The sequence below is a fragment of the Medicago sativa genome, chromosome 1 (assembly GCF_051527215.1).
Source record: "Medicago sativa cultivar Bolivia chromosome 1, Bolivia_mono, whole genome shotgun sequence".
Classification (NCBI taxonomy): Eukaryota; Viridiplantae; Streptophyta; class Magnoliopsida; order Fabales; family Fabaceae; genus Medicago; species Medicago sativa.
This window is the reverse complement of record NC_140749.1, coordinates 90,601,130-90,672,541: the sequence shown is the minus strand read 5'-3', so window position 1 is coordinate 90,672,541 and position 71,412 is coordinate 90,601,130. Positions and strand designations below refer to the sequence as shown.

The following is a 71,412-nucleotide window of genomic DNA, read 5'->3' as shown; positions in this document are numbered from 1 at the left end:
GCCAATTCTTCTCAAAAGGCCTTCATCTCAGTGAAGTAGTCTAAAACAAACTTAGATCCTTGCTTAAGATTGTTGATAGTAGAACGAAGATTGGCAATGCGAATGCGATCAACCTTGGAAAACCTTTCTTGCAAATCACGCCAAACATCAAGTGCAGTATCATAGAAGATAATAGTTTGTGCAATTGAATCAGAAACTGAATGAATGAGCCAAGATTGCACCAAATGATTGCATCGTTCCCAAGCAGCGCGATTGAGATCATCCTCATCTGGAATTGGAATGGATCCATCAATGAACCCTAATTTGTTCTTCGTTCCTAATGCACGCTTAACCGTGCGATTCCAAGCAATGTAATTGGAACCAGTAAGCTTAGGAGTGATAGAAAGCGAAGTAGGACCTTCACTAGGATGTACAAAGAAAACTGATTCAGTATCAGGTGAATTGTTGCGAGGTGCCATGGAAATGGTGAAAAAAATGGCGAAGAAATGAAGAAAAGCAAGAATTCAGAACAATAGAAAGATTGAAATCACAGTAAGAAACTTGTGAATCAATAGAAGAACGAACGAAAAGAGAAGTTAGATTGAACAAGAATTCAATCAAACCGAAAAACATAGCATGCAAAACGATGAAGATCAACGTGCATAGAACGGAATCTAGCACCATGAATCAAGCGAAGAACACGATCATGAAGTTGATCGGAGAAGAAATCACAGCGGAGAAAAACGGTTAGAGGCCGCTGAGGATCGTAACAACCTTTCCCCATGGGAGAAGGCGCATGATACCATATTATGGAACACAATAGAAAAGAGAAAATGAATTCTTATTGATAGAAACTGAGAGTATAGAAGCTATGTATACATGTATTGAGACTGCATGATAAGCTAATGTACATCTATCTTAGAGAATAACTAGCTACTACATATTACTTGGGATGCAAGTTACATAAAGCTACTATGTAGGATCTTCTATATACTCTTCATTGTGCAATATCAACCAAAACATTCAAATTTATTAATAATCTTTTAATGTATACCTAGCTTATGCTTTGTTTCCGGTATTTAAAATAGAATAAACATTTAACTTAATTTTAAATAACGATTTTATTATTTATTTTTTTCACATCATTTATATTCTTTGATTCAATTTGCATGAGTTTTTAATATTTAAATCTATAATTTTATTTCGATATGAACTGCTAATTTTCAAATATATGATCATTTGCTCATGTTTTTATATGAGTTTTACATTTGATACTTAAAAAATTCATATGCAAACAAATCAAAATGACAAAAATATGTGAAAAATCTTTATTCGAAATTAAATTAAGGGGTATTTTAAGATAAAATAATTATACTCTGTTTTTATTTATACTTTGTTTGATTCTATAACATTCTTCTCATTTTTTTGTCCAAATTGTAATAGTTTCTACTAAACCAAAACAATACACATTGAGTTGAGGAAGAGGAATTGCCTTACAAAAAACCAGATTGATATGATAACTACTTAACCATATTGAAAGACGAAATAGAAAGCAAAAGCTTCATCATCGTCATCATATATTAAATGGAACAAAATATCAAGAAGATACATAGTGATCCTTTAAATTAAATAGAAGATAAGTGTTCATGTTTCAGTAATAGTAAGCAGCATAGGGCGCCAAGCTTTCCTTTTCAGCAAAGACCTACAACGAAAACCGGTCCAAACCGGGTTATTTAAACCGGTATCATCAGACCGAAAAAGACCCATGTTTCCCAACATCGGAGAACTAGCATGTCCTTCTTCATCTTCCTCTCTCGACGGCGATGACACAAACAGATCCTTCAATGAGCTTCTCCGCATCGAATCTTTCTCCTTCTTCTCCAACACCGACACGTGTCCCTGCCTTCGTTGCGGTCGTGTCAGGCTTAGCCCAAGCAAAGTCCGCAGTGTTGTTTTGGGCCTTGGAAGCTGAATCAGCGGGCTTGTTCTTGGGCTCAACGTTGGGCTCTTTTCGACACCGCATTGTGTCGCGAAGAGCTTGAATCTCTGCAACTTCGCCATCCCCAGACTCTGTTATGCTCTCACCCTGTAAACTCTATTATAATAGATTTATAGGAGTGTGTGTTGTGTTGTGTTGTGATGAAATGAGGTGATTTTGAAATTTGAATGTTGAAGTGTGAGAGTGATTATGATTGTAAGGGGACAAAGGTAGTTGATTACTTCTAAGAAGCATGGGATCTATTTTGGGAATGCCTCCAACATCTTCATTACTTTTTCTTTTCTTTAATTTAATGGAAGACTCTTTATGACCGATGACCATAGAATGGAATTACAACTAGGACACGTCCCTTTTTCCTTGTCTCCTTTTAAAAGCATGAAATGAAAGAGATTGGTAAACTTGGTGGGTTCATTCATGTGTTACTATCAATTACTAGTACAATTTATTTACAATCGTTAGTATTGTATTTATAAATTGACCGATAGAGGAGTGCTACAAACACTAACTTTAACACACTGTGAAGTTCATTTTAGTCCCACCATTTTAGAAATAGATCCTATTGATGAATGGAGAATTAAGTAATTATCATAAGAATATATTTTGTTTTACGTAACTTGCACATAAGGAAATGATTCTTGAATGTCAAAATTCTTATGTCAAATACATGTTCAATGAATTTTGTATGTAATTTTTAAATATGTATAAGTTGTAGAAGATAAAAAGTAAATCGAAGATAGAGATGGATTAAGTGTCACAAATTTGTTGTCTGTATTTTGATTTTGATTTTCAAATAACAATGTTGTTGCACAAATTTCATGAACCCTTGGGAGTTGGGGGTTATTTGCTCACCTTTTTTTAGTCTTTTTAAGCATGTGTAATACTCATTACTTTAACCCACTGCTACATTGTAAAGAAAAAAACTCAGTAAATATTCTTAAATTTACCAAAACATAAAGAATACTAGTGACTGCGATTAGAAAAATCGATTAACCACTGGCATTGGGCGTAATAGATTCACTTTCCCATTTCTCGGCCAATGACTTTGGTGAAGTTGATACTTCTTGCTTCCTATCAATAGAAGTTCCAACTATCGGTGAATGTACTTCTTCATACCATGAGGAGCCTGCACTGTCATGCACTTTCTCTAAATGATCAAACTCAAAATTCCCACCATCAATTTTCTTGAGTTCTTGCAGAACTTCATCCATGGAAGGTCTTAATTCCATGTCCCCTAGAACACATTGAAAAGCCAATTCTGCCACTGAAGTTACCATCCTTTTAACTTCACTATCCGAGTCAAAACCAAGTGATGGGTCAACCAATTCCCCAACTGCACCTTTTCTTATCTTCTTTGCTGCTAGATTTGCCAAGTTAACTTCCTCTCTTTCTCTGGCAGAATCGATTACTGTCATAGATGATATTAGCTCGATGAGCACAACGCCAAAGCTATACACATCACTCTTCTCCGATAGCTTGTAGAGTTGGAAATATTCAGGGTCAAGGTAACCCGGACTTCCTTGTGGAGCTGTGGAAACATGGCTTACATCATTAGGGAACAACCTCGATAGTCCAAAATCTGCTAACTTAACAGAAAAATTAATGTCAAGTAGAATGTTGGTGGTTTTGACATCACGGTGAATGATGTCGGAAGCATGTAGATAAGCCAATGCAGAAGCGGTTTCTATTGCGATTTGCATTCGAATAGGCCATGTAAGCAAACTGGCTCTAGCTAAATCACCATGGAGATGGCTAGCAACAGTTCCATTTGGAATGTATTCATATACAAGCAGTAGCTCGCGGCTGTGAGGTGAAGTGCAGCCATAGAGGGACACTAGATTCCTATGACGCAAGCGAGCGAGTACTTCGATTTCATTTACAAACTGCTCCACTCTCCTGTAATTTTGCTCAAATAAGTGTTTCACAGCAACCTCCCTTCCATCTTTGAGCTTCCCTGATTTTTAAATATCAATGCTGAAGTGATTCAGTAAGATTGAACTGTGCATTCTATTATATAGGCCTTGTTTGGATAAGCTTAATTAAGCGCTTATCATATATGCACTTATTAATATATTATGTATAAGTTATTTCTATAATAAAAGATAAAGTAAAGTCAGACTAATTTTATATAAGCTATGAGCCATTTTCGTAAGTTAACCTAGAGAACTTATGAAAATAGATGAAAACAAGTTATAAACATGTCATAAGCTATTTTTCATAAGCTCTCTCAAACAATCTCACATGTTCTTATGCATTAGATAAGTTCAAATAAATCAATCATAGTATCTCTAGAAATAGAATAAATGAGTACTGACCGTAGTAAACAGTACCAAAACCTCCAACTCCTAGCTTTCTGGTGCGGTCAAAATTGTTTGTTGCTTGTTGAAGTTCTTCATAAGAGAAGACAGGTACACCAAAGAAGAGCTTGGTTGACTCCATTTCACGATTCAAATAAGGATCAACATAAGTGTTGTTGCTTGGTTGGGATTGGATGTGTGCAGGGCCATATTTTCGTTTGTAGCACCTTAGCGTGAGGAACAATCCTACTATGATCCATGGTCCAACACCGACTCCTTTAACAGTAGATTGTAATGACTTTTAGTATGACAATTGACAAGAACATGCATTTTTATGTTTTGGTTCAACTTCAAAACTAATAAATGAAACAATTGAAAAACAGTTAAAATATATGCACAGATGCGCACAATCAGTTATGTTTGGAAGCGCAATCTAGTTATGTTGAACATTAAAGTATGTACATCACCTAAAACCAATCCTAGCTTCCGAATTGAAATTCTACCTTTCCTGCATAATAATTCAAATAGGAAGTAGTTAGCAAAATTCTAATGATGCATGTTATGTCATAAATGTTTCTGTAAGTTTTGTTAATGCATTACCTTGCAGGGCAATAGAGTTTCTCGTTGCTGTGAAGATGACAATGACGTTTTTTATCACGGTCATGGCACTGATGGCAGAAATCTGAAGATTTGAACTCAAATTTAATTTCATCGGTTAAAAATCGAAATGGGTTACCAGAAAGTGTAAAACCTAATTTAATGACAGGAAGATGAAACGACAAACAAGACGCGAAAGAGTGGTTGGACTCATCATCAGATATTATTGAATCACCGAAGTAAAAATCATAGTGAGGACATGTACTATTTTTGAAGAAATTATTTGGAGGGTTGGTGACTAAATTTTGGGTACGGTTGCATTTGAAAGTTGTTATGTAGTGTTTCATAAAAAAAGTTCCAAAAGGAGAGGAAGGAGGGAGAGTAATATCATAGCTAAAGGCCTCACAGGCATTTTTCTGCAAAAGCTTGGTAAAATTCGGGTCAACGATGGAAATAGGGTTGCCCTTGTGCCAGTTATTATCAATGTTTATAACTTGGAAGAGTTTTCCTCCTTTGGTAAACTGGACGTGCTTCATAGCGGTTTTGTTGAGACCATCACAGCCTTGAATTGCCAATGCACCACAGTATGGTAATTCAACTGTGGTAAAAGGGTATTTAATCCACCCAAGATTTCCACAATCAAATGATTCTGGACAATCATCACTGTGTCCATTTCCTTTAATAGTCAAGACAAGTAGCAGTAGCACAGTCAAATGAGAGAACAAAAGGAACCTATAATGTAAAACATAAACTAAAGCCATTCTATTGTGTTAAACAATTTGTTCCACACTTGTTAATTTTGATTGCATAAATATAAATATATCCTTTGAAGCCAATTGACACGTTGGTTGACTTGGAAAATGAGAACTATGCAAGTCTTGCGAATTTGTGGCTATCACCGGCCACAATGACTTGCGGTTAAAATTGACCACCATTTATTTCATTTGAAATTGAAATCCACTTCTTGCTAAATTCTCCGCTAATAATTCTCTAGAAGTGTAAAACACGTGATCTTCTTCACGTTTGAATTTTCCAAAGACCACTTTCTCAACCTAAAAAAAATATGGTATTTCCTTCAAAATAAAAGCACTTGTCTACGGTCGTTTTTTTGTCTGCACACCGTTTATTTAAGCTTTTTGTATATTGTCAATTGAACATTACTGTTAGAGGAGAAACGTGTTTGACTTTAGTTTTTTTTCTTCTTATTTAGAGTGTTTGACTTTAGTTATAAGTTATAACTACTTCTAAAACTATATAATTGTGGAAAACTTTTCTTGTCAAAAAAAAAAAAATTGTGGAAAACTTTTTACAACTTATCAAAGTTAAATTCTTTTTTTTGACAAAATCAAAGTTAAATTCTTAAAAATAAGATTGAACTATTATACAAATAAATAAAAAATAAAGTAATAGAAAATAAAAACATCAATAAAAAATTAGATTAAACGAAAAGAATATTGAATTTTCCACTTATTCTTTTAAGCGTTAATTCTTAGTCATTAGTCTATTTGACAAAAATAATAAGAACATATAAAAAAATAGAAATAGAAATTGATAAAAGGACTTAAATTGTGTCTAGAATTAGAGTAATCCAATTAATCAAGTGAATGAGTTCAAGTGGTTAATGAGCTCCGCCGAAGGATGAATAATTCGAGAAAATCCAAATTTGATTTTTTGGAGGAACAATTCTTAATCAGATTAGTACAACCCTCTTCACATAGGAACCAACGGGTAAAAAAAAAGGAAGTAATTTTAATCATACAATTAAAGTGTGTAGGAGAAAATCAGAAGTGTATAGAGACATTTTTTTATAGAGGAAGAGCTGTATAGAGACATAGATCTCAAAGCTGACAGAACAAATGGAATAAACTGAAAAAACCGCCAATTAACCGACAGGTACTAGCAACTCCGCAGTTAAGAAAGAACTTCAAAAGAATCAAAACTATATGCTAGCATTTTGCATCTTTCTAAAGTTAATTCCAATAGTTTTGGATCAAAACCCTAAATGGCTAGATGCAATGCATGATCATCAGCAGCACCACTGAACACATAACTAACCTTTGCCTCTTCTTCATCTCTGGCGACTACTCTGCTTTGCAGTTACCAACAGCAAAATGGCTGCATTTTTTGCGAGTCACAAATGTTGGACGATACTCAGGTAAGTCATTCTTGCGACTCTATCGACTGGAGCATATTACTCTGTATCCTTATGAGGTCTAGTCTTCAAATAATTTATCATTATGTGATACTTTCACCTTGTTTTAACTTTCAGGTTGAACTTTTTCTCCTTGTTTGTTACTTGGTAATAATTCAACTAAAAAGTGAAGTGATTGCCATACTGTAGATTGTAAAATCGTTGTAAGATGAACTCTAAAGTATAATACTATACGATTAGACTGAATTTCTAATTTCTTTATCTGTATGATTTCCCAAGGTATCCCCGGCGCAGGAAGTGTTTTTTTTTACTATTCACTCATTAGAGATGGAATCATCCATGATGACCACGTGCTTAAAGGTCAACTGTGTCACACTATGTTGGTAATTCTAATTTCTTTATAATCCAATTTGGGGAGGAGTGGGGGGTGGAAGGAAGCTTAATTGGGTGACATGGAGCTTGGTTTGCAAACCAAAAAAGGAGGGGGGGTTGGGGGTGAGGGATGTTAGGGCGGTGAATTTGAGTTTGTTGGCGAAATGAAGATGAAGGTTACTAAATGATGATAATTCCCTTTGGATGGATATTTTGGTTGAAAATATGGTAGCTCAGCTAGAGGTTTATTGGTGGAAGAGGGGTATGTTTGGCCGGGGAATGTGTCTAGATGGTGGAGGGAGTTGGTTAGGTTAAATGGCTCAAATTGGTTTAACTCGGAAATCACTAGAAGGGTGGGGAATGGTGCAAACACGAGCTTTTGGGAGGTGCATTGGAGGGGGGAACTAGCATTCCGGGTTAAATACCCGCGTCTCTTCTCTTTATCAAATCAAAAGGAGGCGAAGGTGGGAGATTTGAGGGATGGCTCCACGTCGGTAGGAGGTTGGTGTTTTTCTTGGCGACGTCCTCTGTTTGTTTGGGAGAATGATATGTTATCGGCGTTGATGGAAGAGTTGGATGGGTTTACGGGTCATCAAGATTAGGATGTTTGGAGGTGGAGGTTGGAAGATGACGGAAGGTTCACGGTAAATCTATGTACAAAAAGTTGGAGGGTTTGATGCTTGAGGAGGGTTCTATTTCGAGGGAGTGCAGCCGGGTCTTCTCTCGGATTTGGAGGAGTGCGGCTCCGTCCAAAGTGGCGGCGTTCTCGTGGAAACTTCTTCGTAATAGGATTCCATCCAAAGCGAATCTAGCTCATAGGCAAGTGCTCCCTCCGGAGGCCACTCTTTTATGCGTGATGTGTGATGAGGTGATCGAGTCGGCCAATCATTTATTCCTACATTGTCCGGCTGCGATTGGGATGATGTTATGTGTTGGCTGGGATTTATGTTCCTAACTCGGCAAAATCTGTTTGTAATGTGGGATTGTTGGGATGGAGCTTTTAGTAATAAAAGGATCCGTAAAGGAGTGGGTATGATTTGGCATGCGGTGGTGTGGAGCCTCTGGAGGGCAGGGAATGACAGAATTTTTTATAATTTGACGCGTGATATGGATGAGGTTGTGGAGGAGGTGAAGGTTCTGTCATGGAGATGGGGGTTAACTCGGTTGGAAACGCCGGCTTGCTTGTTCTATGAGTGGCAATGGAATCCTATCGAGTGTTTGAGGCGGTAGAGTATTCTGGGTTTGCTGCTGCTCTTGAGGCTGAAGCTGTGGTATTTGGTGCGTGCGGGACTGTTTTGGTGCTGCTGTCAGTGCTGTATATGACAGTATCAGTTTTTTGTTTCTGGTAGTAGCAGGTTCGGCTGCTGTTAAGCTGTTAGCAGCCCAGTTTTTGTTGGGACTGTTTTTAGGTAGTTTGTTTGGGGTTTTTCCGGTATATCGGTAACCTTTGTAGTTTCTTTTCCGCGAGTTTGTTGTGCTTCTTGTACACACTCGGCGTGAATAAATTTGCTTATTCTAAAAAAAAAAATTACTACTTGAATTAATTACAAGAGAATTAACGTAGATAAGTATCAATATTGTAGAATATAGGTGTAATTCTGCTGTGGTTAAATATTTATGGTAACAGCTTTATATTATGCATTTGGATAAAACATAAAGGAAATGTGCTAGCATGTTAATTTTTAAGTTTAGTATCCATTCTTGAATTGGTCAACTCGGCTCAAAGAATCATTAGTTAGGAACTTCCATCTAAAAGCTAAATCAATAAAGAAAAAGCAACTAACTTTCAAAATGTCAAAATTATTAACAAAATGTGCATAATTTTTTGTCTAATCTTTGGATCAGCAAATGGAATTTAGAATCAAAACCTGATAACAAGTGTTGATGAAATCTTTATCGTAATTGTCTTCTGAAAGATTAAAGGTTTAAGTTACCAGAGTTATTTTTATTACATTTGGCTTGCTGATTGACCACCGACAATAGGAGTAATGGATTTACTATCCTATTTATCTGTCACAGCCTTAGGAGAAGGCGTTAACTTCTTATTTTTCAACAATTTCATATCAACCTCTATTAATTCTCATCAGCACCTCCGAAACCTCATCCATTGAAGGTGTCAGTTCCTTATCCCATTGCAAACCCCTGTTTCTTTTTGTTTCATTTAAGTAGTTTTTTTAAACTTCTTATGGTGTTGGACCCAAATTGGGCATCACCATTCACATAATCCAGAGAGTATCCTCATTCCTTAATTGCTCATTGAAAATAAAAAATAATCCAGAGACATAATACAAAACTATTAGATATAGACGTATAGCAAAATTTATTTATATGTGAATGATCATGATTGACATTCTTTCAAGTGCTAACATTCACTACATCTTTTTTTTTTTTTTGCATTACATTCACTACACCTTAGTATCCACATAAATTACAAACTTCCATATAATAAATGAGCTGAAGATGTTAGGGGAGAAGAAAGAAAGGGTTTGGGTGGTATTTCCAGCACTTCAAGGCTCCCTTCCAACATTTCCACCACTTTATTCATTGCTGGTAGATGTGAAGGGTCAGTTTGTATGCACCATAAACTCACCACTATCATTTTTCTTACCATTTCTTCATCAATTTCATTTTTGATACACCTGAGTCCGAGATCCTGGTTCAATTCAAGACGCTTGTAAATCCAGTGTGGAAAATATAGCTCACTAGAACAATCAACTTCAACCTTAATGTTCTTTCTTCGGCCAACCATTTCTAAAACCATCATTCCATAACTGTAGACATCTGATTTATGTGACACCCCACCAAAATGTCTAGAGAACAACTCGGGAGCAATATATCCTGGTGTTCCCCTAGCTCCAAATATGGATACAATGCTTTCTTTTCTTAGACATATTTTAGCAAGTCCAAAATCTGAAATTTTTGGGCAGAAATCCTCATCAAGTAATATATTATGAGGTTTAATGTCAAAATGTAAGATTCTAGTGTTGCAGACTCTGTGCAAGTACTCTAGTCCACGAGCAACGCCAACTGCAATATTATACAATGTTTTGCAATCCAATTGGCGATCATCCTTCAATGGATTTTTCTCTTCGTATATGAACTTCTCAAGAGATCCATCAGGCATGAATTCGTATATTAGTGCCTTTTTAGAACCATCCAAACAGAACCCCAAAAGCCTAACAACGTTGACATGCGAAGTTCTACTGATACTCGCAACTTCATTAATGAAATCTTCACCGTCACCTTTTGATTCACTTAAAACCCTTACTGCAACAAGACGCTCATCTTGTAACTTCCCTTGGTATACACTTCCGAACCCTCCTTGGCCTAATTTGTTTCTAAAAGTGTGTGTTATTTTCTTGACATCTGAATAATTGTACCTAGCAGCTGGGAAGAGGTCCATGCTCTTTTATAAACTCCTCAATAATTTGATAGGTTGAACTCTCCTTTCTGAACAAAAGAGATGCTGGAGGGATGATCTTTGTCCTAATGTAATATGCCAACAACATCATCACTGCAACTCCAACAGCCGCTGTTACCGCTGGAGAATTATAAATTATTTGAAATGAAACAAAAAAATTTAATGTAAGAAAGTAATGACCTCATTATATAGAAACATAACAACAAGAATAACAATTAAGTCTTATCCTACTAAGCAAGGTTGGCTAAATGGATTAAACAATGCCATAAAGTTATGTCATATATCATATCTCTATCTAAATATATAAGTTATGTCATATATCATATCTCTATCTAAATATATATAAACAAAAGTTGCAAATATTTTTATATGGAGAATGCTAACAAGTATCCTTAGGTAATTGTTTAATGAGTCAAAAGAGGTAAATTTGTAAGAGAAATGGTGTATTTATTACATTGACAAATGTTAAATACTGTATGCAAGTATAATTTTGTCCACAGTTTGAGTATATGTGCATACAATCAGTTATGTTCGGAAGCACAAACTATTTATGTGAAACATTAAAATATGTACATCACCTAAAACCACTCCTAGTTTCCAAGTTGAACTTCTAGCCTTCCTGCATAACCAATTCAATAGAAGCAGGTGTTTCTGATTAGTATAGTGATGCTAAGCTAATCAAGTGTCATGCAAACAAACAAGGCATTTTAATTGATACAGTCAAGTCGATTAAATACAATTACGATAAAATAGGAAGTAATTGGCAAAACTGTGATGATACATGTAACGTTATAACTATTTATGGAAGTTTTGTTAATTGTACATTACCTCGCGGCGCAATAAATTTGTCCGTTGATGTGAGCAAGACAATTACTCTTTTTATCACGGTAATAATAACACTGTCGACAATCATCTGAAGATTTGAACTTAAAGGTAATTTCATCAGCTAACAATCGAAATGGGTTACAGAAAGTGCAAAACCTAATTTAATGACAGGAAGATGAAACGACAAACAGGACGCAAAAGAGTGGTTGGACTCATCATCAGATATTATTGAATCACCGAAGTAAAAATCATAGTGAGGACATGAACTATTTTTGAAGAAATTATTTGGAGGGTTGGTGACTAAATTTTGGGTACGGTTGCATTTGAAAGCTGTTATGTTGTCTGTCATATAAAAAGTTCCAAAAGGAGAGGGAGGAGGGAGAGTAATATCATAGCTAAAGGCCTCACAAGCATTTTTCTGCAAAAGCTTGGTGAAATTTGGGTCAATAATGGAAATAGGCCTGCCAGCGGACAGATTATCAATGTTTGCAACTTCAAAGAGTTTTCCTCTTTTGGTAAACTGGACGTATTTCATAGCAGTTTTGTTGAGATCATCACAACCTTGAATTGCCAATGCACCACAGTTTGGGAGATCAACTGTGGTAAAAGGGTAGCAAAGAAACCCAAGATTTCCACACTCAAATGAGTCTGGACAATCACCACTGTGTCCATTTCCTTTACTAGTTAAGACAAGTAGCAGTAACACAATTAAAAGAGCAGAGAACAAAAGACGTACTAGAGCCATATCCAATTGTGTTTATCAATTATTATTTTTGACAAAAATTGTGTTTATCAATTTGTTCCACACTTTCTTACTACATAAAGATATCCTTCTAAGCCAATTGACACGTTAGTTGACTTGGAAAATGAGTGCTACCACACAAGTCTTATGAGTCTGCGTCTATGGGACCCCAATGAGTGACTTATAATTGATCCCAAATTATTTGAAAAAATTTCCGCTATCTCCTTTTTTTTTTGGTCAAGATTTCCATTATCTCCTTTATTAAACTTCGAGAAAACAAATTACCACTAAAATATCAATAACACTGATTAGCAACAAAAAAATGTCAATATTTTTACATTTTTACAAATATGCATTGTATTTTTTGAAGAGGCCATGTTGGAACACTAGTTAATTCTAGTGAAGAAAATTGGAAAGAAAAACACTATGAAAAAACTAGTGTGTGGGTGTGACTTAAAAATGTCCCACGTTGAAGGGTCACCCCAACTAGTAAGTGTTTATATATGGGAAAAATGACCTCTAAGGGTGTGCCCTTGGGGTACCCAATTTTGTGAACGGGTGAACGCTTAAAAAAATTGATATATATTTTTTTGTCACTTTAAAATGTTAAATTAATTAATTAATTAATTAATTTTTCATTATACGAAAGCGTTACGCGTAACAAATTGATGTGTTACATTCCGACCCGATCCAAACCCGTATCCAGAAGCTTCCGGATATTTCCAATTAAGAAAACACGTTTGCTTGAGGATTAAGCAAACTTAATCCCCAAGTCACGCGTAAAACGCGTTTGCTTAAGGATTAAGCAAACTTAATCCCCAAGTAACTCTGCCTATAAAAGGAGAGCTTGCCCCACTCATTCTTCACACCAAAATCTCACAGTTGATGCTTCCTGTGCGGTTTTCTCTCTTCTCCCTTTCGATTTTAACAAATCGTTCTTCTTCTTCTACTCCTTTCTGTCCCTTCGGTATTAAGAGTGTTCTTAAGACCATAGTCCCTTGGTCTTAGGTTCATATTCCCTTCGATAATATATGATTCTTCGGAATATAGAGTGCTATTAAGATCATATTAAAGAATGATCTTAACAGTATATATATTATTTTAATAATTTTAATGAGAAATGGTGGTATCGCCATATTTGAGTGGTCGTAGTGCCATATTCATGTTTTGGAGAAGTTAGAATGGTGGTAACACCATATTTGAGTGGTCTCAGCACCATAATAGAATGGTAATAATACCATATTAATTTGAACGGTTTCGAATAGAGCGGTTACGTACCGTATCGAGTGGCTTCGATCAAACGATTGAGCCATATTTTGAGGGTGTAATTCTCGAACGATTTTTCTACAGTGCAGTAGTTAATCGAACAGTTGTAGCTGGGCTTGTTTTATCCTGGAGGCGGCGTGGTTGATAGTCTACCTTGCACAACTTTGGGTAGTGCCACGAAACGTCTTAAAGAGAGCGACCTGGTCGTGACTCAACCTAGTAACAACTTCGGTAGATGATAGAATTTGGAAATTCAAATTTAACAGTTTGGAAATCCAAAAAACCAACAATTTTAAGACGTTTCTATATGCTATGTCTACCGAAGAAGTTACATATTGAGGTTAAGTTGTCCCTAAATACATTAAGGATAAATCAAGCTATAGATTTACATCTTTCGACTGAAACGATGAAGTGATTGTTGTTTCAATCAACAACACTAAAATTTTATTTGATGAAAACAATAATTTGTTACAAAACAAATTATTAGTTACAGAACCAAACAAGTTTTGATTGTTACAAAACATGAGAAAAAAAAAACGTTTGGAGCTCATAATACGAGCGTCGCGTATTTTTTGTTACAAAAACAAGAAAAAAATAATTTAGTTCCATTTGTTACAAAAATAGTAACAAAGAATGGAAAATGATAAAGTTTTATTTTTATATAAAACTTAATGTCCATTACGTGTTATTTTAAAACAATAACAAGAATTGCCATAAATTTAATGGCATACTGGATATCTAGACATGTTGGATGCTCTAAATATTAGAAAGAATCTGAATTTCAGATTTCTATTGAATAAGACTGAGTTGACTCAGACTTAAAGAGAGACTTGTGTACCATGCACTCTTGTGGAAAAAGATTGCACTTTGATGGTATGTTAAAAATTAAATTCTCCTTCTATGTTATTAGTTGTGTGATTTTAATATTTGACATATCAAAATTGATCATGAACAAGAGTTTAATTTTTGAGTAACTTGGACTTAATTCCAACGTTATATAATTAGACAATTTTATTTATTGCAGTCAAGATATATGAATCAAAAGTTCATATAAATTAGAATTTAGAGGATATGAATCTCTAAACATAATGATATGTGTTAATTTGATGACACATAAATTAGAAATGATAAAAAGATATATTTATCATATTTATTGATGACTGTGAATTTTAGAAAATAAAATTGATGAGCTTGAATGTTCAATTTTTATAACGAAAATTGAAATTTATAGAGTACCCAAGTCTAAGAACAAAAATTCTAATTAAGAAATTTTTGAAGAAAAGACAATCCAACTTGTCTTATTTTTTGAACTTGGGATTGTCTGGACTATATTTAGATCCTGGACCCCAAGAGAGTTGAACTCACTAGTAGAGCCTATGAATATGTATTCATCGGGTATGCGATAAATAACGAAACATATAGGTTTTATGACCTAAATGTTAAAGTGATCATAGAATTTAAAAGATGTCGAATTCTATGTAAATATATACCTCTTTAACTAAAGAATAGTGGGGGCACTAGTGGGGGCTCTAATGGGAGCACGACATTAGTGGGGGCAAATTAAATTTCCCTTTTTAAAAATTAAGAACTAGTGGGGGCACTAAATCTGATCACATTCATGTTATCAGAAATAGTTATGAAACAGTTATGAAAACATCGTACGAGATGTTATAGAACCTCAAGGAGGTAAGAAAGCTAAAATTGCTAAAGAGTATGAACTTGGTTTATACAATGGAAGAAGATCCATTAAGCCTTAAAAAGCTATATCCTTAATGGATGCTGAATTATGGCAAGAAACAATAAACGATGAAATGGATTTTCTAGAGTCTAACAAAACATGAAACTTAGTTGACTTGTCTCATAGTTGCAAAACCAATCGGTTGTATTTGGATTTTTGAAAAAAAGGAACTAAAACCTGATGGTACGGTTGATGAATACAAGGCTTTCCTTGTAGTCAAAGGTTTTAGACAAAGAGAAAAATATAGACTTCTTCGACATTCATTCACCAGTCACGAAAATCATATCCATAAGAGTACTAGTCCCTTTAGCTGCCAATTATAACTCGATAGTACTCCAAATGGATGTGAAAGTTGCCTTTTTATGGTGAACTAGAAGAACAAGTCTATATGGAACAACCTGAAATTTTTTTCAATTCATGGACAAGAAAACAAGGTCTGTAAGTTAGATAATTATTTGAATGGTCTAAAATAAACTCCTGAGGAATGGCATGAAAAATTTGACATTCTAATGTTATCGAATGAGTATAAAGTGAATGAAAGTGACAAATAATATTTGCACGATCATATGTCTCTATGAAGACGACTTGCTCATATTTGATTTAAAGATTCATGTTATGAATTATGTGAAATCATTGTTTATCAACAACATTGATAAGAAAGACCTAAACAAAAAAAAAAACAAAAAAATTGAAGTAATTCTTGGTTTCAAGATTACTAGATCAGAAAAGATAACTTTTTTGATAAATCTCACAAAGTTGAGAAGATCTTAAAGAAATGTAATTATTTCACCGTAAACTTGCAATCACATATTATGATCCAAGTGTAAGAACACTTGAGATGGAATTAGAAAAACAGAATATACGAGCATCATTGGCAGCACTTAGGTATGCCACTGAATGTATTAGATCCGACATTGTCGATGTCGTGAAACTCTTGTGCAAGTTTACTAGTAGACGGATGGGAAGCATTGCCATGCTATAGAAAGAGTCATGAGGTGTCTTAAGAAGACTATGACTCTAAGATTACTTCACTAGGAGTAACATATTGTACTTAAATGGTACAAGATATAGAATTGAACATCTTTCAGATGAATATTTAGTGACTAGTGTATGCACATTGAGCATCACTAGAGGAGTTGTTTGTTAAAACAAATGATATTGACTCAGTCCACTATGGAATGAATCTGAGATGAGAACACTAGAGAAAACTAGTGAAGAAGCAAGTTGGCTAAGATCCTTGCTAGCTGAAATCCCTTCATGGGAGAAACCGTTACCAGCTGTGTTAATTCATTGTGATAGTACCGCGGCTATTGCAAAGATTAAGAATCGTTATTACAATGGTAAGAGACGACAGATAAGGTGAAAACATAGCACGATTAGAGAGTGTATCTCTAAATGGAGCGGTTAGAGTTGATTTTGTACGTACGAATGAAAACTTAGCTGATCCTTTGACGAAAGGACTTAATAGAGAGAAAGTCCAAGAAACATCCAGTAGGATGGGACTAATGCCTATAGCCCACAAGTGATGGTAACCCGACCTACATGACTGGAGATCCCAAGAAATAAGTTCAATGGGTAAAAACAAGTCATGAAGTGGTAGAACATGCTATGAGAGAAAGAATATAGAAAGCATGATCCTGCAGCGAAAGAAGGATGAGGTAATAGTAACTCTTAATGAGATCTATACTCTATGTTGAGTGGGGTACACAGCTACAGGAGTACCCTTGATAGACTCGCCTATACGAATGTGGAACTTAGGCCAGTCCTATGGAATTTCGAGGCAGAATTCCTAGAGCATTCGTTAAAACCGGGATACACGTGCAGGGCCTTAAAACGCACGGGCTTTTAGAATACACCTATGAAAAGGTTTGTGTGTGGATTCTATGTCTGAGATAGAGTTCAATGCTGTAAGCAACTCTTGTTAAATCAGAATACCTTCCACTATGCAAAGGTTCAAGTTGTTAACAACACCTTTGTATATTAGCAAATCTTATGGAAACGTTTTACGTTATTTCTCGAAACCATTTTGAAGTCAAGTGGGGGATTGTTGGAACACTAGTTAATTCTAGTGAAGAAAATTGGAAAGAAAAACACTATGAAAAAACTAGTGTGTGGGTGTGACTTAAAAATGTCCCACGTTGAAGGGTCACCCCAACTAGTAAGTGTTTATATATGGGAAAAATGACCTCTAAGGGTGTGCCCTTGGGGTACCCAATTTTGTGAACGGGTGAACGCTTAAAAAAATTGATATATATTTTTTTGTCACTTTAAAATGTTAAATTAATTAATTAATTAATTAATTTTTCATTATACGAAAGCGTTACGCGTAACAAATTGATGTGTTACATTCCGACCCGATCCAAACCCGTATCCAGAAGCTTCCGGATATTTCCAATTAAGAAAACACGTTTGCTTGAGGATTAAGCAAACTTAATCCCCAAGTCACGCGTAAAACGCGTTTGCTTAAGGATTAAGCAAACTTAATCCCCAAGTAACTCTGCCTATAAAAGGAGAGCTTGCCCCACTCATTCTTCACACCAAAATCTCACAGTTGATGCTTCCTGTGCGGTTTTCTCTCTTCTCCCTTTCGATTTTAACAAATCGTTCTTCTTCTTCTACTCCTTTCTGTCCCTTCGGTATTAAGAGTGTTCTTAAGACCATAGTCCCTTGGTCTTAGTGTCACGACCCAAGGACACTAATCGTGACCGGCGCACGAACTAATACCTCATAGTTCGGCAAGCCTGATGACCAAAGAATTAATAAATAATTTTCAAGCTAACTTTCGATTCAAAATCATGTTTACTAAAATTTCGACAGAGTAACCCCTATATTTTCAACATTACCAAGATGTAAATCCTGTTTATAAACTATCATCATCAACCAGAATTTCAAAGTGACCTTTCAACATATTTGTACAACTCAAAATGAAACATTTCTAAACTCCAAAAAGCTGCAGATACTCTGATTCAACCTATAAATAAACAAAAGAAACATTCATCAAGGAAACCTACCACCAAGAGTGACACAGATGAACTTCAAGTCTACTAGCATCTTTCTACTTAGCTGCTTGGAAATCTGAAAAAGAATAAAAATGAAAGAGTAAGCCACAAGGACTTAGTGAGAGACAACAACCACCACCACCAACTAGAAGGGAAACACACAGGGCACGATTATTTACTTTATCAAATCTATTGTCAATTACAAAAATAGTAACCGTCTAAAATTCTAATAATCTGCAAACCTTTATACGCATGAGAATCCACACGTTGTATATACTTCCAATCATATAGGTATACTTCAACGAAAAGTCCAACATCGTAAAAACATGAAGATAACATTACAAGTCTTTAAAATAAATTGCCGAAAATCAAATACAAGCCTTTAAAAATATATTGCCGAAAATCATAGTAAAAGCCTCTAAAATATATTGCCGAAAATCTTGATAAATAACCTTTAAAGAAAATATAGAAAACTCCATTTAGTGAAAATAAACAAAATGGGTGAATCGAGAACTAGCTCCATCTCGTTGATAGCCCTCTCCTCCTAATGGTGGCCTTTCCATAGGGGCGGCTCCATCTAACGGATAGCTCTTTTCTCTCGACTCAAAACAAAGTGTAAAACATTTTCAATTAGGGAGTTTACCTCTCATTGATAGCCCTCTCCTCCTAATGGCGGCCTTTCCATTGGGGCGGCTCCATCTAATGGGGTAACTACCTAATTGAAATAACATACTAGGTGCACCTAGGTCGTCGTCATTATAACCGTAACTTTCAAAACCTCATTCTTAAAACACATGTCTAAAACCATATTTTGCAACATAACGAAACTTATATCAAAATACGTTCATCAAAACTCAATTGAAAACCTACTACTTATCATCATAAGTAAATCCAAATTCAAATTCAAATCCAAATCCAAATCGCGTACATATTAATATCAAATCCTTTCAAAACGTATATTTCAAAACCGTATTCCCCACATCTTAGAACTCATGTCGTTGTATATGCAACCAAATCTCAATTTCAAATCCTTTGCTCAATAAGTCAAAGATAAATCTAAATAGTGACCATAATAATATCAATGACTTTTAACATAAGTATCAATGAGAGGAAAAATGTTCAAAGGGTGTGTTCCCCATTTTTATAAACACTTTAACATATAAAATCATAAAAATATCAATAATAACGATAATGAAAATAAGTGATAATGATCGCCATCAACTCACCGATACGACGAATCAACGAAATTTGTTCTCCAACCATCCTAGGAGAAACATTGAAAGCAGCTGCCCACATACCCATTTCAAGAAAAGCCGAAGCACAACAAAACTGATTCAAGCTTCTTCATTATTATATTTTTTTCCATTGCAGCAACATGGTTTTGGATTCTTGAGGAGCAAAACCGTGGCACAGGATTGCAATTCCCTTGGTCCCATAGTATTGTAATATATGCCCACTAATTGTTTTCAGCATAGTGCTTGTTGGGTAGTATGACTCTATGTTTCTCAAAACTTCAAAGAATTTAAATGTTTCAATGAATGGGTACTCTCTTCTTTCTCTAGAGCACCTAACCAAATCCCAAAATTTTACCCAAATGTATTTATAGAATTAGGGAAAAATTTTCTTATATATGAAATTCTTCTCATGAGTGTTTGAATTTTGAAAGGAATTTGATGATTGAAAGAGGGAAGAAGAAGATTAGCTCATGGGTGAAGGATGGAATGAAAGTAGAAGGTGAAAGAGGAAACTAGAAAGTTCCCGTGAAAAGAATATGGGGTGGGGTTAAGTGGTTCATCTATTTTATATTTTTTTTTATACATGTTGTCCCCTTTTTTTTCAAATTTTTTTTTTATTATTATTATTTTATTTTATTTTTTTTGAAACGGTGTGTTTCATTCTTCCCCCCTTAAGAAAATTCGTCCTCGAATTTTAACCACGAATTTTAACCACTACTAGTGTTGGTTTTAACTAAACGCGGTTACTTTTCATGCATCACTTCTTCGGATTACCAAGTTGTTTCTTCACTGAAAGGTCCATGCCATAGAACCTTTACTAAAACGGTATTCTTTTAACATAAAGATCTCACTTTCTTATATATTATAGTTGTCTTATGGTCCTTGTAAGGCAAACTCTCATCTAAATGCACATCTTCAGGACAATGGAAGTGCAAGCGATAAGTTACAAGTTTGAACTACTGCCAAATCTCAAACGTTTCAATAAACTTTGAACTAGCTTGCTCAAGTTTGCAAAACCACAAAACACCCTACATCGGTGAAACTTGTAAGAGTACATGTTCTCACACTGTGAACTCTAAGGGATGACGCCTCTTGTCATAATAAGATTTTCCCTATTTTGAAATGTCACAAAATGATCTCAGATCAACCAACATTTTCAATGACATCTTGAATAAACTCTAGACCCACTAATTTAGACTTTCAACTTCCAACAATCTTATATGAGACATACATCACCTGTTATACAATGCTTCAAGAGTACCACTTTACTACTTGATCGGTGGCTACTTATATTCAAATTCCATCATAGGCAAACATAAGTCTCAACTCCCTCTAAGATCAAGAAACAGAAGCACATAGCATATCCTCTACATTTTGTATAGTTTTCACAAATTGACCATCAATCTTAAGTTGTACCAAGATTCAAATGGGTTTTCAATTCATATTTGAAAGACTTCCAAATCTGAACAATAAATTCAGTTTCGCGGTCAAAGATAATGGGCAGCGCCACACCATGCAAGGTGTCAATCTCATCTAAATAATTTCTAGCATATTGAGATGCAATACTAGTAGTTTTCAAAGATAATAAATGTGCAGACTTGGTCAACCAACCTATAATCACCCACACCGAGTCTTAACCCTTTTAAGTTAATGGTAAACCTGTAATAAAATCTATAACAATTCAGTTCACCTATTTCAACAAGTTGAAGTAAACTTGCAGACTTTCGGTGCTCACCTTTACTTACTAGCACACCGAGCACTTAGAGACAAAACATGCTACATCCCTCTTCATCCCTTCCCACCAGGGCAATTCTCGTAAGTCTTGATACATCTTAATAAAACCTAGATTGATGGTATAACACAAATGATGAAACTCCTCTAATATTTTTTCTCCTTAAATCACTAACATTTGGAATACACAATTGAGGATTTAACCGTAACACCACCATCCAAATCAGCTAAGAGATCTTATTGTTCCACACATTATCTACTAGTATTACCAAGTCTAAATCTTGACTAAGTTTCCTTGATATCATAAACTATGGTGGAACTAATTTACACATGACCAATAATATCCTTGAATGATCAAGCTCAAATTTAATTCCACTTCCAACAAGTTCATGTAATCCTTTAATTATAAGTCTCTCTATTTCGACTAAATGAGTAAGACTGCCCATGTACTTCCTACTTAAAGCATTTGCAACAACATTTGTCTTCCCAACGTGATACAAGTCTTTGCAATCAAAGTATTTAAGAGAACTCCATCCACCTTATTTGTCCTAAATTTAAGTTATACTAAGACCTTTTTGGTTGTTATAAATCTAAGAAAATCCTTTCATATTGCTAATGCCTCAAAATCTTAAGAGCAAAATTATTGTTGACATATTCACTCATGTGTAGGATCGCTTAGATCATGCCTTTCTTTACTCTTGGAATACACAAAAATGTCATCACTAAACAATATCACCCACAAATCTAAGGTTGAAAAATCCAATTAATCAATCCATAAAAGACGTTGGAGCATTAGTAAGTCTTAAAGGTATAACCAGAATTTTACAATCCTCATAGCATGTGCGAAAAGTTGTCTTTGATATATGTTCACTCTTAATATCCAACTAGTGATACCCCTGCTTCAATAAATCTTGGAAAACACTAAGCTTCTTGAAGTTGGTCAAACAACTAATAAACGCATGGTAAATAATATGTATTCCTAACTATCACCTCATTCACTTGTCTATAAACTACACACAATCACTCATATCTATCTTCCTTACTTATAATCAATACCATTAATCCTCATGGAAACGGACTTAGGTCAATAAATCTCTTCTTGAGAAGGTCTTGTGGTCAGTCCCTTAACAACGTAAGTTATTCTAGGTAATTCGATAAAGAGGTATGGAAGTGGGTTGAGTGGTAGGAACCAAGTCTATAGAGAATCTAATCTCGATATCAGGTGACAATCCAGGATGTTCTTCAGGACAATATCAAGAAACCCAAATGTTTTTAGAACTTTTATAATTCTTTACTCACTTGTATATCCATAAACCAATTCAATTATCCTTGGCAACCTACTTTCAATAACTTGTTAGATCCTAAATCTAAGGTTAAATAATATGGTACCTAACCAGATTTTCCTCAAAAGGATAAAAGTGATTACCCGATATCTCAACTTTCACTACTTAGTTATAATAAGGTAAGGTGGCTTACTAGACAGACAACCAATTCATACTCAAAATCCTATAAATTTGTACTAACACGACTATGTTAATGCATGACTAAATAATAGTTGTGTCGTAGCTACCCATGATGAACACTCCTAATATAGCATACGTAACCACATTGAAATCATACCTTTTCATCCTTGAAACAAAATATTTCCAGAGTCGAATCAACCATTGTAGAATCAAAAGTACTATAAGGAAAAGTAAATTACCTACATGCCCCACGATCTACTCAACACTTTGCGTTGTGCCCAAAAGTTTGTCAACTAAAACTATCTATTTATGTTATTTATATTTATTGTTCCTAATAACCAAATATAACTTCACCATCATGTTAAGAAAAATCTATGTATAATCATTCAACTCATTTCTTGCAAATATTTGTCTAATACATCCCCTAAGCTTTTGTTGCCTAATATGAAGTGTTAAGCTTTAAACCTTCGCAAAGTAGCACAATTAGATCTAACCACGAATCCAATTAAGCATTCCCTTAATTTTATAATGAACCACTTGACATGCATCTCTACTATGATAGGGTGGGGAGCGTTCATTGAAAGCTCAATAAGACGAGTTTTGTACTCTAAAACTCGCATGAACTCAGTTTAGTCCGATCTTTCACACTCTTGAGGAAATTCATCTCCAACACTTTCTAAAAGAAAATGAGTCATAAACAGTTGAGATGTCTCACTTCATCCCAACAGAGGTTATCCTACTTGTTTTCCACGTGTAAATATATCAAATTAGTCATATACCATACCTTCCAACTTATTTTATGTCAACTCCCACATCCTTATATCCACCTTTAAATGAGAGCATCATAATTTCATTCATAACCTATCTTGACCGTCAATAAGTCATTATATCCACACACATAATAGACATATAAAAGGTAAAGGTTTAAGTTTCACGAACCATTCTATATCCATATTGATCTCTCTAGATGGTTTATCGACTGCTACTAACCATGACTAACTTCTTGTGGGTCGAAAACATTTCTCTACGCTTGATTACCATGTTGTTATTATCCAACAATTTGTTACACAGGCCATTGTATTCCTTGTAAGCCAACAATAATCTCTATCATCATTGGATTTCTTCGTATTTCTCTAGGAACCTCGACATTAATTACTCCTACAACTCAGTCATGTTTGTCAACATAAATGCTACGTCCTTTATCATTTTCTTTAAGTCAACCATGAGAATAGCCTGAATGACGACCTATTTGACTAAGGTTTTACGGTTCGGAGTTAAATTCGCAAGAAACCAATTTCCCTTCTAGTGGAGATCTTGTTAATGGGTGGCACCCTCACTAAATGATTTTTTTTTTTTTTAACCAAAAATAGGACTAGGCGACAAACAAAGTGAGACAATTCAAAGACCCAAAAGAAATCATAAGATTGGACAACAGGTGACACTACCATAGAGTGCTAATAGCTTTTTGAAAATAAATTGTGCCGCGGTTCACAATTCATTAACAAAAATCTATTACTACTCTATGTCTGCAGCTATTAGGACCTACAACCGGAGCTCTGATACCAACTTTGTCACGACCCAAGGACACTAATCGTGACCGGCGCACGAACTAATACCTCATAGTTCGGCAAGCCTGATGACCAAAGAATTAATAAATAATTTTCAAGCTAACTTTCGATTCAAAATCATGTTTACTAAAATTTCGACAGAGTAACCCCTATATTTTCAACATTACCAAGATGTAAATCCTGTTTATAAACTATCATCATCAACCAGAATTTCAAAGTGACCTTTCAACATATTTGTACAACTCAAAATGAAACATTTCTAAACTCCAAAAAGCTGCAGATACTCTGATTCAACCTATAAATAAACAAAAGAAACATTCATCAAGGAAACCTACCACCAAGAGTGACACAGATGAACTTCAAGTCTACTAGCATCTTTCTACTTAGCTGCTTGGAAATCTGAAAAAGAATAAAAATGAAAGAGTAAGCCACAAGGACTTAGTGAGAGACAACAACCACCACCACCAACTAGAAGGGAAACACACAGGGCACGATTATTTACTTTATCAAATCTATTGTCAATTACAAAAATAGTAACCGTCTAAAATTCTAATAATCTGCAAACCTTTATACGCATGAGAATCCACACGTTGTATATACTTCCAATCATATAGGTATACTTCAACGAAAAGTCCAACATCGTAAAAACATGAAGATAACATTACAAGTCTTTAAAATAAATTGCCGAAAATCAAATACAAGCCTTTAAAAATATATTGCCGAAAATCATAGTAAAAGCCTCTAAAATATATTGCCGAAAATCTTGATAAATAACCTTTAAAGAAAATATAGAAAACTCCATTTAGTGAAAATAAACAAAATGGGTGAATCGAGAACTAGCTCCATCTCGTTGATAGCCCTCTCCTCCTAATGGTGGCCTTTCCATAGGGGCGGCTCCATCTAACGGATAGCTCTTTTCTCTCGACTCAAAACAAAGTGTAAAACATTTTCAATTAGGGAGTTTACCTCTCATTGATAGCCCTCTCCTCCTAATGGCGGCCTTTCCATTGGGGCGGCTCCATCTAATGGGGTAACTACCTAATTGAAATAACATACTAGGTGCACCTAGGTCGTCGTCATTATAACCGTAACTTTCAAAACCTCATTCTTAAAACACATGTCTAAAACCATATTTTGCAACATAACGAAACTTATATCAAAATACGTTCATCAAAACTCAATTGAAAACCTACTACTTATCATCATAAGTAAATCCAAATTCAAATTCAAATCCAAATCCAAATCGCGTACATATTAATATCAAATCCTTTCAAAACGTATATTTCAAAACCGTATTCCCCACATCTTAGAACTCATGTCGTTGTATATGCAACCAAATCTCAATTTCAAATCCTTTGCTCAATAAGTCAAAGATAAATCTAAATAGTGACCATAATAATATCAATGACTTTTAACATAAGTATCAATGAGAGGAAAAATGTTCAAAGGGTGTGTTCCCCATTTTTATAAACACTTTAACATATAAAATCATAAAAATATCAATAATAACGATAATGAAAATAAGTGATAATGATCGCCATCAACTCACCGATACGACGAATCAACGAAATTTGTTCTCCAACCATCCTAGGAGAAACATTGAAAGCAGCTGCCCACATACCCATTTCAAGAAAAGCCGAAGCACAACAAAACTGATTCAAGCTTCTTCATTATTATATTTTTTTCCATTGCAGCAACATGGTTTTGGATTCTTGAGGAGCAAAACCGTGGCACAGGATTGCAATTCCCTTGGTCCCATAGTATTGTAATATATGCCCACTAATTGTTTTCAACATAGTGCTTGTTGGGTAGTATGACTCTATGTTTCTCAAAACTTCAAAGAATTTAAATGTTTCAATGAATGGGTACTCTCTTCTTTCTCTAGAGCACCTAACCAAATCCCAAAATTTTACCCAAATGTATTTATAGAATTAGGGAAAAATTTTCTTATATATGAAATTCTTCTCATGAGTGTTTGAATTTTGAAAGGAATTTGATGATTGAAAGAGGGAAGAAGAAGATTAGCTCATGGGTGAAGGATGGAATGAAAGTAGAAGGTGAAAGAGGAAACTAGAAAGTTCCCGTGAAAAGAATATGGGGTGGGGTTAAGTGGTTCATCTATTTTATATTTTTTTTTTATACATGTTGTCCCCTTTTTTTTCAAATTTTTTTTTTTATTATTATTATTATTTTTTTTTTTTGAAACGGTGTGTTTCACTTAGGTTCATATTCCCTTCGATAATATATGATTCTTCGGAATATAGAGTGCTATTAAGATCATATTAAAGAATGATCTTAACAGTATATATATTATTTTAATAATTTTAATGAGAAATGGTGGTATCGCCATATTTGAGTGGTCGTAGTGCCATATTCATGTTTTGGAGAAGTTAGAATGGTGGTAACACCATATTTGAGTGGTCTCAGCACCATAATAGAATGGTAATAATACCATATTAATTTGAACGGTTTCGAATAGAGCGGTTACGTACCGTATCGAGTGGCTTCGATCAAACGATTGAGCCATATTTTGAGGGTGTAATTCTCGAACGATTTTTCTACAGTGCAGTAGTTAATCGAACAGTTGTAGCTGGGCTTGTTTTATCCTGGAGGCGGCGTGGTTGATAGTCTACCTTGCACAACTTTGGGTAGTGCCACGAAACGTCTTAAAGAGAGCGACCTGGTCGTGACTCAACCTAGTAACAACTTCGGTAGATGATAGAATTTGGAAATTCAAATTTAACAGTTTGGAAATCCAAAAAACCAACAGGCCAAAAGAGAAAAATATATTAAAAACAAAAGAGAATGAGTCAAATTCAATACAAGAAGTGCCTAAAAAAGACTCACAACAAAGTCACATAAGCAAAAAGCAAGCGGAAAAAAAAAAACCTATAACAACATTACAAAGTGATAAATCTTAAACAAGCTACGGGATTCGTCCACCAAACATATAGGTCGAAACAAAAAGTTAAATTATTTTAATAATATGCACTTTGGTCTTAAAATAGTCGTGGGATTCGTCCTCCAAGCATCTAGATATGTGTTGTTTTTATCTTAAACTTTTGGTGTTTAAAAAATTCATATTCAATTCATGCATTGTATTTTTTGAAGAGGCCAAAAGAGAAAAATATATTAAAAACAAAAGAGAATGAGTCAAATTCAATACAAGAAGTGCCTAAAAAAGACTCACAACAAAGTCACATAAGCAAAAAGCAAGCGGAAAAAAAAAAACCTATAACAACATTACAAAGTGATAAATCTTAAACAAGCTACGGGATTCGTCCACCAAACATATAGGTCGAAACAAAAAGTTAAATTATTTTAATAATATGCACTTTGGTCTTAAAATAGTCGTGGGATTCGTCCTCCAAGCATCTAGATATGTGTTGTTTTTATCTTAAACTTTTGGTGTTTAAAAAATTCATATTCAATTCATCTCATGTAAAATATTTCTAAATTTTAGTAAATGAACTTTTATATTGTTTTAAAGACGTGTGTAAATAATCGTTTAAAAATTTAAGGATAATTAAAGAAATTTAGTGTTAGTAACTTAGTATGGACTAAAAGTGCAGAAATTTTTTGTAGGGATTAAAAAACTATTAAAATTAAGGAGTAAACTCAAAAGATTCCAATTTTGTTGGGACAAAAATCATTGTTAACCCTTAACATTTTAGAACATGAATAAAATCCCCCAAAAAAGATCAACTTTTTTATTAATCAACATACTTTTTTTTTAAAACAAACATACTTTTTTGGTGGTGAATATTTGTTTTGGTGGTACGTCATCAACATACTCTAAAAGAAAAAGCACACTGAAGCGAATTTCAAATGGGAAAAATACATTCACCTTCCCTTAGGTTTCTCTAAATGACACAAATACCTTCTCTATTTTTATAATAAACAATAACCTCGTATGAGGTCTCTTAAAATAGATAAAAACCTCCCCTACGAACTTAACTCCGTTAACCATCCCTCTAATTTTACATTTGACGATAATGTCTCTAAGGTCTCTTAAAATAGATATAAAAAACAACTTTTTTTTAGGAAAAGATAAAGACTAACTTTACTAGCTTAACATTATTATTGTTACTGAAAAAATAAATTTGATAATGTCTCTTCTCAACGAGGGGTTATCAATTTCTGTTATTTTCTCATGACCATTATCAATCCATAAGTAGAATGAACTTAATCCATTTTTAATTTCTAGTGTCTTATAACTTTTGTTTCTAGTATAATAATTGAGTCTTTCTCGGTAGTTCAATATCCGTATACCTATCTATATATATACGAATGGAACCGTTGAAAAATATACGAATGGAACCATCGAAAAATATGTAAAAATCTCTTTTGTTGAATGCATATGTGAACACTCTACATAAAATATGGTGCCCACTGTACAAAACTTGAATTGATATGAATTTAGACATTTAATTGGCTTAACAAAATAAGACTCATATCAGAATTGAAACTATCAAACCAGTTGATTAAAGTATCTCCAAAATCATCTACGTCATATCTCAAAAATCAAAATATGTCAATGAAAGAAACGATACCCAATGCAACAAACAAGGATAAGTATGAAACCAACTATACCCATTGATTTAACTGTTGTCTAATGCTTCCATAGAAGAAAAGAATCGATGATGAAAAAAATGATAACAAGTTACAGCAACAATGAGAAGAGAAACTGAAAAAGTGTGTATTCAGTTTATGACCAGAGTGAAAGGAATAAGAAGAGGTGTGGCAGCGTTTCTATTTTTTCATTTGATGGAAATTTAACGTTTCTAATGGGAGGGGATATTTGTGTCATGTGACAAAATAGATGGGATGACTATGTCATTTAGAGAAACTTGAGGAGAGGTGAGTATATTTTTCCTATTTTAAATTTTAATTAAAAATCAGGTGTATCCGCCAAAGAACCAACAGATACAATACATAAGCATTTCAGCGGTTTGAACCTGTTGAATGAAATGAATTATTGTTTTTCTTTTCATATTATGAATTGCAAAACTATATAGTATAGGAGTATCGTTTTGCATCTAGCCAATTCCAATAGTTTCATATCAAATCAAATCAAATTACTTAAAAGAGAAATCCCTAAATTCCATGATCATCATCCGTAGCCGCCACTCTGCTTTCTTCGCAGATCGCGCAAATGTTGAATGGTGCTCAGGTGACTCGTTGTTTCTTGTTACTCTGTCCATTGGACCACCATAGTGATTTTATTTCTTTTTCATTGAGTCCATTGTACTTACCATTTTACTGATCAAAAATCTCTTAATTCTGTACTATAGTAATAAGATAAACTCTAGTTTAGAGTAATTGAATTATGATTAGACTGAATTTTCTAATTTCTTCATAATTCATCATAACACAGGTACTTATAAGAGAATGTACATAAATAAGTACTCCCTCCGTTTCAAAATGAGTGTCGTTTTAGGTGTTTACACACATATTAAGAAATGCAATGATTAAGAGAATGAGAATGGTTATTTTACCAAATTATCCTTATTAACTATTGGTTAGTTTTAAAAGTAATATTTTGGAAGTAGTGTGCAGAGTATTAATTGGAGGGTACAATTGAAAAGAAAAAGTTATTATTGCATTGGAAACTGAAAGCCACACTCATTTTGAAACAATTTTTTTTGGCTAAAGCGACACTCATTTTGAAACGGAGGGAGTATCAATTATGTAGTATATAGGTGTAATTCTTCTCTGACTAAATATATATAGTAACGAATTCAAATTATGCAATTGGAGAAAAGAAAACACAATAAAGGAAATATGCTAATCAACCATATTACATTTCATCTACAAGTGTTATATTACATTCGGCTCGCTGATTGACCACTGACATTAGAAGTAGTCGATTCACTATCCCATTTATCTGTCACGGACTTAGGAGAAGGTGTTAACTTCTTATTCTTCAACAGTTTCATCTCAACATGATCGGGTGAAGACAGTGACATTGAACGTACATTAATACGTGATATCCCTGCTTCATGAGTAATTACTTCCTCTACATGTCCAAACTCATCCCTCATGCTCCCACTATCGATTCTCCTCAGCACGTCCAAAACCTCCTCCATTGAGGGCCTCAATTCCTTGTCCCGTTGTAAACACTGAAAAGCTAATTCTGCTATTGAAACTATTTTCCTTTTAACATCGTTATCTGACTCAAAGCCAAGGGAAGGATCCACCAGCTCATGGATTTTACTTTTTTGAATCTTCCTTACGGCTAAATTTGCCAAGTTTATCTCATCCTTATCTCTACTCATATCAACTGCTGGCATAGACGATATCAGTTCAACAAGTACAACTCCAAAGCTGTAAACATCACTCTTGCTTGTAAGCCTGTAGCATTGATGATATTCCGGATCCATATAGCCCGGGGTTCCTTGTGGAGCTGTGGAGACGTGTGTGATATCATTTGGGAACAGTTTTGACAGTCCAAAGTCTGCAACTTTAATGCAAAAGGTGTTGTCAAGGAGAATGTTGTTTGTTTTCACATCACGGTGAATGATTTCAGAAGCATGGAGATAAGCCAAAGCAGTAGCAGTCTCTAAGGCAACTTTCATTCGAATATGCCACGGAAGAAAGCCAGGATTCGTTGATTCACAACGCAGATGACCGGAAACAGTTCCATTTGAAATGTATTCATATACAAGCAATAGTTCATGACTATGATGTGAAGTACAGCCATAGAGAGACACTAGATTTATGTGGCGCAATCGAGTGAGGATTTTGATTTCATTCATGAACTGTTCAACTCGTTTAAAGTTGTGCTGAAATAAGCGCTTCACAGCAACTTCACGTCCATCTTTGAGTTTTCCTGGTTGTTAAAGATGAAAGCAAGAGTTATTATTTACTTATAACTACAGGGAAGTTCTAATTAAACCTACCGCCTTTTCATAGATAGTAGAGTTTGTGTGAGTGCTACACATACCGTAATAAACAGTGCCAAATCCTCCTTCTCCAAGTTCTCTTGAACTGTCAAATTTTTTTGTTGCTACTTCAAGATCCTTAAAGGAAAAGACCGGCACCCCATGGTAGAAACTGTTACTCTCTGTATATTTATTTGAGTAGAAATCAGGAACACGTCGTTTGCAGCGCCATATAATCAGCAACCCGGTTATAATAATGACAAGAAGTCCAATGCCTAGAAATCAATAAAGGTGAGAAAAATTCAATAATTTATTGAATATTAACTTGAAGAGCATGCAAAGGGAATTTGAAATACTCTCTGATTGACTGTGATTGCTTGACTATTATATCCTCCACCGTCCAAACTGTGATAGGTCTATAAAAAGGGAAATAAACATATAGGCAAAAATATATCGTGCGATCTAAAATTCCTATATATAAATATTCATTCCCATTAAAAAGGGGGAGTAGGGTATAAAATACATGGAACATATGTGTATGATGCTCATAATCTTTAAATATAGACATTCGAAATTCAAGAAAATTCTATGTTAGAGGAACAAACATTACCAAGTCCTAACTTCCACGCCAAACTTTTATCCCCTGCAGCAGAAATCAAAGGTACTGATTAAATTGAAAACAAGCAATAAAGTGAAGACTTAGACTAAATTATGGATTTGACCCCGACAGCAGCTGCACGGTGCAGCAGCTGAAGGGGACCCATTTCCTTAAATTACTATACAAGGATGGATATTTCAAATTTCTATTCTACTGTATATTATACAGTCTAGTAACTGATACTTAGGATTGAACACTGTTGGGTGCCAAAATTTTAGTATGCGTCCAACGAAAAAGTCTTAGAAGTTGGATTTTCTGGTAACCTTTTTTTAACGATCTTTGTTGTGTAACCTTTGGTTGAGGTCTATTTAATGCCCTTCACTCAGGACAACGGACAACCTCCCCTCTCGTAAACTCTTTTTGATGATGCGCATGTATTGTGAAAGCATACCTTTGGCACAGTGGAATTTTCCCTGAATATCAAGTTGGCATCGTCCCCCTTGATGATGAAGACACTTGTTACAATCATCAGATAATTGTACTACAATGAGGATCTGAGGAGATAGAAACTCAAAGGGGTCATCAGTAGGACTGTCTCTAATTGCAACGTCACACTGTGTACACTGTGCCAAAGAGCTTGGCACTTTGAAGGGAGGAGGTATCGTAGTATTTTGAAGGTAATAGATATCATAACCGGAACAGTTTGTGTACTTTTGAAATGATTTTGAAGGGGTGTTCCTAAGGGAGCGATTGCATTTGAACATGGTTATATTAAATTTGATGTAGAAAGAAGCTAAAGGAGAAGTGGGGGGAACAGGAATATTGTGAATGGCTTGACAATTTTTGGATAGAAAATTCTTCCGATGAGCTTCATCTGAGACCGTGATGGTATTACCTTCCACATATGTAACTGTTAAAGCCTGTTTGGATGGCATCTTTCCTAGTTGGATGCTTTTGGGAGCAGTTGTATCGTTACAATCACATATGGCCAAAGCACCGCAGTGGGGGTATTGTGTGACTGTGAAAGGGAAGGTAATTTGGCCAAGATATCCACAACTAAAGGAGGTTGGACATCTTCCATCTTGAGCTGAAACAAGCAGTAACTGGAAGAATATTAATGATTTGAAAATGAAAAAAAGGGTCATTGTGTATTGCAAGGCCAAGATACGGAAACAGGGGTGGAAAATAAGCAATAAGTTTCAAGAAAATCCCCCACTTTATAGGTAGAGATTGTAATATGATTCACTAATGAAAGTGTGTTGTACTTCACTCTTTAACTTCCACAATATATCTTCAACCACCTAATACGCAAGTTGACTTGAAATAAGAAAGACTAGTGGAATTTGTTAGAGAAAAGGTTATCTTGCACGAAGGGCAAGTCCTTGCTCACAAAATTCTTATAACACTATATCAATCCAACGTAGAAGTTAGAAGTGAGAGTTAAGGCGAGGTGACCAATTCATGATGCCACGTACGTACTGTCTCCAAGATTTTCTGTCTTGTTTTGGTCATTGGCCTTTTTGTACGATGACATCCATCTCATTTCAATTCAACACTACGTTGTTAATAGAAAAAAGTAGATAAAATAAAGTGATAAAGCAATTAATTCTTCCTAAAAGGCTGAAATCATTAAGCATGTCAATCATTCTATTTAACTGTATTTTATTTTTTTAACTTCGAAGAGTATCTTCTCTCATAGATAGGTATGAGCTATTATAAAATTTGGTGGTTGTTTTATTTCCTCTCACAGTATTTTTGATATACTGGCGAGGACTTATTTGGAACGAATTTTTATCTTAAAAAAATTGAAGTATGACACTATGGTTTTGGCATCATTTTGCATTGCTATTACTTTAAGTAACCAATCATCAATTTAGTCCCTAAATTATTTCCTCTTCAATTTAGTCTCTAAATAAAATATATAAATATAATGAGTAGTCCCTAAAGAAAATAAAATTCGTCAATTTAGTCTCTGTTATCAAGATGTTAGTGACTAAATTGCTGGATATTCGTACACTGTAGGGATCAAATTGGAGAGATAGTGATATCTTAGGAATTAAATTGATAGTTTATTCTTATTTCAAATATAGCTCAAATTGTTACTATTAGTGCTTTTGGTTAAGTTGTTGGGACTCAATCGCAATTCGCAAGCAAATCTTATCCATGAAAGTTATGTCATTTTATCTATTAAGAAGAGAGGGGGAGGGTGAGAGAGAGAATAGAAGCATGAGGAGGGCTCCAATAATGTCAAATGAGAAGTCATAACATTACAAGAGAAGAAGAAAAAAATTGGTGTTAACCATCCAGTTTTCAGAAAAAGAGATCCTTATAATTATTTGAGTCCAATTGCTTGGTTCCAAGGAAGCAAATAATATCTCATATGAAAGAAAAGATAATCAAATCATTTATATACACACTAAAGTCTAAAATGACAAAAACTGCCCTTAATATAGTTGTAACAAAACCCTATTTGTGTAACATATTGTCTAACATTATTAAAAAATATATATTACAAAAGTTGGGGGAGGGAAGATACATTATATTTAAACTCGTTTACAATGACAGTATATCTGAAATCAAATCACTTGTATACCAAAAGTAAAAAGTGTGCCCTCTTATTATAGATGGTGATGTTTAAATGCTGCATATCAGTAATTAGTATGCAAGGCTATGATATCAACGACCTTGGGTATTAGAAGGTACTGGATTGACTATCCCATTTATCGACCACAGCTTTAGGTGATGACTGTGGCATAATTTTTTGGAATAGTCCAATCTCAATCTCATTCCCATCCCCATCTGGTGAAGGTGGAGAGGGTGGACACGCATCTTCAACTATATGCTCAGGCACCTCCTTCCCACTTTCAATTCTCATCAACACCTTCAAAACCTCTTCCATGGAAGGTCTCAATTCCTTGTCCCTTTGCAAACATTGAAAAGCTAACTCTGCCACCGAAACTATCATCCGCTTTATCTCATTGTCTGAATCAAAACCAAGATAAGGATCCACAAGCTCAGTTAATGCACCCTCTTGTATTTTCTTTAAGGCCAGGTTTGACAAGTTAATTTCATCCTTATGCCTGTTCATATCAACTGCAAGCTTAGATGATATTAGCTCAATGAGCACAACACCAAAACTGTATACATCACTCTTGCTAGTAAGCTGGTAGCATTGATGATATTCTGGATCAACGTAACCCGGTGTCCCTTGTGGCGCCGTGGATGCATGGGTGATATCGAGGGGGAATAGCCTTGAAAGTCCAAAATCTCCAACTTTGACACTGAAGTTGTCTGTAAGGAGAATGTTTTTGGTTTTCACGTCACGGTGGATGATACCAGAAGCATGCAGATAAGCCAATGAGCTTGCTGTTTCTAAGGCAATTTTCATTCTGATATGCCAAGGCAGTGTGCCTGGCCTTGCTAAATCACCATGGAGATGACAATCAACAGTGTGATTCGGAACATATTCGTACACGAGCAGTAGTTCATTGCTGTGATATGAAGTACAGCCATAGAGGGATACAAGGTTTGTGTGGCGAGAGCGAGCAAGTATCTCAATTTCATTTGTGAACTGTTCTACTCGCCTCCAGTTATGTTCATATAGGCGCTTGACAGCAACTTCTCGTCCATCGTGCAGTTTTCCTGGTTGTTATTTGTTAAGGATCAGATCAGGTAATCATTTGTTATGCAACATCTTGGAAATACTGTATAAGTGTACAACTAATACGTTTCGATAGAGTAAAGTTTGGGAAAGGAATGATTTACCATAGTAAACTATTCCAAAGCCTCCGCTTCCAAGCTGGTTGCCGTGGTGGAAATTATTTGTAGCTTCTTCTAGCTCCTTGTAAGAAAACAGAGGGATTTCAAAGTAGACAGTGCCATTTTCTTGATCTGGATTTCGGTAGGGATCAATCACATCAGCATATGCGCTTCTCGATTGATTCTGGAGGTCTAATGGAGCACGTTTTCTTCTGGAGAGGCATCGTATTATAAGAATACCCAGTACAAACAATGTAATGCTTAAACCTGTAGTAGGAAAATTCAACTTTCAACCAGATAAAATTTTAAATATATGAAATATTCTTACCTTTGGTTATCAATTAAAAAAATTATTAATTATATATATTACCTATTCCAAGTCCAAGTCCAAGTAGCAGCTTAAAATATTTTCTCTTCCGATCTGCAGCAGAAGCCAATTTGAAGCAACTTTGTAAGTACACTGTAAATAAACAAATGGAATACATGATAATGAGAAGTTTATTAGAAGCGTACCATTGTCACAGTAGAACATTTGGTTGGCATCAAGCCTACATTGACCTCCTCTGTGGTTGCAGCATGCATTACAATCAGCAGATAATACTATTTTAATAACCATCTGACCAGATACAAATGATAAAATGTGTTTGGTATCAGTCAAATCTTTAGTTGGAAACTGAAGAACTGAGCAGGACGAGAAAAATCTATCTGCCTTGTCATTAGTAACATTGAGATATGGCTTCCTGTTATAATAGATATCGTAGGAAAAGGAAGTACAGTTGTGTTTAAAATAGTGTGCAGGAGGATTGATATTATGGCTGCGATTGCATAGGAAAAGAGTTACATTATAATTTATATAAAAAGAAACAAAAGGAGAAGGGGGCGGAAGAGAGTAATTGTGGTTCAAAGTATCACAAGCATTATCTTGCAAACGTTTGTAAAAATCTTGATCAGAAAGTGTAATGGTACTCTGGTCAACGACACCAGTTAGCTCAATTTTTTTTGCATTCTTGTCCAGTTGGATCATTTTGGGTGAATAATAACTATCATCACAGCCATGTATGAGTATGGAGCCACAGTCTGGTTGTTCTGCCTTGGTGAAAGGGTAACGGAAAATCCCACGAGCTCCACAACTAAATGAGTGTGGACAGTTATATTGGTCCCCACTTCCATACCCTGCTGATAAAATCAACACGAGGGGACAATACAAGAGGAAGCAGGAAAAATCTAATGGAGTCATCTCAAATTTACGAGGAAGAAGTAAAGGATCTTTAACATGAAAGAAGTAAAATAACTGATTCTTCATTGATGTAGTGAAGGTTAAGTACTAGTAGTGGGAACTGTTACATTATACAGACATTGTCTTCACAAATAGATATGTGTCGGTCTCATGTATGAATCAAGTGGTCTAAAAAGATAACTTATTTGTTACGTCAGTTGACTTGGAAAATGAAGGAGGAAGACTTGATGAAAAAGAGAAGCAGATTAACCATAGTCCATATATATATATGTGAGATATACAATAGTACGAAGTTATAAAGGTTTATTGCTGGCCATTTCTTAATTATCCCACTTATGAAGCTCGACCCCACTGCTCTATTTTCTTTATTGACAAAACAGCACATTCAAACATTGAATCCTTCAACATTGAAATGCTTCCAAATTTATCTCCTTTTCCAACTTGGAACTTATTTATTTGAGGGTTTAGCCATTAGAGAGAATATTCCCGTATTTTCTCACAATTTTTTGCACATTAATTTTTACACATTGTATTCTTTCTTTTTTAAGGAAAAAAAAGACTATATACCGTTATTGGGGAGGCCAATAATCAATATTGCTCACTTGATAGTGACACTTGTTAAGGTCAAGGTTGGTGATAAACTAAAAGTGTACATATGATGAAAAATGTGTCATCAATTTGACTGTTACGCATACATTTCATGACTTTTAATTTAATAAATTTCTTGGCACCTGAAGTTTCCAACTAGCTTCCAACATGCAACTTTTCCCCTAAAGACAAAAGCAAGAAAACGAGGACAAAATTTATGGGCATTGGTCATGCTCCTCTGAACCATGTGGGGGGGAATCAGCTCATTCTTCTTTCTCCCATTTTATTTTTAAGGTGTTGTTAACTTGATATTGAGGTTCAACCACTAGCTACAACCAGTTGAACTTGCTTAACCCAATGTTTCAACCGAGTCTTTGTTTCGACAACTAAACCATTTATGTCAAACTAAATTTTACTTCTCATCGTTTTCAATTCAAAGAGTAGCTTGGACCGCTATGTGGCCGGTTCCTCGTCGGATTGACCGATGTTTCATTAAAGTTGGTCCATACCATTTGCCCTGGGACGGAACTATAACCACCTTAAAGAATTATTTGTAGTATGATAAAAAAAGCGATAAATTACATGGTGTTGCAACATGACATGAACATATATAATGTGCCTATTAGCATTCCAATGATTTTTTTTTTTGTTGGTGAATTAGCATTCCAAATATTAAGAGGGAAAAAAGGCATCAAAATACTATGAAGTTACAGTAACACAGATAAAAACACCAAATTAATAGACTGTGAAAGTTCCCTTCTTGGAACATTACAATGGTATGACAGATTCTAGCTGCTCTATTATATCAATCTATTAAATTGCAAAATGCTGTTTCCAAAAATTTTTGCTCTTTTCTGTCTTATTTTTGTACCTCTTTTTACAATATTTACATGTACCTCCAACTCAACTCAATGCCTGAACACAATGTCTTGTAAACTAATCATGTATTATCATCTATACAAGCAAATGAGACAATAATGATACACTGGACTCACTGATTTTCATGCTTCAACTAACAATCATTGCTTAAAGTTAATACAGTAAAAATGGATTATCAACAATTGATATTTAGACAAGTGATTAAGCACTGGCATTAGGTGTAGTATTAATACTTTCCCATTTATCAGTGACGGTGTTTGGTGAAGACGGATGCTTCATAGTTTTCACATTCTTCAATAATCCAACTTCATCCCATTCAGGTGAGACTGGTGGTGGCTGTACAATACTGTGTGATGATCCAACACCATCAACATCTGCCTCCTCTACAACCTCAACCCCGTCTTTCCCACTCTCTATTCTCCTAAGTTCATCTAATACTTCTTCCATAGAAGGTCTTAACTCTTTGTCCCTTTGCAAACACTGAAAAGCCAATTCTGCCACTGAAACTATCATCCTATTAACCTCGCTGTCTGAATGAAAACCAAGAGAAGGATCTACGAGCTCATCAATTGCACTTTCTTGAATCTTCTTTGTGGCTAGAGTTGACAAGTTAATCTCTTCCCTACTTCTGTTTATATCAACAGCAGGCTTAGATGATATTAGCTCAATGAGCACAACTCCAAAACTATATACATCACTCTTGCTAGTAAGCTGATAAAATTGGTGATACTCGGGGTCAAGGTAACCTGGTGTTCCTTGTGGAGCTGTGGAGACATGAGTGGCATCCTCAGGGAATAGTCTTGAAAGGCCAAAATCTGCAACTTTAACACCAAAATTGCCGTCAAGAAGTATGTTGCTGGTTTTCACGTCACGGTGAATGATCCCAGAAGCATGGAGATAAGCCAAGGCATCAGCAGTCTCTATGGCAATTTTAATTCGTATAGACCATGGTAGTAAGTCAGGCTTGGCCAATTCACCATGGAGATGACATGCAATGGTGCCATTTGAGATATATTCATACACAAGAAGTAGTTCACGGCTGTGCCGTGAAGTGCAGCCATAGAGGGACACGAGATTTTTGTGCCGCAAAGTTGTCAGAATATTGACTTCATTCATGAACTGTTCTACTCTCCTATAGTTGTGTTCGTATAAACGCTTGACAGCAACTTCACGTCCATCTGGAAGTTTCCCTGGATTTTAAGGGTTGAAGTATAAGTTATACAATAAGATGGAAAGAGTAAATTTAGTGTGTCAGTTAATCGTGTGCCTACCAAAGTAGACGGTACCAAAGCCTCCATCTCCAAGTTCTTTATTATGGTCAAAATTGTTTGTTGCTTTTCTAAGCTCATCGTAGGAGAATAATGGAACTCCGAAATATTTACTACCAATCTCTCTGCGTGGATTTATGGAGGAATCAGAATAAGAGTTACTAGATTGGAAGTGTCCAACCGAAATAGCATGTTTCCGTTTGTAGAGTAGAAGGAGAAACACCGCCCCAATCAACAAGATGCCTCCTGGGATTCCAATACCCAAACCTGTGGAAAATGACCAAAAGAATGTCTCAATTGAAGATTACTATAAAACATAACAAAGGGAATGAAACCTATCATTGCACAGATTGGAATCATACAAATATTTTGAAAATAGGTTGCATCCTTTTAGATTATAGAATGAAAAAAAAAAATGTTTGTCAAAACAAATCAGAAGATCCTATGAGTTGAGCATATTGATGAACTTTCAGACTCAGGATCAATGAATTAGAAGTTGTGTGCTTAAATTTGTGTAAACGGTACATTACCTATACCCAGTTTGACATTCCGGCTCAGCCCTGTTCGCTTTGCAACCATAGCTGCAATTAGAGGAAACTATTCAGATTTGACACATGAAGGTAAAGTTGGGCAGAAAAAAATATGGTTTGCTAATTCAGTGTTGTATAATCAATACTCAATACTAAACAGTCAATCAATGGAACTCAGCTCTTGTCATCTAAGAGTACTTGGAAATCAGCTAACAGTGTAGTAAATGCTAAATTCAAAATATTAAAGACAATATCGTACTTAGATTTGATTAAGAAAATCAATGGTTTGCCACTACACTTGAGATGTCTGACTCGGATTATGATGTGGTTGAAGGAACTGGGCTAGGGGCATTTTACAGATAAAAGTAAACAATGTTTCACAAATTTAGATGGAAACATTTTTGAACATATAATGTGGAAAGCAGATAAAAAATAACAGTTATATTAGTGCAGTGTATTTATGTGTGCTTGTGTTTTTAGGATGTCTATTTTAGTATACCATTGGCACAATGAAACCTCCCGTTGTTGTCAAATTCACACCGTCCTCTTTGTTTGAAGTGACAACTTGCACATTTTTCTGTTATTTTTACTTCAGTTAGAGTATCAGCAGTTATGAAAGTAAAGGGGTCCTTAGCATCAGCGAGGTCTTTAATTGGAAGCAGGACATTTGTACAAGCTGAAAAATCCCTCCGAGACGCATTATCAGCATAGATGTGAGGCTGGTAGTAAAGATCGTAGTGAGGACACTTTGTATAGTTATGAATATATGTTGGAGGGCTGACATGGAGGGTACGGTTGCACATGAACAAGGTTGTGTTAAGTTCCATATGAAAAGAAACAAAGTGAGGGGTGGGAGGAAGACTGTAATTATGTCTGAAAGCTTCACAACTTCTGGTTTCCAGCAGTTCGTAGAGATTGCTGTCTCTAAAAACACAAGTACAAGTAGTACTGCCACTGTGAAAATCAAGAGGAGTTACACCTTGAACTTCAAACTCAAACCATTTCCCTTTATTCTGGTATTTGATCATTTTGGGCTTCATTGGATCACCATCACAGTTAGGTATTGGCAATAAGCCACAGTCCTGGCGTTCTGTTGTGGTGAAAGGGAAGCTGATATTGCCAAGATATCCACAACTAAATGAAGCTGGACACTCTCCTTGGTACTTAATCTCATCTCCACCCGTCGACACAAGTAGCATCATCATGAAATGTGAAAACAAAAAGAACACAAATTCATTAACTAAACTCATCCTTAACTCTCCTAGCTACTTTATGTGCAAACGGGACCAGGGATTTGATTTTCTAAAGCTGAAATTTCTCTACAACTTGTTTTTACACTCTTCAGTGTTCACAGTATAATAACACCACCTACTTTACGTGTGTGATAAGATACACCAGGTGGGAAATGAACATGAATGGAAATGAAGGTGGGAACACATGAAATCTAGATTTTGGCATTTACTGAAGTAAGACCAATTTCTTGCTCAAGTTAATATACTCCTAGTATTTAAATAAAGACAAAGACTTGACTTCACAAACCTCGCATCTGAATCTTCTTCTATTGGTCTTAGAGGCGCCAAAACCGTCTAAACCACGTAAAATACGATAATAAACACTAAGAAAACTAGTAGAGTTATGTTATATGCATGGAAACTAAGATTGAAAAATATCAAAACTGAGAGGTCTAGATTCTTGAGTTAGTCCATGTTGAAATTTTGAAAGTTAATAAAGTGGGGCCAAGTGGTTGAAATACTGGAAAAGGATGAGAGAAAAAAACAAGCAGCAATTTGACGTTGAAAGAGTCTTGGGGAATAAGACACTCTAATCTTTGGTTCACACTTCACTTCATAAGACTATTCAACAAAGGGCCCAAAAGAAAGGGAGTGGATCCTCTCCAGTGGAGATACCTCCAGTTTTCTACAGTGTTTAACTATCCACCTTTGATTATACTCTCTCTCCTTTTTATTGTTACAAAAACACTCTCTCACCTATTTAATAGAGGGTTAATGGAGGGCTTAGATTACACATGAGAGAAAAAAACTGGAGACAATCTCCTCCCCAAAAGAAAACGCGTTCACAAGGAAAATTGTCTCATATTTATCAACTGTCTATGTCATAATCATTGACTTCAAACTTCTTCTGCCTCTAATCTGTACCATAATAATCTCTTATGTTCCGTGTCCCCTCTAAATAGATAGAGTAATGATATTTTGACATCTATTTGATGACAACTTTGTTGACAACCTTGTTTTTCTCACTTTTTATTGGTCAAAAACAATGGAGAGAGAAAAAGGAAGAGAGAGGATAACAACATCATGTGAATATGAGAGAGAAAGTTGTCCAAAAGTTGTCAAAAAGTGGTTGTCAAAATATCATTTCTCAAATAGATAATACTATATCATGTTAGTTACTCCCTCCGTTACTTTTTAAGTGTCACTTTTGGAGAATTTTTTTGTTCCTATTTAAGTGTCACTTTACATAGTTCAATGCAACATTAAATGTTATTTTACTAATATTACCCTTATTTATTATTGTGGAGAGAGAAATATATGTAATGAGATATTAAATAAATAAGGTTATTATAGTAAAAATAAAAATTATTGTATCAAAAGTAGCAACATTTATTGATTGTCTTGGTTTGTGTAAAATGTCAAAATGTGACAATTAAAAAGGAACGGAGGTAGTAGTAAATTGGAAGAAGTTGCTTCTCCACTTCATTGTTCTTAATACATGATGATTTGTTATTCATCTCTATCCAAACCAAAAAGTTTCTAGCCCGATATGATTCTTGTCACAGTGATTGAAACATTTATTTATTATAAAATAAACAATCAATAAATACTTGACTTCCTCTTCAAAAAAAAAAAAAATACTTGACCAAATCTTTATTTATTAATTTTGTCAAATCTGCAACAACTTAACCTAATTTTTTCCCTCCACTAATCCCTTATTAGGTTTGCAACAACTCTATCCTAAAATTTTGACTCTTAATTTGCATCATGTATGTTTTTCATTTCTCTCTCTAATAACCGTGAATATTTTTCAAAGCAAAAATTTAATATGTATCTTAATCTTTATCCTTATTACTGCAGGAACTTAACATATTGTTTCTGTAGATTATTTATATATTTTTTGACAAGTTGTTGTACACTTATTTAATACGTTTACAAACTGAATACCCTAATTTCCATGCAAACTCGGCTACCCTAAATAATTTGTTAGGAACCATGAACTGCATTAATTTTTTATGTTTAACTATAAAAGTAATAAATAAAATTGACCCCTGCAACAATATAATTTTGTATTCTTTTTTATCTTTTTTCTTTATAATTATTTCTATTATCATTTGATTGTAATATTGTATCTGTAATAATCGAATTTGCGTTTATTGGTCGACCCATGATCTTACGGGTTAAAGATTATTTATTAGTCTCTATTATAGTCGAGAAGACTCATGCGTCACACGGGTCAAAAATCTAGTATATCCTAATTAGCAATGATTCAACTTGAAGAATTTAGTCTCGAATTCTATGGAGCTAAGGATCGGGTGCATATATATAATGTATTAAGGGTCTAGCACTACAAATTAGCTTATAGCTTACTGGTAAAAAAAAGTGTTGTTTGGCAACTGTCATTTTTTCACAAACTTATAGCTTGTCATTTTTTTTCAATTTTACTTATGTATCTTACTCCCCCGTCCAATAATAAGCGAATCATTTGCAAAAAATAAATTGTCCTAAAATAAGTGACACATTTCACTTTTCAATACAATATTAATTACTTTTTTCAAATTATCACTCTAATTTTTTTTGAAGGAATGATAACTCTAATTAGAAGTACTTTCATCAATTTCGATTCAATATATTCTACTTTGCATTTATGATAATGGGTAGTAACACACAAATATATTCTACTTGAGAAGATACTCAAAACCACTTCTTTCTCTCTTTCACTTATACATTTTTTTTTAATATATGTAAAATAAACAAAAGGTTCATTTATAGTGGGACAGAGGGAGTAATTGAAAAAATTAAATATTAATTAAACATATATTTTTCATGTAATTTCATATTTATAACATTGTTCAACCGTTAATTTTACCAAACACTCTCTATTTTGTTTTATATATATTATTATTGTACAATATTTATTTTAGTTTATTCAATTTATGTGTTTTTAAAATTACAGCATTGCTATGTATAGCGAAAAGCTATATAGCAAACATCCCGAGCATACACGCGTCAGCTTTATGTAAAAGAAGCAATGAAGTTGTAGTGGGTCATGGCCACAATACATGGGAAGCCAACCAATAATACATGTTTGATGCGCATTCGCGAAGAAAAATTTCGCTTGATAAAGCATTTCTCTTAAAATTAAACTACAAACAAATTTATAGCAGGAAAATATTCAACTAAAAGAAAAGATAATTAGTTTTTAGATTTCCTATAACTTTGGCATGGATTTAAATTTAGATATAAAATAGGCTTGATCAAAGAGTGGTTAATCCAAAGTTAACTTTCAAGTTTATGATGGTATAAATTGTTGTTGTTTTTGGAGAGAAAAAATAGAGTGCAACAAAAAAAATAGAGCTACTTTTAGTCCTTCCTCTTTGGATACAGCTTGCAAGGGACACTTTTAGTCCGCTAAATGTCATAATAACAACTACTGAAAATAGTTAAACGCCCATATCATTTGATGATACAGTATCATTCCGTTCAAAACGTTATCAAAACGTTATTGTGTTAATGTATTTTAAAGCATATTTGCAAGAGTGTCTGCTCCTAAGAATTTCTTCCTTTCAATAATATTACGTCAACTTCGAACCAAGGCTCCCTCAGATTTTTTATGTATACATACATATAAATATATAATTAAATCAGAAAACAATTGCAATTCAAAAGAAGCAAAATAAATGCCTTAAGAACTATTGATAACGTATGAATCATGGGATAGAGAAACAAAACCTGTTGTTTGAACTTTGAAGTATTCCAAGTGTATTCTTAATCAATGTTGTAAGTTTTATAGTGATCACTGATCACTATAATTTGAGTATTTTACTTGTCAATAAGTTTAGGAATGAAGTGATGATGCAAAATAGTATTAAGCTTATAGTAAACCAAAGGCAAGAATGTCCAGTTGTCTCTTTATTGTTGGTTGGTCAAAAAGTCCAGTCATGTTCTTTCTTTACCAGAAAAGGGGTACGTAGTATGGATGGATGGAAAAGTTACTATTCGCATATCTTCGTTTTTAATTTGCGTTTTGTGGTAAAAATTGCATTTTCTCTAATATTTTTAACATCATCCTTCTACATCTTTATCAATTATCACTCCATTCTTAAACTTCTCTGCCCAACCATCAAATTATCCTTAAAGCTGGAGGAGAGGATAGGAGTGATTGATTACGTTGTAATTTGAGAGCAAATGTCAAAGTTTTTTTTTTTTTTGAAAGGATAGCAATGTCAAAGTTAAGAAATATTAAATTAATCTCTGATTGTATTGGTTTGAGACGTTGAAGTAACTCTAAACACTTGGATATTAAGGGATGTATTAATTTTCCTAGTATGATCCTAGATATACTTTAATTACCTCTTATGTGAGTCCACTCTAAATTTATTTATTTTTACAAGGCACACAATAAAGTTTGCAATTGCTAGTTTCCATGGCTCTAACTCAATCTCAAATTCCTTATGTCGAAAAAACACGAGTCTATCGCATATAAGGCAAAATCATAGTAAGTTTCCACACCAATTTCAATTGCCTTCACCTTTACCTTAGTTTTATGCATTGGAAGCCACCTTTGACTTTTAGTTCCTCAAACAAATTTCATAATATTATAATAATCTTTTGAAATTTATATGTTTCATTCGAAATTTAGATTTTTTTTTTACAAGAATGTTTATAATATTATAATAATATTTACAAAAAAAAAATTAAATATTTTTAACAAAACATGAATTAAATATGAACATTTATATTTTTGACACTTAAAAATTCATAATTAAATCATATTTTGTTAAAAAACATCTATTTTTTTAAGAGATTTTTATAATATTCTAAATGTTCTTGCACAAACTGATTCAAAAATTTAAAGGGTACGTATGACCTGGCTTAAAAGCATGGACCAAAAGTGTAGACGAAAAATTTTTGGAAGACTAAAAGTTGGAGGATAATTTTAGGGAAACTAAAACGATAAGTTAAAATATTTATACGGGCTAAAAACATATTTTACCCTTTATTATATGACATAAATTTTGAGGGCATAATTAGACCTTTTATAAAGTACGACTTGTCTCCTTCAAAAAAAAAAAGTACGACTTGTCAAAAAAAAAAAGAATGACTTTCATGATAATCTAACATTTTGTGTAAATCACCAATTCGCCTTCTAAAAATGTATGGGTCGTGAATTTCGCCCTTAAATTTTACAAGTATGCAAAATAGTCGAAGGAATTGAATTACATCAAACAATTTGGTCTTTTTGATAAAATTTTGACGTAGGAGATATGACATGGCACGTTAACTTCATATGAGGCACTCCACATGGACAACACATCGGTGACACATAGCATAGACTATTTTGCCGAAATTAATGACTATTGTTAGGGACCTTTTTCACATCAAGAGACTATTTTCATAGACCATTTTGAAAAAGTCAGAATTTATCAACTTAATGAAATAAATTAAAAATTGGGTAGTCAAAGCTACCTCATACATATGCATAGATTCGCCTCTGAATGAAGCAAAGATGTGCAAAAGAGATGTTAAGGAAGGAGATTGTGAGGGAAATATGAGAAATGAATAAAAAAAGAGGAAAATATGAGAAAGAGAGGCGAATGAAGGAGAGAGGGGGGAAAGGTGATTGGAGAATAAAATAGAGGGAAAGATTAGAAAGAAAGAAGAAAAAAGAAAAAATTGAGAGAGATATGAAGAGGAGAAACAAAGAGGAGAGACATGAAGTATAAATAGCAAGAGAGGGAGAGAATAAGAGTGAGGATGAAATTTGGTAAATTATAACTTTTCTAAAATAACATAAAAAGAGTCACTAAATATTAAAATGGTTTCTAAAAATGTGTCGCTAATGTGTTATATACGTAGTGTCATATATGTAGCTAATGTACCACGACATACCCCCTAATAACACAAATTAATAGAAAAACCAAATTGATTGATGATATTCAATTTCATGAACTATTTTGTCTATTCAAAAATTCGGACAATAAAATGTACAACTCATTCAATTTCAAGGAGCAGATGGTTGATTTGCTCCTAAATTGTTATTGAGTTAGTCATAATAATCTATTTTGTTGTATTTTTTTTTTGAAAGAATTGTAGTAAAGTATTTAATTTTTCAATAATTGACTCTAAATATACTTTTTTTTTTTAGAGAACTCTAAATATACTTATAGATTCAATTATTTGGTCCTCGTGAGCTTAGCTCAGTTGGTAGGGACAATGCATAAAATATGCAAGGTCCGGGATTCAAACCTCGGTCACCACAAAAAAAAAAAAAAAAGATTCAATTATTTGTACCTAAGACAGTCAAATAAAAGGGAGAGAAATCCTACTAAATAGTATATTTTCATATTTTTTCCTGAAAATTATGACACAATATAGATAAAACTTTTGAAAATACTCAAAATTTACGATATGATATTTCTTCTCTGATCTACGTAGAGAGGAAAAAGCTTCCTATGGCATGGCTTAAGAATCATGATTATCTGCGATAATATTTTTGTCAGACAATCGTGATCGTTGGATAAGATCGGACGATTTAAATTTTAAATTTAGTTTTTAGCCTAAAAAAAATAAAATCTGTGTTAAAATTGGATTGTCCCGTTTCGATCTAACGACTGCAACTATTGAATTCTGCAAAAATCTGACTGCAGGTAGTCTTATTTGATGGATTCGTGACAATAAATGAACTTAGAAAGATGAGTACAGAGTGAAGGTCTGAATGATGGTAGTATAATGCGAATTAATTGGAATCACAGATTTGTGGTGATAATTCTGCAAAAGAGAAGCAAGAGGGTGATAGGTAGGTGGCGCCACTAATATTAATCTTTGACTATTGATGTCATTTTCTTACATCGTCAACCGCAATATAAGAGGTTCATAAGATTTTTGTCCGTGTTAGATCCATGAACCAATTTTCTGTGGCTGCAAACCTTTTTGCTTTTCTATACTTTATTTCTTCCAAAAACTGGTTTATTCGTCGCATTCATCAATTAGAAAAAGTTTGAGGAAAATAAAAGTGTCAGGATATAGGCTATGAAGCACGGACACTCCTAGTACTAAAAGTGTCTCAATGTCACATTCGTGTTGTGTTCAACACCGATACGACACCGACACATATTAATAAATTAAATTATGTGAGTTTTTCAATTATTAGAATATCAACGTGTGAGTATTCGTATATCGTTGACAAGCTAATGCATATGCGCAATTCTGAGATGAATGAATGAATGAAATGAGTCTCATTCAAATAAGACTTTTAATGCCTCTGACCCTTCTCTTAAACCTATGATAACGAGATCTCTATCGCGTCAAATCATATAGTAGTAGTCCACAGTTATCCAATCTAATCTTCATTATAATAACACAACCGTGATACTTAAGTTCCTTTTTTGGGCAATTGTGATTTTAAAATTTTGTATATATAGTCACTATTCACCTTTTTTTGGTACACATCAGAGACGCAAAAACAACTATCTTCATCTTTAACTTTAGATTAATACTTCTAACACAACCTGTTGGAAAAACAACATTGATATTTGGACACAAAATTTTGACATCTTATGGAAGAGTTTCTCCTTATGTTTGATACCTTATGAAATACACTTAGTCTGGGGGTGTTCGCATTTGCAAGAGAGGGAGAGAGAGTTAATATATAATCGGAAACCATGTAGAATGTGTTTGGAATATGGTGTCTGGCGTCAAATTCTAATTTCTACAAGACATCTATTGGAAAAGTTTGATTAACCACTTACTTGTCTCAATATGATTTCGTTAACAAGAACCAACTCCTAGCACTTAAATCATTGGTAACGTTTTGAGTAGTTTGTAGACTTGTAATTTTTTATAGACAAATGTTAATGGTTAATTTGTTAACGGTCTTTTATAATACTCATTGAGCGTCTCGACCCATATAAATGGATTATGCGCTCCGGGATTTGTAAATGGATTTGTAAATGAAACAGTTATGAGTATTATGCAAGTAAAAGTAATGTTGTACGGATGTTAAAGAGGGTTACTACATAAAGAGAAATGATATTTTGACAACCACTTTTAAACAATTTTTGTGACAACTTTCTCTCTCATACTCACATTATACTTTTATTCTCTCTCTTCCTTTTTCTCTCTCTATTGTTATTGTCCAATAAGAAGAGAGAAAAAAAGGTTGTCATTAAAGTTGTTTGATTTTGGTTGTCAAAATATCACTCCTCCTAAATAAATACCAAACTTAGTAACTAAAGCAACTGAAAAAGTAACTGACACAAACCAAATTACTTAAAATGTTATGAACTGATATAAAGAAATCACAAGGGGGAATTAAGAGAGACAAACCTGGATCACATTTTGCAGAATGAACTCTATCAGTGCAGTAACACTTGAAAGTGAATATTTCTTTATCAAATCCACACCTTCCTCCAGTTCTGTTACACTCATTGCAATCACTAGCTATCCAATTCAACCTAAACCCATTTCTCAGGGCCTCTTCAATCCCTCCTTTCACACCATTTTCCACCCTCGTATTAATCACTTCATTTCCGCAATTCTTTGACACGAAGCTTATATTTTTATCATCACCATACAATGCCACAACCGAACTCGTTTTGTTTTCTTCAGAGCAACCAATTGTGTTCCTTTGCAGCTCTCTGGGTAGCTTTGTTGAATCGCATCCGAAGAACAATCTCACTTCACTTTGGTTAGGTGCAAGGTTGAACATGTTAATGGGAAAAGTGAGGTTTTGGGTTGGTGAAAGACAACCTTTGCTGGTGTTTGATCTTGAAAAAATAACATTGGACACTCTTAATGAATGGTTTTGATAGAAAATTTTGTTGATTGTGTAAAAAGTATTGGAAAGATTAAGGATTGGAAAACCAATAGTATTGTTACAAGTGATACCAAAACCAGGGTAGCCACAATAGGAATGTTGTAATCCTATGATATAGAAAGGGTAGCTTATACTTTGGTTGCCACATGTTTTGGCTTCACAATCTACAAATTTTGGTTCTATAGAGCATATAGTGGTTGTGGTAAGAAGAAGATAAAAAAGGGTGATGTATGAATAAATTAAGGGAGAAGAGAAGAGAAAGAAGAAGGGTTGTTTTTGGTTCATTGTGGAGAGATTTGTCTGATTGTAAGATGATAGAGTTGAAGAGAGAGAGAGAGAGAGAGATAAGAGAGTTGAGACACCAAATGGGAACCGTAAAGGTTTGACCTGCAACAAGTGGACTATTACATGTTTTTCTCTTCTCATCTTTGAGTATAAAGGAGTTGTCTAGTTGTTTTTCTCGGCCCCATAACTTTGAGGTGGCATTTAGCCTGGGAAAAGAAACTTTTTTCCCATCATGGGAAAGTGAGTGTTTCAGCCATAGATTTATTATTTTTTACTTGAATGGTCCAGATCTTTCACCTGTTACCTCTTTGCAACTTGTTGATAAACAAAAAATGAGACCCCACACATAATTATTTATCTATAAATTCTTCTAAAAAATTGTTTTTCTATAATTCAATTATTATGTTTTTAAAGATGGGCCATACGAGGAGAGAGAGGGAATGGCAGGTAATGGAAGGAAAAGGAGAGAGAAGAACTACAGGGCTGCGCACGGTGGCTCTACCGCCCTCCCACCACCGCCTAAATCCTCTCAACTCGATGCTTTACCCTTCAAACTTCGCCAGATCATGAATTTCACTAAACACCAAAATGATTCTCCTGGGCATGTCAAAAATGTGAAATAGGGTGATACTAGTGAACAATTGAAGGCACCACAACATAGTGATGAACAGCTTAGTGAAAATGATGATAAGAATAAGAAAAAAAGGAAGAGGAGGAAAGAGGTTAAAGATCTTAGGTTTGCGAACATGGAACAGAACATAGATATCACTAGCGGCAAACAAAATGGTATATAATTTGGTGGAGGAAGAAAAGAAGAGGAACAAGAAGAAAGATGGGGCAAAGAGAAGAAGAGTTGCAATGGCGGACAACTGAGTTATTATTTTTATGAGCATTTGTTTTAATTTTTTGTTGCAACAGTGGACAAAAGGCGGTGTAGCGATTTGTGTGAAGTGATTCAGAAAAGTACTTTCTCAATATTTGCCATTATAATATGTTTTTATTAAAAAAGAAAAATTAAATCACAGCAGGTGATACACAGGCAGTTGTAGGTAAAAATCAAAGTTTCCCATGATGGGAAAAAAGTTTTCTTTCCCAGGCTAAATGCAACCTAACTTTGAATATATCAATCTTCAAAAGGAAAATTCTATGATTAGACCCAAATAAAGAGATAAAAATATAAGAATTTCCCTTAAGTTTGAATGCAATTTTGATCTTCTTATTTTTAGAGAAGAAAAATAATATTGGTTTTTCATTTTTCAAATTCACTCTTTGTGAAATTTTTCATCGTTATTCTATTTTCAAATCATTTTTGTTAATGAGATGTAGTTATTTATTAATGATGTGTCAACTTGTATGTGAGAAAAAATGCATAATAAGCATCGTTTTGTCATAACTAGTGTCACATCAATAAAAATTATCTAAACCGTAATATGGATAGAAAAAAATTAAATTGAGGACAAAAAAAATTGATTTTTTAAAAGAGTAATGATATTTTGACATCCATTTGATGACAACTTTGTTGACAACCTTGTTTTTCTTACTTCTTATTGGTCAAAAACAATGAAGAGAGAAAAAGGAAGAGAGAGGATAACAACATCATGTGAGTATGAGAGAGAAAGTTGTCCAAAAGTTGTCAAAAAGTGGTTGTCAAAATATCATTTCTCTTTTTAAAATGATAGACCATAAATGAATTTAAGTAATAAAAATGGATAAAAAGAGCTAGGTCTTAAAGAGAGCGACTTTGAGTAGTGTCACGAAACGTCTTAAAGAGAGCGACCTGGTCGTGACTCAACCTAGTAACAACTCCCTAAATACAAGAAGGATAAATCAAACTATAAGAAATACATCTTTCGACTGAACATGGTGAAGGGTTTGTTATAAACCACAAACACTGTGAAATCCACATCTCTCCTTTTTTTATAAGTGTGGGTAATTATTATAAATGTCCGTGGACACATCAAATCTCCAATTCCATAATTTTCTTATGATACCGTTGCTTCTTGTGTTAATTGAAATAAGCATATGGTTTTTATTTTTTGATGCGGTGATGGTTCATACGTGATATTTTTAAGATTTGTCATTAAGTGAAAATTGACAGATTGCAATTACTTCACTTAAAAACGGTACCAAGGAAGGTATGCTTCTAACGATCTGAACCTATAATTTTACGATAAAGAAAATAAATGGAGTTGTGGAATTGTACTTTATGTCCAGAAAGAATCTGAATTTCAGATTTTATTGAATAAGACTGAGTTTACTTAGACTTAAAGAGAGACTTGTGTACCATTCACTCTTATCAGGAAAAGACTTCGCATAAAAAACTTATTATGTGAACAAACGTTTAATTTTAAACTTGAGTAACTTGGACTTAATTCAAAAGTTATATGATTAGACAATTTTATTTTTTGCAGTCAAGATAAATGAACCAAAAGTTCATATAAATCAGTGTTTAGAGAATTTGAATCTCTAAACTTAATAAATTAAGATATGTGCGAACTTGATGACACATAACCTAGAAATGATATTTTATCAGATTTATTGATGACTGGTACATTACTTTGTCATTAAGCAATTCACATATTAGATCTAGTACAAAAATATCTCAATTGAGTACCAAAATATATTATATTTAGTACAAAAATATATTATATTATGTACCAAAATATATTTCAGAAGCACTAAAATATATTAGATTGCCTACCCAAATATTTCAGACTGTGTTCCAAAATATTCTAGATTGCGTTCCAAAAATATTTTAGCAAAACTTGGGGACTAAGAAAGCACTTTATAATAATGATTAATAAATTAATTATTTAATTTATTATTTCCCAATCATAAAATATATATCAATATATATTTTTTCTCTAGTGCTTACTTCGTTCACATAACTATGTACCCCCATTAATTAGAGGTACACCCCCACTATATAAACACTACTAATGTGTGTGTTCCATCCGATGCGGGACTTCCACTTTTTTCAATTCACACAACACTAGTTCTACCCAACATGAGAATTTGTGTTTAGTCTTTTAACTCAATTTCCACACATGTTCCAACAATAAATATGAAATTAAGTAAATTTATATTTTTAATTAATATTTAATAAAAAAAAGACAAGGTATACATTATAAACTATTAAAAACAAAGTTTATAAACCTGTGAGAAAAAATTTTACCAAACAAATTTGTTTTAATCATTGACCTTATAAGTTATGCTCCATCCGGTCATATTTATAAGCAAAAAAACTATTTTTTAGGTTCATTGAATACCTAATGTATTTGATATATATTATAGACTAAATACATTAGGTGTAAAATGAACTTAAAAAATCATTTTTTGCTTATAAATGTGATCGGAGGAAGTATGTTATAAGCTCAAAATTTTGTCTTGTCAAACGTACAAACCTTTTTTTTTAGGCTAAATTGCATTTTTGGTCCCTTAACTATTTAAGTAGTATCGCTTTGCTCCCTTAATTAAAATTCGATTTATTTTGGTCCCTTAACTTCTCTTCGTTACACATTTTGGTCCTTTCAATTAGTTTTAATTTAAAATCGTTAGGTTTTCTTCATTTTCTTCTGGAATTTATCTGGGATTCTTGTTGTTGAAGGTTAATGGAGATGATATGAAGATGAAAAAGAGGAGAAGAAGATGAAGAAAACCTAACGTTTTTCAATTAAAACTAACAGAAAGGACCAAAATGTGTAACGGAGAAAAGTTAAGGGACCAAAATAAATTGAATTTTAATTAAGGGACCAAAACGATACTACCTAAATAATTAAGGGACCAATAATACAATTTAGCCTTTTTTTAATGAATAAATGGGGAGTTGTGAGTTTAAACCCACACCTCTGCAAATAGATGTCCACCAACTAAGTTATGATCGTGAGACAAAAGGGTCGAACTTTAGTTTGTTTAAGAAAAAAATCACTTGATATATGACATTTATTTACGTAAGTAACATATGTATTTATAAAAGTAGTTAATTTGGTGATAACAATCAATTTGTTTGTTTTTTAAAACTACTCTTATAGTTCTTGATATACTAATTTTTTTGCTACTATGTATATTTTATGTAAGAAGTTTTCATCAATATTAAGATTAACTAATATAATATATGTCGGAAAACAAAAGAGTAAACTATTAAACTTTGACCACTTATTTATCGGAGATAAATTTGTTATCTTTAGATCAATATTTTTTTTTTTTGAACAAATCTATGGATCAATCTTTGTTAGTTTAATTATTGACTTTTTTATTGTAACAAATAGTTATTGACTTTTTGTTTTTTTAAAGGAACTATTGACTTTTTGTTTGAAATCTTTATATCAATATCGTATGAGACTATGAGAGAGACGCAGAGAAATTATTTTTTCTATGTTTAAAATGAATAAAAAGTATTTTTATAAAGAAGAAAAATAAACCTCAAAATGAATCTTATATTTAGAAATCTAATGGAGTAATTAAGACAGATATAAAAAAAATACAAATAAAACAGGTGATGTGCTGGGAAAAATGATAGTAAACAAAATATATATAAAAGGGGTTGAAACTTGAAAGAGACTTTCGTAATTTACTAGTGATTTTTAAATTTTTTAATAAAAGAACCAGCCTAAAACAAGCTGAAAACTTTGACCAACTTGCAAAGTTCTGTCTGACCTTCAAGCTTCAAATGAGTAGGTACTTCTTGTCTGGCTAACTATTTTTTACAGTTCGAAAATGTCCTTTTCTTTTAAGATAAAATGTCCTAATTGTAAGCTAGTTGTGTCATTGAGACTTTTGTTTGTTAGTCGTCATGAAAGTAATCTGCTCTCTTTGTATTTTTAAATCGAGTAAGGTGTAAAAGATGGTAGTTAAAAGTAAGAAATATTATTTGGTTAAGAGTTATGCTAACGAGTATTTGAAGAGTAATAAATTTTTATTTTTTAAAAACTATAGTTAAATTACTAAAAACCTACAATAGAGTAGATCATTTTTTTCAAAACAAAAGATTATGGTTTCTTTAACAAATGTTATAAAGGTATTTTTTGACATTTTTTTTAAATAAATATGTAAGGTATATATCATATATAATGAATATATTTTGATATTCAAATAATGACATTTTTGTTATTTTGAGCTTGTAAAACGTTTTGAAAAAATCATCTTAAAGTAACTTTTTAGATTATTGGAATAAAAATAGGTCTGTAAAAAAAAAAAACTCAGTATCAAGCTCAAGAATCAATTAGTAATATGAAAATCAATCCTATCGTCCAGTAATGGAGGAACTTATTTAAAGTTAGAGTTTGGACTACTCCACATGACTTGACACCAGGAAGGGTTTGAACTTTAAAACCTTGAAAAAAACATACTTCAAATTCTCGAGCTTAAACCTAGATCAACACATGTAGGTTAAATAGGTATTGTTGAAAAGTGTTAGGAGTAAAAAAATATAGATGTTTTGTGCATGCAAGAAAAAAAATTAAAATTTTAAAAACCGTACATACTGATTTTAAATAATACTTATATATTTGATTCCATAATTATGTTATAAGGGTGCTATAAAATGAATATCCTTAAAGCATCCACATTCATCACACTCATTCGGGTTCGACTCGCTCAATTTTGACATTATTTTATATTTTCTAATTATCTGAACAATTTTTTATATTTTCTAATTATCTGAACAATTGAACTTGTGTAATTCTTTTAGTTTAGTAAAGAAAAAAAAAACTAAAGAAAGAAAAAAGAGTATAAATGATACTCTACATTTTTAGTAGTTTAGTAAAAAATTAAATTAATACTGTTAGAGTGAGAAAGCGTTCAATGTTTTTATGTGTTAAATATAAAAGCACTACCAAAAAAAATGTGTTAAATATAAAATGCCATTTTATTTATATAGTATCATCCCACCTGGTTTAAAAACATATGAATGCGATTAATATAATATTATAATATTTAAAATTTGTCTTCGTGAGTTTAACTCAGTTGGTATGGACAATGATGCATAATATATGCAAGGTCCATGGTTCAAACTCCGGCCACCACAAAAAAAAAAATATAATATTTAAAATTTTAGAATGATTCCCTCCAACAATTTTAGAATGATTCCCTCCAACAAAAAATTTAGAATGATAATATCCTGTCAATGATTCCCTCCAACAAAAAATTTAGAATGATGATATCCTGTCAAAAAATTTATGATGATAATAATTCTAAATTCATATCATAAATATGTAATAGTAATTTTTTTTTTGTGGTATTTTACTTTAACTGAATGTTCGACAAATTTATTTCGTCTTGTTAAATAATTGAATAACTTTTCTTCTGGATTATGATAATATGGACTTTAGCTGTAAAGTAAATAAAATCCGATCAAAAATTGTCTCTGATTCTTTCAAATAATTTATTATTTAATGAACTTCGTCAAACATTTAGACTCAATCACTTAATATACTTATCGAATATCTTTACCGAATCAATTATTCACTCCTGGAGACAAAAATGTCTAGAGAGAGAGAGAGAGAGCGTGGTCTGGCGAGAGAGCGTGGTGGTTATTCTCGATTCCTCCGAGGACAACCACGTCGGTATTCACCTTCACCGGAAGTAAGGTACTACAGGGGGGAAGGGGGCCAAGCAGGGTGCCACAAAAGGGGGGGAATAGGGGAGTATGGTCCGACATGAGATCGCGAAGGAGGAAAGCTCAGGAACAGGTGGACGGACATTGGGACAGACTTAGGGACGATCAGCGGCATCGAGGGTCAAGGGCTCGACGGCAAGGGCGGTCTAGGGTTCGGGGCAGGCATGATTATGCAGAATGGTTTGATTCAGATGAAGGCAGTGACTTTGGCTACCAAGAATTGTCAAACGATGGTAGGGTTACAGTGAGGTATCTACGACCAGATAGGGTTAGGGCATGCGATGGCTTGCGGTACGAGGACGGGCACATCCTGGAACGACGTTCACATTCCAGCAGAAGGGGAAAGGATGCGGTCGACTTGTTAGAAGCTGAACGTGCACAGCCAACCAAACAGCAACACCGTTCAGTTATGAGAAGCCAGGATCCGGCACAGTCTGTTAAGGTGAACCAGAATGTTGTTTCTTTCTATTTTTCAAATATCCCGCATGATATATCTTATGTCGCATTGAGACAAGGATTTGAGGTGTGTGGCATCATGGAGGATGTTTATTTGGCACGTAAGCGTAATGTTAATGGTGGTGCATTCGGTTTTGTGCGTTATGCCAAAGTGAAAGATGTTGATAAACTCTTGAAGGCTTTAAACAACGTATGGTTTGGTGATTGGAAAGTGGTGGCTAAAGTTGCGAGTTTTGATAGGTCTGGTAGTAATAGGGGAGATGGCAGGAAGCAGGGCGAGGGAGAAAAAATCAAAGAGGGAGATAAAAATATAGAGGGTGAAAAAAGAGATGTGGGGAAGGGGAAGGTAGATGAGGGAGTAATCAAAGGTGTTGTAGTGAAAGAGGGGGATCGAAGGGGAAAGAAGGGGAACGAGGGAGTTGTAGGGAAGGAAGGCAAGGCTGGTCTGATTGTTGGTAAAGAACAGTCAGGTCGAGAGTTAGACAGGCATGTGGAATCAGTTAGTGCGAAAGCGGTCGTGGTGGAGGCAGCGAATATTGAGAAGGGTTTCATTCCTAAATATACATCAACTGAACTGGATGTTGCATGGGCTACAAGAAGCATGTTAGCTTCGGTGCTGAACGGTGAAGCTATTCCCGTGTTGCAACGTCGAATTTATGATGCGGGCTTTGAATCTTTAGATATTATTCCTATGGGAGCCGACAAAGTTCTTTTGCGCACAGATGATGATAGTGATGTTAATATTATTATTTCTGAAGCATCAGAATTCTTTCGACAATTTTTTCACTAAACCTGTTAAGTGGAATAAAGATGTTGTGGTCCGAGAACGATGAGCTTGGGTGAGGATCTATGGTGTACCGTTACAAGCCTGGAACTTGGATTTCTTTAAATTATGTGTATATGACTGTGGTAGGCTGTTGAAAGTAGACGACTCAACGTTGGAAAAAATCCGTTTCGATTATGCGCGGGTTCTTATTTCCACTTCTTCGTTGGATTTTTTAGATACTGGGGCTAAGATTATGGTGGATGGAGTTATTTTTGATTTTAAAATTGTTGAGGAAGGTTGGTTCTCGTTGGGGGAGGACGCATGCTTGACTGATGATGATGTGCCTAAGGAAGAAGAGGAATTAGGGCATGACAGCAACCTTGATCAGCTGAATGCTCATGGTGATGTTGACAAATTTATTAAACCATTTGGCAGAGGACTGGAACCAGGAGCAGATTGATTCTCAGGCCCATCAAGCTTCGCCATCAGCAGCAGTTCCCACACAAGTTTCAGCTTCACCCGAGGCAGCTAAACAGGTTTCTTTGGCTTCAGCTCATCAAGTACTTCATGCTTCGCCGTCTGCAGTTCTTCCCACAGTAGTGTCAGCACCCACCGCAGCTTCAAAGGATGCACATTTTGCTTCAGTTTTGGCTCCTAATCATGGTCATGTGGCACTGGATAAGGCCTCAGATCCAGTCTCAGTTTCGGCCCATCATGCTTCTGAAGATGTCAGAGGCATTATTTCCAACCGCCAATCAGTTTGTGTTTCAAAGAAGAGATTGCAGCGGACTTCTTCTTGTCCTCCGGGAAGAGTCCACAATGTGTCGGCGGGTCCGTGGAGTTTGGAATGGGCACATAAGCACAAGGATGTTGTGATTGGAGACACTTCTCTTTTGGATCCTAATGTTTCCAATAAATCTTCAGCTGCTCGCAAAGTCACAAGGAAAAAGGGAAGCGGGTTCCTTCGTCATTGTGCTCATAACTTGAAGCGCATAGCGAGGCTATCGGATGAAGACCGTAAGGAAGTTTTACGTGCTTTGCGTAAGACTCATAGGCGAAGAAAGGTGGCTTTGGTTGCATCCAAAGAGAAGGTAAATTTTTTCTGATAACTCCTCTGTTAATGGTTCTCAGAATTCAGTTAATAAAAATGACTGGACGAATTGGTTGGTTCTCCATGGCGATTCTAAGGCTTTGTCAGATGATGTAAGGGATGTGGGAAAGGTAGTGGGTTTGCATTTTAAAGGGGATAAAAACAATCCGTTTGATGTGTTGTCAGGTATTGGTAGAAAAAATAAAGAGGGTGATGGGAATGGGAAATAAGGTTGAGTGTTGGTGTGAGGAGGGGAGAGGGGTGTTGGTGTGGGGTTGTGAGTGGTTGTGATGAAAATCATTTCTTGGAATGTAAGGGGTTTAGGCGGTTTTGAATAAAGAAGGGAAGTGAGTCAGATGGTGAGGGAGAAAAATCCTTTTATTTTATGTTTACAAGAGTCAAAGTTGTCTGTGGTGAATGATTTGGTTTGTAAAGCTATTTGGAATGATCAAGCTGTCGATTTTTCTTATCAACCTTCCATTGGTGCTTCGGGAGGCTTAATTACTCTTTGGAACCGTAACGAAGTCGAGGTGTGGTTTTCTTTTAATTTTGAACATGTTTTGGGTATTCAAGGCAAATTTGTGAAGACTGGTGTGCAATTTACTCTCTTAAATGTGTATGCCCCGTGCGATTCTAATCGCCAACAACTTCTGTGGCATAACATCTCTGTTCGGTTGGCATCTTTAATGGATGAAAATGTCTGTGTGTGCGGTGACTTCAACGCGGTTCGTGTTCCGGAGGAAAGAAAAAGTGTGGGTACCACTGTTCATCAATCAAGCAGCGTTGTTTTCAATAATTTCATTGATGTTAATTGTTTGGTCGACTTACCTCTCCGGGGGCGCAAGTTCACTTGGTATCGAGGGGATGGGAGGTCGATGAGTCGGATTGATCGGTTTTTGTTGTCGGAAAATTGGTGCTTAACATGGCCAAACTGTTTTCAGCTAGCCACTACGCGTGGACTTTCAGATCTTTGTCCTATTCATCTTTGTATTGATTGTGCTAATTGGGGTCCGAAACCGGTGAGAATGCTCAAATGCTGGGAGACTTTTTCAGGTTATAATTCTTTTGTCCGCGCAAAATGGAGTTCTTTTCATCTGGAGGGCTGGGGAGGTTATGTATTGAAAGAAAAATTAAAGTTAATAAAATTAGCTTTAAAAGAGTGGCACTTGCTTCATTCTAAAAATACTCCGGCTAGAATCAATTCTTTATCGGACCAGATTGCGAAAATTGATGTGAAGGGAGAGACCTCGGTCTTGTCGTTAGAGGAAATTGAACAGTTGCATGGTTTTTCAGAAGAATTGTTTTCTCTATCTCGGATTAATTCTAGTGTTTGTTGGCAACAATCGAGGCTTCAATGGTTACGCGAAGGTGATGCAAATTCTAAGTTCTTTCACACTTTTATGTCCAGTAGGAGTCGTCAAAATTCTATTTCGTTTATACTTGTGGATGGTGTGATCGTTGAAGGGGTTGACAATGTTCGGGCAGCAGTATATAATCACTTTTCTTCTCATTTTCAAGCTCACAGAGTCAGCCGTCCAAGTATTGAAGGGTTAAATTTTCGTTCTTTATCTGCTCGTGAAGGGGTTGATCTGATTAAACCTTTCTCTCTGGAGGAGATTAAAATTGCTGTGTGGGACTGCGAGAATTTTAAAAGTCCTGGTCCTGATGGAATCTCTTTGGGGTTCTTAAAAGAATTTTGGGATATGCTGAAGGATGATGTGTTGCGTTTTTTGGTGGAGTTCCATAGGAACGGGAAATTGGCCAAAGGAATAAATAGCACTTTTATTGCTCTGATTCCTGAGGTCGATAGCCCTCAATCTCTGAAAGATTTTCGTCCTATATCCTTGGTTGGTAGCATGTATAAAATTTTGGCAAAGGTTCTCGCAAATAGGCTACGTTCTGTTATTGGCTCTGTTATTTCTGATTCTCAGTCGGCCTTTATCAAAGGTCGTCAGATCCTAGATGGGATTTTGGTGGCTAATGAAATTGTAGATGAGGCCCGTAAACGGAAAAAGGAACTGTTACTCTTCAAGGTGGATTTTGAAAAACCTTTTGACTCCATTGATTGGAACTACTTGGAGGAAGTGATGTTGAAAATGGGTTTTCCGACTCTTTGGCGTAAATGGTGAAGGTGAGAAAAACACAAGAAGGGGGGTTGAATTGTGTTTTGAAAAATTCTTCGTTTCTCTTAAAAACTGAACACACTGATCAGAAGCTAGGTGAGACAGCTTCTGAAGTGATAATCAGAATCTAAATGCAGCGGAATAAAACAGAGAGAGAGAAGAAGAACGACACAAAGCAATTATACTGGTTCCTTCCACAATCCGGAAGTAGTCCAGTCCCCCTTGCACTTCCAAGGAGATTTCACTATGAGTAATATCTGATTACAAATGCTCAAGCACACAAGCAAGAGACTTCCAATGCTCAAGCACACAAGCAAGAGACTTCCTTTGCTCAAGAACACAATCAAGAGACTTCCTGCTCAAGCACAACTGCAAGAGACTTCCTAACTAAACAAAATTACACAGAAAATTGTTTAAGGTTGAACACTTGATATACAATCAGAGGTGCTCACAATACAAATTAGATACAGACTCAATGGACTTAAGAATTTCTAAGATATGACTTTGAGACACAGAAATTCTAAGTGAATGCAGAACAATTTCAGCAGAGGTTTGGTACTTGTGAAAATCTTGTGAGTCTTTCGTTTAGCGTTCTTGCATTACCAAATCTCTAGGTCTTCACTCCTTTATATAGAGGTGTGAAAGAGACGTTGTGAAATTGCCAGCACACCAAAGAGTCGTTATTGAAGCTTGATCTTTCACCAATGATCTTTTGCCTGATTTGGTTGTTGTCCTATGAAGAACCAATTTGAAATCCATTCCTTATCCAAAGGAACATATATGCAGGCGAGACCGTATTCTGGAGCTGTTTTCTTGTCTTGAAGCGTGGACACAAAACAGAGTAGTGGAGAACGTGGTTGTACAATTCGTACAAAGTACAATGTCAACGCTTTCGTCCAAAATGCAAGCACAAGCCTTCAAACACCTTTGAAATGACCGTTGCAAAATTCCACTAATCCTTTGTTTGTGTTTTCGAATCCAATGGACAGCTTTTGCATTGATAATTCTTCAATTCTTGAATCTTTTGCAAATCCAGTTGAGATTCAGCTTCTGGTGAAATAGCTTCTGATGAGGCAGCTTCTGATGATGCAGCTTCTGATGATATGACTTCTGCAGCTTCTGATGACGCAGCTTCTGATGATGTGGCTTCTGGACCTCTTGTCTTCAGAAGCACTATTCTTCAGGAGCAGCTTTACTTCAGGAGCGCTATTTCTTCAAGAGCAGCTTGACTTCAGGAGCGCTTTGCCTTCAGAATCATCTAAGCTTCATTTTCTTTTGCTCTTTATTTGCTCATTCAGAACCAATGATGATGTAACTTTATAATTATGGTCCTGTACACTTGAACAAATATTAGCTAGTCCAATTTACAATTTTTAATACCTTGTTATCATCAAAACTCTTTAAGGTTCATTGTTAAACACATTTTGTTCCAACAAATGGATCAAGGAATGCGTGGGGACGGCCACAGCATCGGTGTTGGTAAATGGGTCTCCAACAGATGAGTTCTCTTTCCGTAGGGGATTGAGGCAAGGGGATCCTTTATCTCCTTTCTTGTTTTTTCACGCGGCGGAGGGATTTCACGTGTTGATGGAAGCTTTAGTTGATAATAATCTTTTTTCTGGGTATAACGTGGGTACCTATAATCCGGTGGTGGTGTCACATCTTCAATTTGCAGATGATACCATTATTTTATGTGAAAAATCTTGGGCCAACATCAGAGCTACTCGTGCCATTTTATTGCTCTTTGAAGAACTATCTGGTCTAAAAGTGAATTTCTCTAAAAGTCTTCTGGTTGGAGTGAATGTTCATGGGTCGTGGTTGTCTGAAGCGGCTTCGGTTTTGAACTGTAAGGTCGGTACCATCCCGTTCATGTATCTTGGTTTGCCAATTGGTGGGAATGCTAGTCGGTTGGATTTTTGGGAGCCCCTTATTCATCGTATTAATTCTAGACTGTCTGGTTGGAAATCAAAACACTTGTCCTTGGGAGGTCGCTTGGTTTTACTTAAGTCTGTCCTGTCGTCCCTACCTGTTTATGCTCTTTCTTTTTTCAAGGCTCCGTCAGGTATTGTATCCTCTATCGAATCTATTTTTAATAATTTTTTTTGGGGGGGGGGGGGGGGGGAGTGCAGACCACAGAAAAATCATTTGGGTTGATTGGAAATCTATTTGTCGGAGTCAGGAGGTTGGTGGTTTGGGGGTAAGGAGAATAAAAGAATTTAATTTAGTGTTATTAGGGAAGTGGTGCTGGAGGGTGTTGGTGGATAGGGAGAGTTTATGGTTTAGGGTGTTAGCGTCGCGGTATGGGTTGGAGGGCGGTCATCTGAGAGGTGGTGGTCGTGATGGTTCTGCGTGGTGGCGGAGCATCTCGGCTTTGCGAGCGGAGGGGTGGATCCATAGTAATGTCAGTCGTTCTTTGGGTAACGGCACTAAAACGTTGTTTTGGACGGATGTTTGGGTGGGAGACGTGTCGTTACGGGATAGATTTAGTAGGTTGTATGATTTGTCGGAGCTGAAGACGGAGACAGTGGCATCGATGAATGCCTTAGGTTGGGAAGTTGATGGTGATGCTTGGCGATGGAGGCGTAGGTTGTTTGCGTGGGAGGAGGAGACGGTAGGGGGAACTTATGCTTTTACTTCAAGATGTTTCTTTACAGGTTCACAGGGAGGATAAATGGCTATGGAAGGTGGACCCATCTTCTCTTTATACAGTTCGAAGTGCATACAATACTCTCATTGCTCAGGTTCATGTTGAAATTGCGGCAGCACCTTCAATTTGGCATAAGGACGTTCCACTAAAGGTGGTGTTGTTTGTGTGGCGTCTGTTTCGCGATCGCCTCCCTACTAGGGATAATTTACATAGGCGACGTGTTATAGACCCTGATGCTCAATCTTGTTCTGGTGGTTGCGGAGTGATCGAAACATCCACTCATTTATTTTTTCACTGCAATTTTTTTAGCTCGGTTTGGAATCACATCTTTCTCTGGCTAGGTGTTGTTACGGCTATGCCTCATGATGTAACAGGTCATTTTAATCAATTCAGCCATCTTGGCGGTTTTTCTAAGTCACGGCATTCAATTACTCAGGTTATATGGTATGCGACTGTGTGGGAAATTTGGAAGGAAAGGAACAATAGAATTTTTAATGCCAAAGCTAGCTCTATTTTGCAGGTGGTGGACAGAATTAAGCTGTTAACTTTTCAGTGGTTGAAGGTGAAGTTTGCAACTCTTCCCTTTAACTATCATGGTTGGTGGCTTAGTCCGTTCACTCTTCTCGGTATAGGCTAATTTGTTAGTACTTTGGTTAATTTTGTGGTGTAAGCCTTTGGTTTGTAATTATTTGCTATCCTTGTATTGACTTTGGTGTTTCTCCCTTGGTACACCTTGTGCCAGGAGGAACCCTGTTGGGGTAATATATTTCATTTTAGTCTCTTTAAAAAAAAATTATTCACTCCTGATAAAATATACTTAGCTTTTGATCAGCTAACTATCTGCCAAAAACAATACCTACTTTTACATTAAAAATAGAGAATACATATCAAAAAGGAATTGGATAGTTCAACCGGTATAAAATTAAAGTTAAAGAAGTTGAATAAATCTCAAAACAATACCTACTTATATTTTGGCCTTTTCAGAATGAAGAAAAAATGGCTTAGTTTAAACCTTGGTAAAAGAAAAAAAAAGGTTTAATTGCAGTTTTGGTCCCCCTCTTTTTATCATTTTGTGAAATTGATCCCCCTATTTTAAAATTGGACAATTTTGGTCCCTCTATCAATTTTTTTTCACCTTCAGATCATATTCCACGACATTTAAAATTTATCACATCACATTTTTATAGTTTAAAAATATGATAGAGGACCATTTCTGCAAAATGGTGAAAATAGGAGAACCAAAACTGCAATTAAGCCAAAAAAAATATTATTATGACAACTAGTTAACATTTCTCTATCCAAAAATATCCCAAAATGGACAATGAAATTGGTGCAATGAATCTTAATTGTGCAACACCACTTTTCCACTTGATTTTGTTTCCACTTACCTATTCCACCACTTCATTTGCTTCAATTCCTAGCTAACGCGTGGGAGATATACACTGTTTTCCTCTACGCATGATTTCACCACTTCGATGAAGGATAGTCCGATACGAGGACACGTTCTCTACTCATAGCCATGAGTTTACTTTACTAAGCCACCTTCAATGATGTTAAGGTCCAAATATGTTTTCTGGGTTAAATTATACTATTATCGGTCCTTTCAGTTTGAAGTTTATTTAGTTCCTGAATGGAAAATGAGTAGTCACTTTAGTCCCTTAATGTAGAGAAATTGCAAAACAGTCCCTGAAGTAGACTCTGTTAGTCAATTTCATGGACTAAAGTGACTAACAAAGTCTACATTCAATGACTAAATTGACTAACGGAGTCTAGACATGGCAACGGGGCGGGGCGGGGGCGGGTTTTAACACACCCGCCCCCGGCCCCGTTTGATGGCACCCAGCCCCGCCCCTGCCCCCAGACCCGGCGGGGATAGAAAGTTCACCCCCAGACCTGCCCCCAACAGGGACGGGTTTCCCCGGCCCCGCACCCACCCCCACCCGCAGTACAACAGAAGCAGCACAAAAAAAAAAATTGCTACTGATACTAATTAATACGACAGCCACAGAAAAACAAAACAAAACTCGGTTGTCCTCTCCCAGCAGACCCAGCAGCAAAAACTGTAGTCACATAAAAATTAAACTAATTATTTGGACTTGGGAAGCACAACATCACTTTATTAATTAAAGAGATGAGCCACCACATGCCCCATCATCACTACATGACAGTAAGTAATGAGCAATAGGGCCCACCATAGACTAGTATTATTGCTTGTTTCTCAATGGAAGTGTTGAGCTTCTATATTTATAAGCACCCTTCCTTTCAATATCTATGAAATGCCCGATGTGGGACTTAATTTTACACTGTATTTTTTTTCTTTGTAAATTCTCATGTACGGGTGCGGGGCGGGGGTGGGTGCGGGGCGGGTGCGAGTATCCCCCGTCCCCGGCCCCGCCCCCGCATTAAACTTACGGGTTTTCCCCAGACCCGCACCCGGACCCAGTTAATTCGGCTTTTCCCCGTTAAAAATCGGGGGCGGGGGCGGGGTACCCGGCGGGTGCGGGTTGGTTTGCCATGTCTAACGGAGTCTGCATTCAGGTACTAAATTGACTAGCAGAGTATACATTCTGGGACTATTTTGCAATTTATCTACATTCATGGACTAAAATGACGACTCATTTCTTTATTCAATGACTAAAGTGACTAATCTCCCTAATAAATATGTCATTTATGTTATTTTGATCACACATAAGTTTTTTCAGTTTATAACGGTTTTAATTTTAGTCCTTCTGCTAACTAAATGCGACAAAAGCGATGATGTGACGTTATGTTTTTGTATGATGCGGCACTTAAGGAGATGACGTTAGCCACATCAGATCGCAAAAATGTTGCGTTTGACCCAATAACATGTCAAATCATACACATAAAAATGACTTACGTATGATCAAAATAAATTAAAGGTCATATATGTTACAAATCTCAAACTTAAAAAACCTCTGATGTAATTTAGCCTATTTTTTTTTCAAGAATTTAAACCAACCCATCTTAAGGTTTCAAGTTAACATCATCCGACCAATCTAACTAGCTTACCATCCAAATAATCAAAATCATTTAAACACGCTTTTATAAAATAAATCTTATTTAATTATATCAAAATACTTATTATTTATTTATTTTTTCATAATTTTTACACTAGTATGTGCGACTAAATGGGCTTGCGACCAAGCCAATGTATTTCAATATTATTATTTTTTAATATACGTAATTATATTATAATTAAGAAACTTCATATTTTCTATAAGTTTTCTTTCTCTTTTACTCGTTGTAGAGAGTGGTTTTAAGTCTTTTCTTTTTTTACCTAGATTTATCCCATTTGCAATTTAGTTTCCTTAACCAATACCTTAAATGCACTGTTATCATGACCAAAAAAAAACGATGCATGTGGAATCCACTTTTTTAGATTGTAGATAAATTTAACACCGTTATTAATATTTTTGATAATTGTAATTTAGTGTAGTGCAGACACAGAACAACAAATTAACAATCCTCTTTGAATTGTTCTTAGGGGGTAGATTTTATCGGCTTGCCCTCTTCTTGTAAAGAGTAAAAAGTTCATTCGAATTTATTTTCAAATCACAAAATTTCACACACTTTATTTTTGAATGACTAACCTCCTTAGATCAATAACAATCTGATGAACAAAAATTATTTGTTCAATAATTTCAATTCTGTTTTTTTTATATGAATTTTTCAATAATTACTTGAAATATTTGTTCTTGTCAAAAGTGAACAAATTTTTAAATAATAAGGACTTACCTTAGATAAGTTGTCTTTTTTAGGAAGAACTTTCTTCATTTTAATCGATGGTGCATACATTTACGAGACGTCAGTGTAATAGTAAAATTGTGACTTTATAATTTTTGATAGGGTTAAAATTTTATATTAGGCAATTGTAAAATCATCTTTATTGTTAGGTGAGTTTGGTAGACACTCTCTTTCTAGCATTTCTTCATCTCTATTTATTTTTTTAAATGTTAATGATGCAAATAATTATTCATTGAGGAATGTTTTGGGCACAATTTTGGGATGCCAAATGAGCAATAACGAGATCAGTATGGGCCTTTAAGTCATGGATGACCTTTTAGTCTATTACACATAATAAACCATATGTGTGTTTCTTTTCCCACCCTCCACACCTACTATAGATTATATAAATCTGAAATATTGTAGGGTATTAGAGGGTATTTTTAATATATTTTTTACACATTTTAGATTATATAATATGAAATGTTGTAGAACCCACAAAAACTAAATAGGGTGGATAATAAACTCTTAAATAAAATAATTAAAACATTATAGAATACAACACAATAGAATACAACCAATTAACCAAATAAAACATTATAATCTAGGTCACATGCTCATATGTATTTCTCAACTTTATTTTTGCCACACTTTCTAACAAGAGAATACAACCAAATAAAACATTTTAGTCCATTCTTTTTTCCCCCAATCCTCTTATTCACATTTAAATTGGTTCCTACAATAGATAGAATATTTACTTGGGTTGTGTTAACCGGTGCCCTCGGGGCACTGGTTAAGGTATCTACAAAAGCTTCTACTTTTACTTCCTTAACCAGTGCCCCGGGGGCACCGGTTAACATTTCTCTATTTAATTTTAGTTTCTCCAATATATGTGTCGTAAAATATTAAAATAATACTCCCTCCGTTTCAAAATGAGTGTCGCTTTAGCCAAAAAAAATTGTTTCAAAATGAATGTCACTTTCAGTTTCCAATGCAATAATAACTTTTTCTTTTCAATTGTACCCTCCAATTAATACTCTGCACACTACTTCCAAACTATTACTTTTAAAATTAACCAATAGTTAATAAGGATAATTTGGTAAAATAACCATTCTCTTTCTTTTAATCATTGCATTTCTTAATATGTGTGTAATCACCTAAAACGACACTCATTTTGAAACAGATGGAGTATATATTAATGGATCAATTTCCAACATAAACAAACTTTGAAGGAACTAAAACATAACAATTAAGGACCAAAATCAAAATGAAGTATACTAGCAAGGACAAAAACGAAAATTATAGGTCTCTTAACCTATAATTTTAAACCCAATTGTTTTTTTAAAGTCAGCCATTAAATATGGATATACATATTCTTAATTATACCAAACTTTTGAACTATAATAAAAATTTACTGGTGTCCCTAACAAATTAAATTCGTGTGCGATTGCAGACCTTAAATATGCTAAGTATCATATACATATGTTTAAGTCTTTTTTTTTTTTGAAGAAACATATGTTATAGTCTTTTATAACTACAAGTTTATCAAGAATGTAAAACACCGGTTGTTGGGGACAAGTGCTCGTTTATTATAAGTCAAACACCTAATTTCGTTCCAATTAAAATAACAAAATGGATTAGAGATATGTTTGAGATGGAAAAGAAATAAATAATGTCACCATGTGATGTTAGGAGCAGCATGAGTATCTGTTGATTATATTGTAAAGGGAAATGTTAACGAGTGTCCCCGGGACACTCTTTAAGAGCCTAGAATAGTAACTTTTTATGAAAACTTGTGTATTTAATATATTGGAAATTGAACTATTTGACTTTTTTAAAGAATAACTTCCTAATTTAGCATGCTTAAAGAGTGCCCCGGGGGCACTCGTTAACAAGACCCTATTGTAAAATACTTTTTTTTTTTTGTAAAGGCTAAGAAAACAACTACTCTCTCCCTTCTGTTTTAAAAGACCTAGTTTAAAAAAGTGTACTATTCATATTACATGCTTTGACCTCATTTTTCTACTAATATATAAATATAAAATATAGCATATAAGATCTTATTAGATTCGACGAGGTGAATATTTTTAAAATATCAAATTTTCATAATTTTTTCTAATAGATTATTAAAGATATTTAAGTTTAAACTTGTGCATTGGCATACGTGACAAAGTCAACTAGGTCACATAATATGGGACGGAGGGAATATTTATTTTAATACACGTGACCGACTTTTTTATATACAGGTGGAGGGGTCACGCCCACACGTGACAGACTTTTGTGTTATTATGTCGGACCAGGATTCCATGACTTTTGGGCGGGAAAAGTCATGTGACTTTCAACAAATCTTGTCCGTTGAAGATTTTTTAACGCACTAGATTGTTTCATTTTGCTTTTATCTTTTTAAACCGGTTATTTGAAAAAGCGATTTTAAAAGTTTTTTGTCTTTTCCTGAAAAATAATATTTTTATCTTTATTTTCAGTTTTATTTTTATCCCTTAGGATTGTATTACTGGCTCTGATACCAGGTTGTGCGCAGGGTCGCCAGCGGAATTTTCTCGAACTTGATTTAACATTTGTTCGATTTTAATTAAACCTTGAAATGGTTTTAAGAGTGTTTTAGCTCTTTCTCTTTGTGTATTTGTAAGATTTTCTAAATCTTCTATTTCTCTTAGAAAATCTTACAAATACACAAAGAGAAAGAGCTAAAACACTCTTAAAACCATTTCAAGGTTTAATTAAAATCGAACAAATGTTAAATCAAGTTCGAGAAAATTCCGCTGGCGACCCTGCGCACAACCCAGGTTGTGCGCAGGGTCGCCAGCGGAATTTTCTCGAACTTGATTTAACATTTGTTCGATTTTAATTAAACCTTGAAATGGTTTTAAGAGTGTTTTAGCTCTTTCTCTTTGTGTATTTGTAAGATTTTCTAAATCTTCTATTTCTCTTAGAAAGTCTTCGATATATTCTATATGGTATTGTACTAATTCTTTGGAATGGAAAAGAATTTGTCTTAAGACAATTCTTCTATGATAGAATTCTATATCAGAGACTATGTTCTCTAATCTTTCTTTAAAGAGTTTTATTTCTGTTATAAGGCCTAAACCAGGCATTATATAATTTTTTCTAAAGATTGTTCAAATTCAGTTAATTTTTGGGATGGCCATAACAGGGTTGTGGCTCTTTCTTTTTGTGTAACAGAAATATTTTCTGTTTCTTCTAATTCTTTTATCATTTCATCTATGTATGAGATTTGTAAGATCATTAGATCATGGATTCCCCAAATTGTGTTTTTCATTTCTATTCTAAAGAAATTTTCTTCTATTTTGTTAACTAGGTTGTCTAGTTTTATTCTGAATAATTTTAGTTCATTTTTTATTGTTATTCCTGGCATTATAATTTTTTATTAATACCTGAAAGTTCAGTTTTTATTTCTGATAAAGCTTTATTAAGCTTTCTTTTTTCATAACTATCTAATGAATTTCTTGCGGGTAGAAACTTTGGTTCACTT

General features: G+C 34.6%; 5 protein-coding genes, 1 long non-coding RNA gene and 1 pseudogene across 11 annotated transcripts; all 7 read right to left on the bottom strand.

Annotated features, from left to right (window-relative positions):
• Positions 1–1,512: 1,512 nt before the first annotated feature.
• Positions 1,513–2,177, bottom strand: LOC146959031 (uncharacterized). The gene has a single exon (XM_085740576.1). The coding sequence runs from the start codon at positions 2,038–2,040 to the stop codon at positions 1,624–1,626; it is 417 nt and encodes a 138-aa protein (XP_085596702.1). The 5' UTR covers positions 2,041–2,177; the 3' UTR covers positions 1,513–1,623.
• A 550-nt stretch (positions 2,178–2,727) lies between these two features.
• On the bottom strand, positions 2,728–6,238 carry LOC146959030 (LEAF RUST 10 DISEASE-RESISTANCE LOCUS RECEPTOR-LIKE PROTEIN KINASE-like 1.1). The gene is made up of 4 exons (XM_085740559.1): positions 4,873–6,238; positions 4,740–4,780; positions 4,291–4,548; positions 2,728–3,929 (listed from the first exon to the last, which is right to left on the bottom strand). The coding sequence occupies exons 1-4, from the start codon at positions 5,628–5,630 to the stop codon at positions 2,965–2,967; spliced, it is 2,022 nt and encodes a 673-aa protein (XP_085596685.1). The 5' UTR covers positions 5,631–6,238; the 3' UTR covers positions 2,728–2,964.
• Positions 6,239–9,689: 3,451 nt separating this feature from the next.
• LOC146959029 (LEAF RUST 10 DISEASE-RESISTANCE LOCUS RECEPTOR-LIKE PROTEIN KINASE-like 2.4) lies at positions 9,690–12,430 on the bottom strand (annotated as a pseudogene). The gene is made up of 3 exons (XR_015024784.1): positions 11,643–12,430; positions 11,393–11,433; positions 9,690–10,934 (listed from the first exon to the last, which is right to left on the bottom strand). The product of XR_015024784.1 is annotated as an LEAF RUST 10 DISEASE-RESISTANCE LOCUS RECEPTOR-LIKE PROTEIN KINASE-like 2.4 (transcript).
• Positions 12,431–18,165: 5,735 nt separating this feature from the next.
• LOC146959028 (uncharacterized) lies at positions 18,166–26,492 on the bottom strand. 3 transcript variants are annotated; one of them, XR_015024786.1, is made up of 3 exons: positions 25,931–26,477; positions 24,717–24,780; positions 18,383–18,460 (listed from the first exon to the last, which is right to left on the bottom strand). It is a non-coding gene; the product is annotated as an uncharacterized LOC146959028 (long non-coding RNA). The 3 variants fall into 3 exon arrangements; XR_015024787.1 differs by lacking the exons at positions 24,717–24,780; positions 25,931–26,477 and adding an exon at positions 19,611–21,278 and having other exon boundaries at positions 18,166–18,460; XR_015024785.1 differs by lacking the exon at positions 18,383–18,460 and having other exon boundaries at positions 24,486–24,780; positions 25,931–26,492.
• Positions 26,493–30,080: 3,588 nt separating this feature from the next.
• Positions 30,081–33,126, bottom strand: LOC146959027 (LEAF RUST 10 DISEASE-RESISTANCE LOCUS RECEPTOR-LIKE PROTEIN KINASE-like 1.1). 2 transcript variants are annotated; one of them, XM_085740561.1, is made up of 4 exons: positions 32,315–33,126; positions 31,876–31,908; positions 31,328–31,540; positions 30,081–31,213 (listed from the first exon to the last, which is right to left on the bottom strand). In XM_085740561.1, the coding sequence occupies exons 1-4, from the start codon at positions 33,006–33,008 to the stop codon at positions 30,207–30,209; spliced, it is 1,947 nt and encodes a 648-aa protein (XP_085596687.1). In that variant the 5' UTR covers positions 33,009–33,126; the 3' UTR covers positions 30,081–30,206. The 2 variants fall into 2 exon arrangements, with proteins under 2 accessions (XP_085596687.1, XP_085596688.1); XM_085740562.1 differs by lacking the exon at positions 31,876–31,908.
• A 1,206-nt stretch (positions 33,127–34,332) lies between these two features.
• LOC146959026 (LEAF RUST 10 DISEASE-RESISTANCE LOCUS RECEPTOR-LIKE PROTEIN KINASE-like 1.1) lies at positions 34,333–36,969 on the bottom strand. Its single transcript, XM_085740558.1, has 4 exons — positions 36,136–36,969; positions 35,993–36,043; positions 35,629–35,889; positions 34,333–35,505 (listed from the first exon to the last, which is right to left on the bottom strand). The coding sequence occupies exons 1-4, from the start codon at positions 36,923–36,925 to the stop codon at positions 34,556–34,558; spliced, it is 2,052 nt and encodes a 683-aa protein (XP_085596684.1). The 5' UTR covers positions 36,926–36,969; the 3' UTR covers positions 34,333–34,555.
• A 1,309-nt stretch (positions 36,970–38,278) lies between these two features.
• On the bottom strand, positions 38,279–50,582 carry LOC146959025 (LEAF RUST 10 DISEASE-RESISTANCE LOCUS RECEPTOR-LIKE PROTEIN KINASE-like 1.2). 2 transcript variants are annotated; one of them, XM_085740556.1, is made up of 4 exons: positions 49,685–50,582; positions 40,125–40,175; positions 39,598–39,861; positions 38,279–39,516 (listed from the first exon to the last, which is right to left on the bottom strand). In XM_085740556.1, the coding sequence occupies exons 1-4, from the start codon at positions 50,457–50,459 to the stop codon at positions 38,528–38,530; spliced, it is 2,079 nt and encodes a 692-aa protein (XP_085596682.1). In that variant the 5' UTR covers positions 50,460–50,582; the 3' UTR covers positions 38,279–38,527. The 2 variants fall into 2 exon arrangements, with proteins under 2 accessions (XP_085596682.1, XP_085596683.1); XM_085740557.1 differs by lacking the exon at positions 49,685–50,582 and adding an exon at positions 40,624–41,738.
• Positions 50,583–71,412: the final 20,830 nt, after the last annotated feature.

Coding starts and splice junctions, on each gene's coding strand:
- LOC146959030 (XM_085740559.1), bottom strand. CDS start 5,630: ATGGCTTTAGTTTATGTTTTACATTATAGGTTCCTTTTGTTCTCTCAT. Junction 4,549..4,739: donor GAAGCTAGGATTGGTTTTAG/GTGATGTACATA, acceptor CTACTGTTAAAG/GAGTCGGTGTTGGACCATGG. Junction 3,930..4,290: donor TTTTGGTACTGTTTACTACG/GTCAGTACTCAT, acceptor TTTAAAAATCAG/GGAAGCTCAAAGATGGAAGG.
- LOC146959027 (XM_085740561.1), bottom strand. CDS start 33,008: ATGACCCTTTTTTTCATTTTCAAATCATTAATATTCTTCCAGTTACTG. Junction 31,909..32,314: donor AAAATTCCACTGTGCCAAAG/GTATGCTTTCAC, acceptor TTTCTGCTGCAG/GGGATAAAAGTTTGGCGTGG. Junction 31,541..31,875: donor GGCGTGGAAGTTAGGACTTG/GTAATGTTTGTT, acceptor ATTGATTTCTAG/GCATTGGACTTCTTGTCATT.
- LOC146959025 (XM_085740556.1), bottom strand. CDS start 50,459: ATGAACCAAAAACAACCCTTCTTCTTTCTCTTCTCTTCTCCCTTAATT. Junction 40,176..49,684: donor TTCTGCAAAATGTGATCCAG/GTTTGTCTCTCT, acceptor CTCTAATTGCAG/CTATGGTTGCAAAGCGAACA. Junction 39,862..40,124: donor GAATGTCAAACTGGGTATAG/GTAATGTACCGT, acceptor CATTTTCCACAG/GTTTGGGTATTGGAATCCCA.
- LOC146959026 (XM_085740558.1), bottom strand. CDS start 36,925: ATGAAGAATCAGTTATTTTACTTCTTTCATGTTAAAGATCCTTTACTT. Junction 35,890..35,992: donor TGGACTTGGACTTGGAATAG/GTAATATATATA, acceptor TTCCTACTACAG/GTTTAAGCATTACATTGTTT. Junction 35,506..35,628: donor CTTTGGAATAGTTTACTATG/GTAAATCATTCC, acceptor AATAACAACCAG/GAAAACTGCACGATGGACGA.
- LOC146959031 (XM_085740576.1), bottom strand. CDS start 2,040: ATGGCGAAGTTGCAGAGATTCAAGCTCTTCGCGACACAATGCGGTGTC.